The sequence below is a fragment of the Diuraphis noxia genome, unplaced genomic scaffold (assembly GCF_037042655.1).
Source record: "Diuraphis noxia isolate RWA-SAM2 unplaced genomic scaffold, SU_Dnox_SAM2 contig0001, whole genome shotgun sequence".
Lineage (NCBI taxonomy): Eukaryota > Metazoa > Arthropoda > Insecta > Hemiptera > Aphididae > Diuraphis > Diuraphis noxia.
The window spans coordinates 44,728,898-44,800,188 of record NW_028301711.1 but is presented as its reverse complement, the minus strand read 5'-3'; the positions used below and the strand labels follow the sequence as shown (position 1 = coordinate 44,800,188).

Genomic DNA, 71,291 nt, shown 5'->3' with positions numbered 1-71,291 from the left:
GCCAAAAATATTTTATCGACACTTCAAAAAAAATTTTCAGAAAAATTGAAAATTTAAATTGTCTATAAATATCTAAAAAAAAAGTGAAAATATTTTGTAAATTAAATCATGTAAGGAAAATGCCAATCTAAATAACTGGTAAAGTTTTCAAGTATCTACGTTTTATACTTTTTGAATAATAACAAATGTTTAAAATCGTTATCGTTACGCTATTTCGTAAAAATTTAAAATTCAAACGCACTTAAAATGGAAAACTTAGTGTTGTATTTTAATCTTTAGTTATGAACACAAAAAATTTTATGATTTTTCAACTTCAAAATTAACTTTCGTAAAAATTTGAACTATATAAACGCTTGTCGCTTATAAAAAAAAAAAATGTGGCTAACAATTTTTAATTTTTTTTAGCTACAATAATAACAACTCATAAGGAACCTTGTATTAAATTTTCAAGTTTTTTTGGTCATCCAACATTTTTTTACCGACATTTCAAAAAAAAATCTCAAAAAATCTCAAATTTCAGTGTTCTATAAATAACTCAAAAAAAGTCAAAAAATTTTGAAAATTAAACTGTATCTATATATCACTAACATAAACATTTGTTGAAAATTTCAAGTATTTACAGTGATTAGTTTTTGAATTACAACCATATAAAAAAATCGATTTGGTCGAAAACAGGTTTTGCGCAAAAATTCCCGTTTTTCTGTCATTTTTTTTCGTTTTTCTCGATTTTTTTGAAAACTGTTGAAAAATGTTTACTTTTGACCTCTAATATGCACCAAGGATATTCACTTTTACATCGGAAACCACCCCCCAAAGTTTGAAATCGAAGCATTATTTCGACTAGTTATGCTGTACACAGACACAAAAAAAAAACACACATAATCATTGTAAAATCAATACATTCATCACTTCGTTCAGAATCTAAAAACACACATCATTGTAAAATAAATACATTCATCACTCCGTTCAGAATCTAAAATTCTTAATATTTTTCTAAATAATCGGGATGAACAAACTAAAAATTAAGGAAAAATGGTAAATTTTATGTACAGTTAGTTTTCGACAAAATCGATTTTGATTTTTGATGTAACTTTAAAACAAATGACCATAGATACATGAAATTTTCACCGAACGTTTATATAAGTTTATTCTATCTATCCACCATGCAATTTTCAAAAATTTTCAACTTAAGTTGAACTATTTATAGGTATTTGCAATTTTCGATCACTATTAGTTTTTTTCAAACTAATATCGATAAAAATGTATTTGTTGGGTAGAAAAGCTTGAAAATTTAATACAAGGCTCCTAAAATATTTTTACAATAGCAGTTTAAAAATAAAAGAAATACATAGTTAGTTATAATTTTTTTTTTTATTAGCATTCAAAGTTTGAATTTTGACAACATACGTAAAAATCACGAAAATTCCAAAATTATTTTAAGCCAGAAAATTTATAATAATTTTTCTTTTTAAATCTAAAATTTTTAATATTAATAATCTATTATATATTCTAGACAGATAAACTGTTTCCGCTTAGAATCGTTTTTCGTATACAATGATATATCATTGGATTCAAATTTAATTCCATCCATTACAGTAACCCACTTGCAACCTACTGTACAGCATAGCGGCATCCACTAAAAATTATATTTTTTCATTAACTATTTAATTTTAGTAATTTTATATTATCTTTCTATAAGTTTTAACTTCATTTGATATCACTTTATTGTAATCTACAGATTCGCATTGAGGTAAAATGAGTCTCTTTCACCTTTATGAGAAATATTTATATATGGAAACTTTAATATTCACTGAAATACATAATTTTCAAAAAACCTTGAAAATATGCACTAAAAACTAAAAATATGTCCTTCAAACCCATAAATTTCAAAATATGCAAAAATATGAATTAAAAACTTCGAGTTTTTGGTCACTAACATTGTGAAATGTATTGTGTACTTAATCTACATACGAAAAAGTTAACCATAAAAAATATGCGAATGCATGAAAGACCTTGCTTTACCAATAAAGTACTTAAATATTATTAGGTATACATCCAAATATGCATCTATTAGACATATAATAAATTATGTCTATTTCATGATGTTTGCAAATATATCTATCTATAGGTTATAGTAAACGTCTGTAATATATTAAAATTCATCTGGTGTTATGAGTAACCTATCGATATGTACGATAAAATATTTTATTGTCTGTTTCATTACTTTTAAATGAACAATAAGTTGAAAAATAAAATATACTACCTATTTTGAGTTACATATAGGCATATATAGGTACCTATTTTGTTATTTTTTTTTTAATAAATAAATGTTTGATGAAACATCCTGTGTTCGTATTTTATTTGATATACTGAAATGTATAATATTATTGTATACGCTCTAAGTAGAGGCTAATTCGAAGGACCACTCGAAACATTCGAGAACAATAAAATTTTACCAATGAGTTTGCCACAGTAGTAACCAATCAACGCCGCAAAAGAAACGGATAGGCAAACAAACGCTTTCGCCCGATATGTGGCGTGTAGGCAAATTCATAGACACTAACGACAACTTAAGGTACGCGTTCCTAGGTGCGTTGAGACGCAACGTCCTGAAGCAGCGTCTCACGTCACGTCTGGAAGTTGCGTCCGGATTGCTTTCCTATAATACGTCTTGGCGTTGCGTTTAGCTTGTTTACAGTAGCGGATTTTTAAATTTTTTTTTGTAGGGTCCTGAAATATATTTCAATTTCAAACATGTGGTAACTAAATGTTTGTTAAAAATTATGTAACTCATTGGACCATACTCATTTATTTAGATTTATTTGCATTGGGCACTTTTAATACGCAGTATATTTAAATAAAATTATAAAAAATGGAATGTTTATGCTTATATTTTAATTTTTTTGTATTTTAATAATATCATCACCAAAAATTGAAAATACATGGACAATAAGATCCTAAATACTGATAAAGTGTATCGTTATACCACTATAAAATTATCTATAAAATATACCTACCTATTATCTATCTAATTGCATTTTACAGATAATTTAATATTATTTCTAGTGAAATTTAGGAATCACTAGAACGTATTTTATTTTATGATATTTATACAACTAGACTTAAAAGTAAGAAGTTTAGAAGTATATAAACACGAACCATTAGTTCTTGAATTTTCAACGAATGTGCACGTATACTGTATAAACTACAAATATGAATAAACAACAAGCTGTTGTGAATTTTAATAATATTTTGATGTCTTTACTTGAAGAAGAGAAAGACGAAGACAATATGTTAGAATTTTTAACGATAAAGAAGAAAAGAAAAACCACAAAACCTATGTTTTTAGTGAGGGAACAGGAAGGATTTTACGAAAAACTTATTAAAGGGCACTTATTGAACGACGAAAAATTATTTCGAGAGTTTTTTAGATTAAATTTAAAACAGTTCAATTTTGTTTTGTCACTAGTGAAAAATGATATCTCTTCTGAGTTATACAATCGAGTACAACAACCGATTACACCTGAAGAAAAATTAGCATTAACGTTGAGGTAATATAGTTTATATTATATTCTTAATAAATAATAATGATTATAGCACCTAAGTTATTTATAAGATTTATAAATTAATGTAAGATTTAAAAAAAATTTATTTTAAAGTGATACGGGAACAAGACTGGGAGGAATTTGGATGTGCAAGTTAGTTATGGGGAGGGTGCTCTGTGGTCGAGTCGGTGTGGTGCAATGATCACAAAGCTTACAAATTCCGGAACAAGACTTAAACTTAAAACTTAAGCTACGGAAGTCCGGTTACAATGGTGATCAGCCGCAGACGTGGAATACTCTAGACGACCTGGGCGGCCTCTCACACAACGATCGGTTGCTGGCGGACTTACGCAACGGACGGCTCAATCGCTGATGCAAAAGGGGCCTGACAGCTGCGATAATGCGACACCCAATACTCGGTAGACACTGGCCAATAAGTGGAGGACGTGAGGTAACCAACAACAAGCCACTTATGATCTGCGTCTAGTGGTTAATGGGTCTTCACAATGAAGAGACGAAACAACAAGTAATTTGTGTCGATCATGAAAAACAGTTTATTAAATATATGCACTTAATGCTACTTACAATAAAAAAATCGAACGAAGTATAATATAAAAGAAGATACGAAGCCGCTGCAATAGAGGAAGAAAAAACAACTTACATACAAAATATTTGTTGTCGCGAACAACACCGACGACAAAAAACGACACAACGGCAGACAGTTTGACGCCAACAACAAAAAAAAAAACAACAACGATAAATAGGGCGTTGGCCGCATAATAAAAACAATAATAATAATCATCATAATAATTAATACGGCAACAAAACTGACCAATAATTTACATAAATAGCATATAAAGTATAAACCAAAGAGAAGAAATAAACAAAAAACACAATTATAATAATTCAACAATTAATGACGGAGTGGTGCATGAAGGAGAAGGGAAACTATTAAGAAGGTAGGTAAGATAAGTACTAAGTAGACTGGTTGTCGTGCACATCAGCGTATAATTTGTTTGGCGTGAACAATTATAATATTATAAGTAATATAACACATAAAATCTAAACTATAATTACCTACTATGTAAGTACTATTATTATATTAGGTAGGTACAATACTTTTTATATATTAGAGGTAATTAAATAGTCACTCAATTAGTGTTGATAGGTAAGATATTATTAGTATTATAAGTAGACCATATTGTTAATTCAATCTTTAATTAAGCACACCATTTCTGTAACTATTATAAGAATTAAGTTAAATTAATAAACATTATCAATGTTATAGTCACAGCTATATTCGTAAAACAAAAATAAAAAAACAACAAATCACATATAATATTCTCAAACTTTTGACTTATAACCAACCATCATAGTCCGACTAATAAGTAGGTATGAATTTTATAAGTTCAATGACTCTGTCATTTCCACAGGTACCCAATCAAAGCGGGTTTCACGAGCCCCCGAGTTTCACGCCAGCGAATTTCCGATAGAGCTAATAAACTGCATAATTATCTAATATCTATACACAACTACCATTATCATGGAAAAGTGATGACTAACATCACATTTGTTATTTGTCCCGAAATGCGAGTATGAGAAATAGTTTGAAAAAGTCAGACGTGCATCATGATTGGTAGACGTTAATCTGAATTTTGGGAATTTTGAAACAAAATTTCAAATTAATTCGGGGTGGTGGTTAGACCTATCGCTGCGGGCCGGGGGTTAGTCCGAGCGATTCTGTGAGACCCCGGCCTCTTACAAGCACAAACCTACTCACCCACAAATACCCACCACTCCGAAATTTTTTTCATCTGCCAACTTAACCCCCAAAAATCTACCCCTATTTGGAAAGTTCGATATCTCGGTAACGGCGAAAGCACAAACGTCGGTATGAAGAGCACAAACAAGCACTAACGAGGCACAAAAGAATGGGCCAATTCGAATTTCAAAACTTTGAAGTGGGGGTGCCGGGGACATTGAGCTGTCCTGAAGCCAAGTAGCTATCATATTTTCAATGTCTTGATTTGCTCTTTCGACAAAAACATCTGGATCTGGGATTTTCGTGGTTTTCTATTAACTATTTTAAGTCCAGACCACATATTACATAAGTCGCTAATAATTGTATTAACAAATTCTCGACCGTTGTCGCCGTGTAGTAGTATTAAAGGTGCACCAAATGTAATGAAATAAATTTTATAAAATAAAATAAAACAAAAATTGTTAAGTGATCTTGATAGACCAGAATAAATTTAAAGTTTTTATCAGGCTGAGCTTGCATGTCGTTCAAATCGACCTGGCAACGTGAATTCATTTCTGAGGAGAGGATTCGTCGTATAACTAAATCTTTTTTTGTGGTACTTCCTTTTTTTGACATGTTATACACACACTTAGATATAACATTATAGTTTCCCTAGTAATATTTGTATACTTCAAATTTATCTCATATATTATTCGATTACGCCCTCCGTGTCCAATATTTAAATGAATTTCATTTGTAATTTCAAATATTTCTTCATTATAAACATAGTAATCAATTGAATTAGAAGTAGATAATATTGGTACCACCAATTTTTCAACTTCGCCCACCATAATAACATCATTTTTTTTTTTAAATTCTGTACCTGTTTTAGCCGTGGTTCTTGTTTTTTTTTTTTTTTTTTAATTTCCTTTATTAGTTCTTCATACTTGATTTCATTTAAAAATGTACTATTGGTATTTTTTCATCGGATAGTACTTCTAAACGTCATGGTATAAATTTCGAAAAAAACTTAATAAAATATTACCAACGTCAATAAACAGTTGAATACGCTGAACACTGAACATTGAACACACTACACAGTATTAACAATTACTGCATTTATCTGCAGTACTGGAGTATTTTTAATTTTAGACAAGTACCCACATCATAACTAAAGCTTTCCAAATCATATCAGTATAATAAAGATAATATTGATAGATAAGATAACTGTAGAAGAACTTGTATTAACTTCTTACTTTATATCATACATGCCCGACTACCCTACATACTTTGCCGTAACATATACATAAATTACTGATTATAATTTTGATTTAGATACATCAACATTTTCAAAAAAAATGATCCACTATATTATAATTTTCAGTAAAAAGGGGAATTCTCATTTGAAAAATAGAAGTTGGTACAGTCAAAGGATCTCATTGAGTAGTACAAGAAATATCAAATATTTGAAAATTTGGTCTTTAAGTCTACCTACTTAAAAATTATAAGTATCAGAACTTAAATAAATGTTCTATAGCTTAGATGGGAAGATGGGAATGAGCATGCTTAAAAATGCATGAAAATGTGAATGTCGCTCTGCTGTACAGTAGGTTATAAGTGGGTTACTGTAATGGATGGTGTTAAATTTGATATAATATCATTGTATACAAAAAACGATTCTGAGCGGAGATGGTTTGTTTGTCTAGGATATTTTATAGTTTTATATTATATTCATTATATAGTTATTATTTAAAAAATCTTATTTTTATGTTATTTTTTGGTCGCAGTATAAACTATAAACTGTAGGTACTTATGAGAAAACTTGTTTTAAATTTTTAATCCTTATAAATATAACAATCGAACATTAAATAAATTTTTAATTCCAAAATTAATTGTGAATTATAGTAGATAGGTGACGAGTTTCATTAAAATTTGTACTTCAAAGGCTTATATAAAAAAAAATCGTGCATACTGCTATAATTAATCTTACGAAATACTTTGTATTAAATTGTCAAGCTTTTTGACCTATCAAGAGATTTTTTATGTTTGAACTCTTTGCCGAGATCCTTTCTCTATAATACCACTTTGAATGATAAACTACTCTCGTAACCAGCTAATTTATGTGATGATGTGAATACTGTATACCCAATGAGTATCTAAATTTTTGTTTTGTTTGTTAAAGGTAAAAATCTTTTTAGTTTTTAAATTGCATTTTCAAATCACCGATATAAAAAGAAAAATTTCTACGAATTTCAAACTCAAAATAATTTTCAAATTGTCGTGATTTTGATGAATTATTTCAAAATTCTAATTATAGACATTCATAAACTATTCAGGATTTAAGCTTAACGTTTTTTTTTCTTAATTTTAATTTATGATGAAACTTGAATAACTTTTTAATTTTTTTAACTGATTAAAAATCTGTTTGTCTTCAATAACATTAAAAAAAAATAATAATAAATACACAAACAGATCATAGTAAAATCAATACATATATCGCCCCGCATCACGGAATCTAAAACATTTTATCATGATTTCAATTAAATACTATATTATGTTACGCATACCTAATAGAAGTTTAGTTGATTTGTGAAGTATGACCTAAAATTTAAGGCATTCGGAGCATAGGAATGGTTAAATTGACGCAATCTACTTATTTCATTGTAACTCTTATAATTAGGACATTTGGGTCGTGTTAAAACACAGATAATAGATCGTGTTACTAAAATACTTATATACCTTATACATTTTGATAACTACAGATACCTAATTCAATTTTATAACACTACGTCAGTAGGATTAAAATAGTACCTAGATAGTTAATAGTAGAATTAAATGTTTAATAAAATAATATTATCTCAATAGGTACCTAGTAAAATAAATGTGGATACATTTAAATTATCTAATAAATCTATTACTTTTATTTAATTTTCCAATTTTCTCGTTGGGTAGGTTAATTGATTAGCAGGTATCTGTTAATAATTAATAAATATAGCTTTATAGTAAATAAGTCTTCAATTACAATTTTTAGTTTAATTTAATTTGATATACTTACCTACCTACTGCAAGAATTAATATTTTAACTAAACGTGACACGATGAAGATCCTTGGATATTTATATTTGTGTGGTGGCATTGAGTAGGACATTTAAACTCCTGAAGAGGACCTTGTTAGATAATTATTTTATATGGAGTATACGATATTTATTAGTACATATATCATTATTCACTATAACTATGTCGTAGAAATAAATATGACAGAAAATGGTACCTAGGCAGTGTCTGAAATTGTTCTGTTTTTAGAAATATTTTTTCTCTTTCACATTTAACGCGTGTCAATGCCTATATTAAGGTATGAAAAAATTACAATAAATTAAATAACTTTCAATAGATTCTATTTAGTTCTAGAGTTTGGCTGAAAAATTATTCTTTTTGGTCCCCAAATGATAATATTGCAGTGTTTCATTATTAACAAACACTCGTTATCAATGGTTGATCATAGTTGATACAAAATCTTCATACTAACTATATGTAACAATAGTAAATAGATAATGTAGTATTGTATATTAGGAGTATTTCAGTGTAAATGTGTAACACACATCGCATCATAATGGGTGTATACTACAATACTGTATCAATATACCTATATACTATACAATACAGTACTGTATAACTAGGTATATGAGTTAAGGCTAAGATTTTGTAGCATTTGCATTTTCTTTCATAGTACTCTAGGACATTGCTAATCAAAAACAAAATTCGATTCATTCATCATACCTATAGAGTTCAAATATGCAATTTTGTTTTTGCTTTTTCTTATAATATTTGTAAATAAATGCTTTTTTAGTACTTTTTTGTCAGTTTATTAGCTTTTTAATGAGTTATTTTTGTTACGTTTACGCATATTTAACATTTTTAGAACATTTACGTACATATTCATATTTATCTAAATTATTATTTATTAATTAATTTTAATTACATTATTAATTATTTATATTTCGTCAAAATATTACAAAACATCAAAGAAAATGAAAACATCTTATTGTCTTATTGAATATTTATAAAATAAACAGATACTTAAAATTTAATAAAACAGTTTTTTATATATTTTTTTCAATATTTATAAATTGTGTTTAGTTGTTCTAAGAACTAATTGGTTTGAAAATATAAAAATTTTTTTTAATAAATTATTTTTTGATATTAAAAATATTTTTCAGCTAAACTTAAAAATTTTCAAGTATTTTTTAGTTGCATTTTCTTAGTTAAAATGCTTTTTTTTTATAGCATTATTGACAATTTTTTAATTCCTTTATTGTAGGTTTTTAGTGCCTCATTTTCCTAGCCCTATAAATATGACTATATGAGTATATGACCTTTACCTAAAATAGATAAGTATCACTGTACGGCTTCAGTGTTAACGCCATTTTTCATGTTGTTCAGCATTCGTAAGACAGTGATGGAAAGTATTTTGAATTTTGTTTAAAAGTTATTTAATAAAATTGGAATAAGCTGCTCAAAAATTGTTTTGAAAGTGGTTGGCCGGCATGGTTACAGGGTCGATTTTATTCGGTAGACTTTTGGCAATTAATTACTTTGAGTACTTTGACATAATGTTATACCTTATAAGTTATAGGTACTCGTTAGTTTTTAAAAACCTTTAAATTATGTCAATAGATAATAATATATTTTAATATAATAATTTAACTATAACTTTGTAACATATTGGCTAACTAAAACATATTATTAATATTACCTGTTAGGTATTAGATTAATAATTTCACAATTTATATTGCGTTTAGTGTGTTTCTGATTTTTCTAAAAATATTTTGTGCAGGACAATTTCTATCTTTGGTTTTCATAGTTTAGTTATTTTTTTTTTAAATATATAATATATGATCACAGCCTTCTATTTCACATTACTACATCTATAATGTATAGTAATATACCTAATGTATACTTTGGTACCTAATATCATGAGTTCAAAAATTGATTTGTATTTTTATAAATCATAATACACTTTCTTAAATTTTTTTTAAATTAAAGAACAACTATAATTATTTTAAATTGATTCTGTATCTTTTTTGCCTTTCTCTCCCCCAGCTATATGGGATCGACCCCCCTAGTCTTTTTTTGTTTTTTTTTTTCATTTAAGAAATATTTTTTGCAAAATTAATAAGTCATTATTATTATTTAGTACACCTCATTTATATTTTTTTATATTTAACCATCTTTAACATACTTTGACTCTTAAATTTAAAATGTTAATATCATAATTTATATTTGATGTCGAACATAATATTTGAACTGTTCTAAAAACAAATACATGCACTCATATTATATCAAAATATGTGTGTGCACATTCAACATGGTATTATTATATTATGGACTTAACCAAATAGTTGTTGATATATAAATCGCATTTAAAGAAATCCCTTCAACACGATGTCTTTAATGATGGCTGTGAAAATATACGGTGATATTGGTGCCATTTCAATAAATAAAACTAAGGGTGCTTAAGCTATACATTTTCTCATTTTTGTTTTTGTTTTTTTTTTTTTTTTTGTAAGGAATATATAAACACAAACATTATTTGAGGGTGCTATACCCCCTAAGCCCTCCTATATGCATCTATGCACGATAATATACTTGTATATTAATATATTATATTATATTATAATAAAAACCAACCAACCGAATACTGTTACGGATATTCCTTTACGATTTACAAACACCACGATGGCGTAGACGTATATAGGTGATAGCATATGTATAGATACGCGTATTTTTGGCGTGCAGTGATGATAATATTTATAATAATAAAAGTAAGTGTTTCGAAAACGAGAGAATACGAAGTGTCGTACACAGAGAAAGAAAGAAAAAAGAAACGTGCCGTGAAAAAAATATCACTAAACGGTTACACACATACTACATACACTGAGCTATGATGATGATGATAATAATAATAATATATGTATTCGTATATTATATTATTATTGTGTACAATATAACACCGTCTACAATATAGGTCCTATATACGTTATTATTATTATTATTATTGTATCGGTGGTGGGCTAGGCGACCGCGAGAAGTGCAATATAATGGGTTCGGTCGAGACGAACGGGCGACGATGTAATAACACGAAATTAATAACGTAACGCGTTATTGAAGACGCATTAAAACTAGATCATCCGTCGTCCGTGATCGAAATGACACAACTCCGTGCGCGTGAATCGTGGCAGTGGCGGCTGAGTGATGAGATAGAGACGACGACGATGACGGACGCGACGACGTGTACGAGTACCGTTTCTCATTCAATCGTTTTGTTATATTTCATATTTTTAACGCATCTATTTAGATCGCTGTGTGTGTGTGTTTGTGTGTGTGTGTGTACCCATACGTTGAACAAACGGCGTTACGTAATTTTGCCACATTTTTTTTTTTGGTCTGCGCGCGCGAGACACGACGACACATGCCTTTAATAGTTTAATAATAATAATAATAATAATATCATAATAATTGTAACCATCAGTGGTAATAATAATAGTAACATAATATCGATATGAGATCTTTATGTACACGAAAACGGAGCGGGCGCTCTCCGTTTCTCACAAAACGGCGGCATATATCGTACACAAACCTGACGACTGCGAACGTCCTTGTCCACGATAATAATAATAATATTATAATCATCGTATATAGTCGTCATCTATTATCACCATTATCGTCGTCATCTTACACGTCTGCTTATACAATATGTAACATAGACCATAGCGCCATATACCCGTCAAACGGCGGCATGTCCCAAGCTGTAGACGAATGACAACCCCCCCCCCTCCCGGACCAATCGCCAACCAACTTACTGGTCATGGATCGTATTCTGTACACACACCCGCCCGCCCATCCGCTCGCCTTTCGTCACGACTAATATATGCATAATATAATGTTTGGTATTGTAATAATATAAATACCGTTTGATATCATAACCAGACATAACATAATATTATTATTATATAGGTTTACGGTGTATGTATGAGATATGGGTCGGCGAGGGGGTGGTGTCATCACATCACATAATTCGATGTACACCTTCTTCGTTATCGTTATTATTATTTTATACTGACGACGGGTAATCGACATCGAAACCTTTTCCAACGGCCGATGGTGGTGGGGCTACGTTGCTCAACCGTTCTCCAGTCTCTCGGTGTATATAATTCGGTGGACCATACCCCGAGACCGCATCATTCTCATCGTTGTCTGACAAGTCACGTACACTGTCTGCAACGAGCCCAGAAATCGCGAATCGTTATCGTGGTTTTCGTCGCTGCTGTCGTCGTTGATACTTGGCTGCTCTTGCTATCACTTTCGTCTTCATCCTCATCGTCACTGCATAAGAAGTCGTTCGCCATCCTGCACTTCGACCAACTCATTCGCAACATGAATGTGAGTAACCTGAGCCGTACAACCGGTGATCAAAACGATATTAAATTCTAGGTTTTAATTTTAATTTTTTCCCGATCGTATTTTTCTATTTTAAATTTTAATCTTATAAGTTTTCATCATATATATAATATTATAATATACCTAATCATATTACATTATTGCGTATATGTATATGTATATATATATATATATATATATATATATATATATATGTATATATTTACATACCTAGCGTAATTGGTTAAAGACTGCAAAAACCGTTCGTCTGATACAGCCAAAAAACTATGTTATAACCAAGGTAAAAAACAATAATATGCAATCGACTTTAGTTTTTAACAATGAATTGATAAATTTCAGAATAATAAAATTTAAAAGATCTATATTGTGAAGGGATGAATTCACTTGCGTTAACTAAACCACAAACTTGCAATGTCCGAAAGATATCCGTAATTTTAAATCATTTTTTGACTTAATATTTTTAAATGGCCGTGCGGATAATAATTGCTGTTCTATAGCCAAGTCAAACTATTACATTAAAACTTTAAAGATACTAAATATAAATTAAACTATTTTAATATAGTTATAAATTTTAGCTGATATTTTGATGACTTTCAATTTGAACAAAATATTCTTTACAATGATTAGGATAAAGAAATAAGTATTATTATTTAAATTCCGTACATTGTGAAATGTAATAGGTACATGTTTATGATATTTATATTCATTTTGAAACGATATTTACGGATGCATTACAAAGAAATTAACCTATTAACATTGAAAATATCTGTGGAGCATAAAAAAACAACTAAGTTTTCAAAATAAAATTCAACAGATGTATAACTACTTAAACAAAATCTATTTTAATTTATTTATATTATTTATACATCTTCAACATTGTTTTTGAAATTTCAGTAGAGTTTCTTAAGTTTTTAACTAAATATTATTAAATATTTTCGAAACACTAAGAAAGTAACTCCATAAGCACGCATTTTTATAAAACCACTATGATAAAACCGAAAAATTGTTGTAAGTTACAGAAAAAAAAAATATAATCGATAATCAAACTAAAATAATTTTAACAAAAATCTCACTGTAATTCATAATAAAGATAGGTATTTTAGTTTCGAATTAAAATAAATTTAAAACCAGTAATTTATTAGAAGTTTTTTTATTGCCTTTGTATATAACCAGGGCTGGACTAGCCCTTGAATCCACCTTGGGCTGAACAATCTTACCAGCCCTACCAAAGTGGAATTATTTTACATTCATATTACATTTATTTTAATCGGAGTTTAATATAATACAAAATCGGTTACTCTAAACACTGGCATTCCCTTAACGCAATGATGCGCATCCTTTTTAATCATAACATCCCTCGAATTAATTTATTTCGTTGAGATGACCTGCTTCCTATCAATATTACGTAAGTACTATAATTTTTTCGTTTGGTGTTAAATTGTTTGCAAAATCTTAATTAAAATTCCGTGACCCGGTAGCGCGTCACTGCCTTAACGCCATAATACAGCTTTTTAGGAACTTATCATGAACAATTCTGGGTTAGCCTATTTACTAACTTATTTTTTTAGCAGTAGTTTACAACTAATACGTTTAGATATGTTTACGTGACACCTAATATCTAGGTAGGTAGTAATATAATCAAAGTTCAATATGCAGAACGATGGGTGGTCCCAAGCATCCTTCCCACAACCTAAATCTTCAACTTGGTATTATTAACTCTATTCTACCGATTAACGATACCAATGTCACCACAATTATTAAACTCCCATCCAAAACACAGCTTATAAATAAATTATAATTCTTAATACAATCATCTAATACCTATACAGTATACATCTTTAAGAACCATCAATAACAGTATTTTTCTTTTATGCCTATTTCCTCATTTGCACCTTAATATTTTAGACTAATAATCTGTGATGTAGAAGCTTTTATTTAATAAAAATAATAATAATAGGTTTTTTGGGGTGGGAGGGGGGGACTCGCGGCAACATAGGCTATTGGGTGTGCGATGGTACGGCAAGGGTTATTTTGTTTGTAGGTTTTAAGTTGGTGGGGTTGTAACACGTGTTTGTGTATGTGTGGCAAGGATATGTTGCTAAAAATCTCGGGTAGTCACCCATCCGGGAACTAGCAACTTTGGCTGGTACGGAATACTCAGTGCGTTTTCGCAGATTGACTGTACAGCCTCACCAATCCACAATAAGTGGTACCTATATAACACGTATAACACAAAATAGGTACTGCACTACATATTATGTAATATTCACAGTAAATATTTTATTATATACTTATATAATTTAACTATTAATAAAGAAAGCATTGAAAATAATTTAAAAATAGAACATTTAACTTATACAAAGATATTTTTAATATATGCAAGTTTTTGAATTTGTCACATAGGTATAACGAAATAGTAGATTATCTAATCATTGTAGCTAAAACAAAAGAATGTATTTAAATTCTAAAATGGATACAATACTATTATGCCATATTTAAAAAATAACATTATGTACCTACCTATGTCTTTATATATCTAATGCACTATACACGACTATATTCATATGCGTTCATTCATCGCAGAGTTAAAGATTATAATTAATTATGCACAACAAAAAATAATAAGTTCACTTTTGTGCACAAAATTCCCTTTAAAACGATTATCATAATGTTATGTGTAGATATTCGTAATGTAATTTAAATATATGATTAGTAGAAGATAAGATTATTTAACACATATTTTTACTAAAAATTGTTTTAACTTAAAGTCATTGGAAATAAACAAATTTACCTAGACCATTGACTAAATATACAATGACATTACAGAGTAGGTAGGTATCTTAGATTGTTCGGACTCGGTCTAATTATCTACTATTGCAAACTATCGAGATCCAATTATCTCAACATTTAATATTTTAATGTATCAGCTAGGCTCTTCCATGAATATTTATATTTGGTTATATATCTTATACGACCGAGATGTAGTATGCACATTGCACATTGCGGCTATACGAACTATAGCTTATTTAATTAATTTGATAATTATTAACAGTGTTATCATTAAAATCAGATAAGATTATCAATAAATTTTACAAGAAAACTTATTTATTACCACATTAAATATTTTTATTTTAATTGATGATTGAAGATATAAATCATAAAAGCTGAATTATGATAAACTCATAGTCGCCCGCAGAAATTTTCTAGGGGGGGGGGGGCAATGTTAGGATTTCAGGATAAATATTATAATTGTACTAGGTGTTTGAAATAATAACCTTTTTTATTATACTCGTATACAATATATTTTATTTTATTATATTACAACTTATTTTATACTTTAAATTTGTTGTATAGTATATAGTAATTTATCTAAAACATTAAATTTAAAAAAATATTTTGAAAAGCCAGGGTGGAAATGCCCCAGCTTGCACCCCCCTGCGGTGCCTATGGATAAACTCATATTTATATAAACATTTATTCATATTTTTAATGATATATGATTACATTTATATGGTAATTGTTTCAAGTTTATAAGTAGCTAAGATTATTATAGCTATTAATGATAATAAATTGCTTAAAATATTATTCAAAACATTTTCGTTCGTTTTTGATACAGTATGGTATGTAAAAACTAGACAACTTAGAGTCAGTTCAATAATAATAATAAAATGATTACAATTCAAATAAATTTAAAATAAAATATTTTTTAAATTGTAATCATTAAAAAATAAAAGAAAAAATAATAAATATGGCTTGAAATTTTTTTTAAATAAAACGTTTGCAAACATAAATGAAAATTAATAATTATTTTTTGTTGTTAAATGATAAATAATAATTTTCATTGTATAATTGTTTAATTTAGCGGGCACTTATAATATTGCTTCTATCAATTGTTTTTGCTGTTGCTGAATCACCATATGGTGGTGGAAGTAGCAACAGCAATGGAAATGGTAGAAATGGAGGATATGGAGGCAAAGGACAATACGGTGGAGGAACTGGTAGTGGAGTAGGATCATCATCAGCCAGCCGTTTTTTAGTGGGTGGCCAATCAATATGGATCTCAATCCGGTTTATCTGGAGCAGGCCAACAACCGTTATTCTTCAATTGGATCTAAATTGGAGGTAACAAAGGAAGCTATAGTGGATCTAGTCTCGTAACAATGGTCGATACGGTAGTGGATCGACAAGTGGTTATGGAAGTGGTTCTTCAGGTAGTCTAGGTGGTACTGGAAGATCAACTGGAGGTTATGGAGGTGGATCTTCGGAAGTTATTCGGGTGGTTCACCAAGTAGTTACGGAAGTGGTTCATCGGGTAGCTTAGGTAGTCCTATTGGATCAACTGGAACTTATGGAACCGGCTCTTCAGGAGGTTTTGGCAGTGGATCATCCGGAAGCTATGGAGAGGATCTTTAGGAAGCTCCGGTAGTGGATCATCAGGAAGCTATGGAGGAGGATCGTCAGGAAGCTTCGGCAGTGGATCATCTGGAAGCTATGGAGGATCGTCAGGAGGCTTCGGCAGTGGATCATCTGGAAGCTATGGAAGTGGGTCCTCTGGAAGTTATGGAGGAGGTTCTTCGGGTGGCCTTGGTAGTGGATCATCAGGAAGCTATGGAGGAGGATCATCAGGAGCTTCTCGGCAGTGGATCATCAGGAAACTACGGTGGAGGATCGTCAGGAGGCTTCGGCAGTGGATCATCGGGAAGTTATGGAAGTGGATCCTCTGGAAGTTATGGAAGTGGTGGAGGAGGCCTTGGTGGAGCATCTTCAGGAAATAATGATGGTTATGGAGCTGGAGGTTCTGGATCGTATGACCAACTTGAGGAGCAAATGGTAATGGACTTGGTGGATCAGGAAACGATCCTCTTTCGGTAAGTTTTTACATAACAAATATAACTTTAATTTGATAAATATTACTATACAATTATTATTATTATCGTTATTATTATTTGTATAATAAAAATATATTATTTATTTTTACAAATTATTTTATCAATAATAATTAACAATAAAATTATCCTATGAATAATCCGTGAATTAGTAATTACTAAGTAGTACTTAGTAGTTGGTATAGTAGTTTTGTGAAATTTTTACTACTCAGAATAGTTTATTTGAGATATTAGTAAAAAATGATTTTTATGTATTGCATATTTTTTATTCTACAAAAATAGAAGTTATTGAACTGAATGACTGAATTCTTCAGTATCCATTAATTTCTTTCCAAATTATTCTTAATCTGTTCTACCACTACTACTACTACTACTACTACTATTTGTTGTTTTTAGTAGTACTGTAATTGATACTAAATAATAAAATAATCAAACTTAACTAAACCTAGAAAATATTAAAATAATAAGTTAATCACCAAAATGTAAAATTAAAAATTAAAAATATGCAATAATTTATTATATATAATATAAAATATTTCAATATCATATGCTTATGCATATTTATTGAATTTTTTTAAATCATTAAGTCTAATTTATAAGTTATATTTTATATAGGAACCAGCAAATTATGAATTTTCCTATGAGTGAATGCGCCAGAATCCGGTGCTATTTTTGGTCATAAAGAAAGTCGCCAAGGTGAAGAAGCTACTGGAGTGTATCATGTACTACTACCTGATGGTCGAACACAAATTGTTGAATACGAAGCTGATGAAGATGGATACAAGCCTAAAATTACATATACTGACCCAGTAGGAGGATATGCTGGTGATCGTCAATCTGGAAATGGCTATGGTGGAAATGGGGGCTTGGTGGTTCAGGAAGTTTAGGGGGAAGTGGTAGTAATCTAGGAGGTCTTTACAATAATTTTAATGGTGGTGGATCTAATAACAATGGTGCTGCGTATGGTAGTCAAGTGGTAGTATCGGTAGCAAATATGGTGGATCAGGCAGTTCCAGTGGAAGTGGTTTAGGAGGTGGATATGGTGGTTCGGTGGATCAAGTGGTGGCTTAGGAAGTAGCTATGAGGATCGGGAAGTTCAAAACGGTGGTCTAGGAGGTGGATATGGTGGTTCCGGTGGATCAAGTGGTGGCCTAGGAAGTAGCTATGGAGGATCGGGAAGTTCAAACGGTGGGTCTAGGAGGTGGATATGGTGGTTCCGGTGGATCAAGTGGTGGCCTAGGGAAGTAGCTATGGAGGATCGGGAAGTTCAAACGGTGGTCTAGGAGGTGGATATGGTGGTTCCGGTGGATCAAGTGGTGGCCTAGGAAGTAGCTATGGAGGATCGGGAAGTTCAAACGGTGGTCTAGGAGGTGGATATGGTGGTTCCGGTGGATCAAGTGGTGGCCTAGGAAGTAGCTATGGAGGATCGGGAAGTTCAAATGGTGGTCTAGGAGGTGGATATGGTGGTTCCGGTGATCAAGTGGTGGCCTAGGAAGTAGCTATGGAGGATCGGGAAGTTCAAACGGTGGTCTAGGAGGTGGATATGGAGTGTCTGGAAGTACAAGCGGGGGTCTAGGCGGTGGATATGGTGGTTCCGGTGGATCAAGTGGTAGCACTGGAGGAGGATATGGTGGACCAGGTGGTTCTAGTGGAAGTGGATTAGGAGGTGGATATGGTGGTTCTGGTAGCTCTAACAGTGGTTTAGGAAGTAGTTATGGAGGATCTGGAAGTTCAAAGGTGGTGTAGGAGTGGATATGGAGGATCTGGAAGTTCAAATGGTGGTCTAGGAGGTGGTTATGGAGGATCGGGAAGCTCAAATGGTGGTCTAGGAGGTGGATATGGTGGTTCAAGTGGTTCAAATGGTGTCTAGGAGGTGGATATGGAGGATCTGGAAGTTCAAATGGTGGTCTAGGAGGTGGATATGGAGGATCCGGTGGTGGGCTAGGAGGTGTTTTGGGGGATCGGGAAGTTCAAATGGTGGTCTAGGAGGTGGATATGGAGGATCTGGAAGTTCAAATGGTGGTCTAGGAGGTGGTTATGGAGGATCGGGAAGCTCAAATGGTGGTTTAGGAGGTGGATATGGTGGTTCAAAGTAGTTCAAATGGTGGTCTAGGAGGTGGATATGGAGGATCTGGTAGTTCAAGTGGTGGTTTAAGTAGTGGTATTAGGTGGATCTTATGGTAGTAATCGTAATGGTTTAGGAAGTGGGTCATCTTATTAATACTTTATTTATTGCTCAAAAATATATGATCATCTTGTTAGAAAATCTAAACTAAACGTATTTACTTAAGAAATAAGTAAATATAACTATACCATTTTTAGTTTTATTACTATTCTATTTATAGTGTTATAAACATTTGTGCTTATATTTAAAGATTTTATGTGTGTTTTGCACAGATTTTATTCTTTGGTTACTTTATACTTATTTCTGTAATCTATTGAGTTACTCATATTTGTATGTGAAAATCACATTTCTTTTTTTATTGGTGTAATGTACAATTTGCTTTTATTTTTATCGATGACATGTTTGTTAATTTTATAACCATATTATATTCAACATTAAATTAAATAAGTTAAACATATACTTGTTTAATAAAATATAATCGTTTTATTTGAATAAAATAACTAATTGAATGTCCTTATTTGTCTATGGAATGGTTTATATATTTATGTATTTGTACTTTACATAACATTTAGCATATTAATATATTATAAATACAGTACATAATAGGCAGTGGCGCACAGAGGTATTTTAAGAGCACATGCAGTGAAAAAAGTTAGCCACCCACCCACCCAATATTTTATTTATAACAAATATTTTCTTTATTTATTTCTCTACTTATTATTCACTGAAATTCAAAGAAATCAATTAGTATAGACTATAGTTTATGTTATAAATTTTTTAATTTCCCTGTGAAACCTGCAGTAGTACACACCCACCCCCTCGAGAACACATGCAGTTGCATTCCTTGCTAACCTGTCTGGGCGCCACTGATAATAGGTCAAAAAAAAAATTTCCCCAGCTCTTAGGTTTATTATCATAATGATATATACCATGGTCAATTCACTCTTAATTTTAAATTAACGGAGATAGACGTGATCTGCTGAGCGTAAAATTTGCTATGCTACGCACTTGTACGACGAAGACAACACATGCAGGTGTGGCGTCCTCTTAATTACTGCGCGCGTAGAGAGGAAATCGCCGAGCTTCGACGAATTGAGCCGACGAGCCACGAATGGGGCGTCGCCACGCTATTACAGTCGGTCTCATGTCTCACTACCGTACTGCGCTATTATTGATGTTTCACATCAATAAAGTGACAATGTAAATGTTATGAAACACTTGTATTCATGTCATTTCGGTGGTGTGTGGGGCTGCAGTCCTGTCATCTGCTCCCCCCCCCCCCATAAATACGACACTGTCAACAATGGTGTGTAATCGATTCACATTAAGTGGTTCGTATTGCGCTATTATAATAATATATAGTACATTATTAATTGTAATTGTTTGTACACATTATGACAGGGAAAAAACACTCGAAATCTTACACCGTGACAATAATACACGTCTAGTGGCAGCCGACCATTACAATAATGATAATATCATAACGTCTTCGTGGTAATTCATAACGGTATAGAGTCCATACCATTAAAACGTATTTTGTCTAAGCTGTTAATTGGTTGACGAAAATCATCCATCAATCGGATGTTAAGTCGAAAATCACGTATTATGCACTTATGAAACGACATTGTTTTTTGGGTTCAAAGAGGGATTCGTAGAATTGTGACAAGTTAACAAGAGGCCGCTGCGTTCAGTGTTTGGTCTTCGGCGGCATCGGCATGAACGGTCACACCGTGTTACTATTCGCCATTATCGCTGTACAACTGTACTTGACGTTCGACGGGGTCTGGTTTATGTGGGTCCATGACGGCGGGACCAATGATGTACACTCTCTGTTAACGAACGCGATCGGAGCAATCAGCATTTTTCTGACGGTCGTAAACACCGCCCAACTGCAGCACGTCCAACATTCGCTGAGCCACATGGAACAGTCTCTGCAAATCAAAACCGACAACCACGGTCAACGCACCGATGTGGTCGTGGTTGGACAGTGGTCAATCGAATACCGAACCCGCAGTTTGCTGGCTCTAGCCACGGTCGTGTTCGGTTACCTCAAGTACGGTATACTCGTGGAGTTCAATCGAATGACAGCTCGCGCGTCGGCTTTCTTGGCGTTACTCAGCACGATATCGTTAGCCGGCAATTATTACGTGACCCTAATGTTTGTGGATCGTGTTTTTTTCGTCAAAAGGTCAGTAAAATAGATATTAAAACAATATTAGATTCAACGTGGTATTATTCGCGTAACCAACATGAAGGAGTCGTTGTGTGCTGAATTAATTCTATCTACTCCATACAAGGATTTCAAAAAAATCTGATGATTATGTTTTGTTGATTGGACAACACATTTTAATAACCATGTTTCAGATAGTATTTATGTATATAATTAGGTAAGTATTTGTTACATGTGATATGTTAGTAGATTTAGTTTTACTGACCCTCATAAAGTTAGCAGCACAACTATGACAGACACTCATGAAGCACATCCAACAAACTTGTTGGCAACTTGTTGGACATTGTTGGATCAATCTCAGAATTTGTTGGACATTATATTCGCAGGTAGAGCTTTCGACACTTTTGTGCTGCCAAATATACTACAGCAGCACAACTTTATGTCAGCAAAGTTTCACCCCTATAATATTATTTTATTTAATATTTATTTATTTATTTATTTATCATTTAGCCACCATACCTCAGAATTATTGAATATAGATTTTACTACTATTTACTTAAATACTTTAAATACTTTAATACCTAGTTAATAATTATTATACATGAGATTTTTAAATTTTAATTATTAATGTAATGATAACTGATAAGAAAAAGCGAAAAACATCAATATTTAAAACAAGCAAACATTAAACAACTAATATATATTAATCTATTAATTATTCATTATTTAATAATAATTCCTAATTTTAGCCGTTACTCCATCGACTTTTATTTTTATTTCTCTGGTTCGATTATCGAACGGAACTATTAGATATTTGGTTCGGTTCGATTATTTGGAATTTCCAGTTCGGTTTTCGAACCGAACCGAACACTTAGAGTTCGGTTCGGTTCGTTTCGAAAATCGAACATTTCGTGACATCTCTAATATAATATAGCAATTATAATAGGTGGCAGGTGCAGTCGTTGTCAGATAAATTAAGATAGCACGTGGCGGAGGCGGCAGCGGAAAAACCAGGAGTACTCCGTACTTGATTGTCAGCTGAGTCATTTATTTTTATACATTTATAATAAACAATTTGGTGAAGTGATTGTAAGCGCGTTACATGAAGTTGGCCCCCCTACATTCATCTATCACCTCCGAACAAATTGTAAACAATTATAAATCCATTGTAAATAATTGTAAATTCATTCCCTGAATTTGTAAATCACCAGAAAACTTGGAAATTGAAAAATAAAACGAGGGGGATGATAAAAAAAATTTTTTTTACAGATAAAATGTTTAAAAACTGAAGATCGAAAAAATTTTAAATAAAAAGGAAATTACTGATATTCCTTAGCTAAAATAAAAAAATAAAATAAATCCATGATTTTTAATGCACTTTTTAAAGCGGGGATAGCTATATGAAACAATAACTCACCCCGACTAGTTTTAACTCTTCATAATGTTAATAATTATTATTTTTGGCGTATTTTACAATTGATAAAAAAAATTAATCTGAATAAAAATATCTAAGTGAATTATAAAATATAATTTCATTAAAAAATAGCAATTGAAGAAACAAAATCTAAGTTTATATGAAGAATATTAATGAAATAATGAAGTTTACTTCAAAATTTAAATTTAAATAAAAAAGGGCTAAGTAGAATAAAAAATGTGGTTTTTTTAATGAAGTAAGACATATTTTTTAATTCAATTCAGATTTTAGATTCTGAGCGGAGCGATGAATGTATTGATTATACCATGATGTGTGTTTTTATTTATTTATTTATTTTTTTTTTTTGTGTCTGTCATCACGTTTTGGGGCAGTAAAAATGCTTCGATTTTTGAAAAGTGAAAATTTCTTAATACTTTTCTAAATAATCGAGAAAAACAAACTAAAAATTAAGGGGAAAACTGGAAATTTTACACACACTCATTTTTCGACAAAATCGATTTTGGTTTTAGATGTAACTTTAAAACGAATGACCATAGATACATGAAATTTTGGTGTAACTCTAAAACAAATGACCGCAGATACTTTAAATTTTCACTGAATGTTTATATAGGCATTTTATATATTTGATAAATTTTCAAAATATTTAGATTTTTTTTGAGCTGTTTAATAACATTTTAATTTTTCAACTTTTTTAGTTTTTTTTTCTATAAATATAGATAAAAATGTATTTGTTCGGTAGAAAAGCTTGAAAATTTAATACAAGGCTTCTAACACATTTTAACAATTGAAGTTAAAAATAAAATAAATTCATAGTCACAATTTTTTTTTACAAGCATTCAAAGTTTGAATTTTGACAACATATGTAAAAATCACGAAAATCATGAAAATTCGCAAATTATTTCAAACTAGAAATTCAAAAAAAAATTTCTTTTTAAATCTAAGATTTGAAAATTTTTAATAATCTATAATATATCCTAGACAGATAAATCATCTTCGCTCAGAATCGTTTTTCGTATACAATGATATAATATCATTGGATTCAAATTTAATTCCATCCATTACAGTAACCCACTTGTAACCTACTGTACTGCAGAGCGACATACACGACCTACCCGCCTTTTTTTATTTTGACTTGTTTATCAATAATATTATTTAATCAAATTATATTTTTTATTTCAAATTCTCTAATCAGAAAATTCAGATATCTTTAATCAATCTATAATTTTATGCAATTTGAATTAAATAAAAAAGTTCACGTTGAATATTTAAAACTAAGTTGAAAAAATAGAAAATCCGCGATTGTAAAAAAAAATCTAAATCGAATATTGTGTTTGTATTATTATTCTAAAAATATTAGTCGAATAAATAAACCTACGTTGATATAAAATATATAATTTGATTAAAAAATAATAATTTACTAAAAATAGTTTATATAAATAATATTAACTAAATAAAAAAAAAAAGATAGGTTGAAAGAAAATACTTTTATAAAATAAAACTTCGGGTTTAAAATAAAATTTAACCTTTTTTTGAGTAGTAGTCTAGAATTAAAATGTTTAACTCAATGTTAAATGTTATATCTAAGTTATATACAATAATAATAACAAAAAAACATTTTAATAATAATATTAAGCGGAACGAAGGGTGCTTCTGCTCGCAAGAACCCCACCCCCTAAATCTACCACGGTGTCTACCTTACTATAAAATGTAACTAAAAACCTTAGGTAAAAAACCTAACCATACACTTCTATGTGAGTTTTAACCTGTAATTTTAGATGTGTAATTTAAATATACGTGCATTTAAAAAATAAATTATTTTCGTTATAAATTTCAGTTTGAGTTAACCTACTCGTATTTAGTATTTTCAAAATTATATTTGTAATTGAGTTCGTATAATTTGAATACACTGAATATTAAAAATAAAACTAAAATTTACAAAAGGGTATTATCATTTTTAAAAGGAGCACGCATTGAATCGTTTGCAAACTGTGGTACTATAAACTTCATAATAATATAATAATAATTGGAATCATTTCCATATGTTAGAAACAGTACTTATAACATAGTTATTAAACATAATGTCGATAAGCTGATTTATTAGGGTTAGTATGATATAGGTACCCTGGACGAAATTAAACATTAAACAAAAATTAAATAGACTATTTAAAACAAAACTTAACTTAAATATTAAACAAAGTATCATACATTTCAATTGCATTACAATGAAAGTTAGTTTAAATTAAATGTAAATATAATGTATTCTACGTATTCTGTTGGAATTCAGCAGTTTAAATTATGCTACCTATTGAACTAATAGCAAGAGATATTCTTAAGCTTTGAATATTCAAAACACAAACAGTCAGATAGGTCCAACAATGTCCAACAAATCATGCTTGACATTTTTTATAGGGGTGAAACTTTGCTGACATAAAGTTGTACTGTTGGCAGCACAACATTGAAAAAAGCTCTCCCTGCGAAAATAATGTCCAACAATGCCCAACAAATCACGCTTGGCATTTTTTATAGGGGTGAAACTTTGCTGACATAAAGTTGTGCTGTTTTCAACTGACTTTGTACAAAATATAACCATGCAATGGATATAGAATCATTAAAAAAGTTCTTAAACGTTAGGAAACTCTACTAAAATATGATTTCAATGCAGGATATAAATCTTTTATTCTAGAAACAGTTGGCTGTAGAAATAACCAACGCGTTTTACAGATCCTAAAATATTTTTGTACTCAATTGTCAATACTAACAAAATCGCAAAAATCTTTTAATTGTTCTATACGAACTGTATAAATATGAAAATACTGAAATATTTTATTAATTATGAGTTCAATGTCAGTTGGAAAAATATCAGCTCTACTAAGCATAACATTGTGTTGTGCAGAATATGAGTAGCACAGCCAATACCGGAAATATTTCTTTTTAATTTTTAATTTATAATTTATTGCAAAAATGTTATCTGTGCCTTTTATCAAGACATCGCCAAAATTTTTATTGCAGTTGTCACCCGAAAATGCAACATTATTTAATAAATTATATTTTTTAAAACATTCATTATGTAATCTGATAAAATATTTGATGCTTCTCCTTTTAAATTCATAAATTCTAACACTTTAATTTTTGCCCTTCTGTGGGGGTTAAAATACCAAATTAGAATTGGAACCAGTTTAAAATTTTTAGGGTTTGATGTGTCCACCATAATTGTTAAAAATCTGACTTTATCGTCAGATGGCATATTTTCTAACAAATCAAATACAAAACAATCTTCAATATCGTTAGCATCTTGCAATAATGGTAAACCGAATGTGAAAACTAAACATTTTCCAATTTCAGATTCGCCATTATTGTAATCATTCGTTAGGCCTAATTGCTGGATTTTTCTGTACCAATTTTGGCACAAAGGAAAATTACAACCATGAATTTGCACTGTTGGCCAAATATTTTTAATTGCTTTATGAATAGCAATTTAAAAGTCCACCACATCTGTAACTGGTTGAAACCGTAAATTATTTTGCAAGCAAATTTCGATAGTTTTTAAAAATAATGTACTGTATGTATGACTATTTTTGTCAGAAAGCAAAGCAAAGACTAATGGTATATAATTTTAATTCTTAAAACCATGAGGTAGTGAATAACTGCAAAAAATATTTTGTACAATGATTGAAAGTACCGTCTAAAAAAAATTTTTCGTTAGAACAAAGAAATTTTAAATTTTCTATACAAGAAAATATAATAATATGGCTATCTTGATCATTTAATAAAACAAACTGTTCAAAACGGTTTGTTTCAATATCCATTACATTAAAGTATCGTGAACTTCTTCAATACTTTCAGGCAAAGGTGGCAAAATAGATTTATGTGAATTATACACATTTCGTCTAATATAATTGAAATCAGTTGTATTTAAATTATTTTCGTTATTAAATTTTTTTAATATTGAAGGTTTTTCTACAATATTGTTTAATGAAGGCACTTTCCTTTTCAGTGAATTATTGACTTCTTGGCGATTTAATGTAGTATCTTCATCATGTTTGTGAATTAGAACTACATTTTTTTCAATTATTTCATCCTCTATACCTATTATTTGTATAAATTTTACTTTGACACTTATTATTAATACAGCGCTAAGTTTATTGGCCACTTTAGCAGTATAGTGTAAATAATTTATATTCTTCAACTATTAATAACTTTTTACTATTCTGACTATACATGAATTCCATTGCAATTTGTAATAATGTACGACTATAAGAGTGACTAACTTCACTGCAAAAAACTGTGAAAGATGTAAAAGATTCACTAAACTAAACTCAAACAATACACAATTATACAGTTACGAGCGGACTACTATATCGGTTATAAACGCCAATTTGTTCGGAAATTTCCTATACAGACGAGATTATCATGTTTTATCATTATTCGACAATATTCGATGCCATATCGCTGATCTATTTAAAATATTTTGTACTGAAAATACCGATATGAACGTATAGTACCTATAGACAGTATAGTATATAATATGGATAAAATCTAACCTTCGAAAATCATCATACAGCGTATAAGCAAGTTCTATTCAAGTGTTTGTTTATTAAATAATATATATTTATTATTTTCAAGTTATGATAATTTTGAGCTTTTCAACCTCAAAATTGTGAATTTAAATAATATTACCCTATTTTTTAAAGGGAAAATTTTAAAAGGTTATTAATGTAAGAGTTTAAATTTAATGATGATTCAGGTAAAAAGGTTATTCGAGTAGGCGTTTACATTTGGCCACATACACAACTCTCACAATATAATTATATAAAATAAAATTCAATGTACCAACATGTTATAAAAAAATATTTATATTTTACCAAATAATATGTGGTGTATCACTGGTAGGTACATATTATATGATTATAATATTTAAATTATTTATAACATAGCGTATATCAATAATAACGTTTATCTATATTACGTTAATATATTATATAAAAAACGTCAATATTGCGTTTTCTAGTGGACCCAAGTGTGGCGCGCCGCCTACGTGCAGCCTATGTATAGTATTATAGCGCGCCGCATTTAATATTATAAGACATGGTTAAATTTTGCTCTTAACCTATTCAAGCTACAAAAAAAATAATAAGACCATATTTGTTTAAAATGTTATCAGCTACATTTTTGTTTAGAAGTATTTTTGAAATAAAATTAGTATTTTCAAAGATAATTTTAAAAAAACTGAAAAATAGCACTTAAAATCTTAGATGGCGAACACTTCCGGACTTTGAAGGAATGGCGACTTTTTTTGGTAAATTAGGATCCTATAACAAAACTTTTTTGAAAAGTTTCAAAACTTTCCGATTTAATTCCCCTAAACACCAATTTTTGAGCTTAAAAATGACTGGGCTATTATTATGTAAAATGATTAGGGTCGAGGTTTTTAAATTTACGTGTACTACTAATAATATACTTACCACGAACCGATTAATTTTTCGTAAAAAAATAATCATGGTGCATACCTACTGTACGTCTATATAGAGTACAGTGTAATTCAAAATATCACCAAATCAATCTTGTAATACTAAAATGTTCTAACCCGATCGAAATACACTCATTAGCAGATAATAATTTAACTTTATATTTTAAATGTTGTAAACAAGTTTTTAATAATATATTGTTGTGGGTGTTCTTACATTGTTTTTATTTTTTGTTCGAAACGTATGAGCAAAATATTTTAAATATAAAATTTGTCATTATTACAGAACATAATCAATATTTTGGCTATAAAAATAATGATTTTAATATCTATTCTTTAACTTATTGGCAATAAAATATTATATTTTATAAACTATTCTCAATTGGGAATTGTATAGAATGACTTGAATTATTCTACAAAGATACCATAAAACTTCATTACAGATGGAAATTTAATAACCTAATAATTTTGTTTTTAAGGACGTTTTCAATAAAGAACAACTTAAATTAGAAATCAACATTTGTAAATAATAGAGTAATACACATATTTCATTTTAATGCATAAGATAAGTTTACAAAAACAATAATTTAATAAATAAATTTAAATTTAAATTACAATGTAAAGATATCAATACCCATCAGATCCTTGACCAGCAGATTCTAATGAAAATCCTCCGGGATAACTTTTTCCGAATCCATTATTCTGCCCAGATCCACCTAGATCTGATTCCCCGAATTGCCCAGATCCAAAACCGTTACCATTTTGTGCACCATATGGAGACGAACTTCCCCCATGAGAGCCAAATCCTCCACTATTTTGACCATTGTATGAACCAGAACCTCCACTTGTTTGACCACTGTAGGAACCAAAACCACCACCATTTTGACCGCCTTGAGTGCCAGAACCACCAAAATTTTGATTTCCATAAGAGCCAAAACCTCCATTGTTTTGCCCGCTATAGGATCCAGAACCTCCACCATTTTGACTACCATAGTTGTTAGATCCCTGAGAACTAGATTCATTTGGTCCACCAAATTGTCCTCGACCATTACGTCCAGATTTTCCAAAAAAGCTATTGAAACTCACTTTAGCGGCTGGAGGAGCATTTTGATTTGGATTAAATTTTCCACCATTGGTTCCAAAATTACCATTATTACCACCTAAACCTCCGTTACCATATCCTCCACTACCTCCTGAACCACCATTTCCATATCCTCCACTGCCTCCTGAACCTCCATTTCCATACCCTCCACTGCCTCCTAAACCACTATTTCCATAACCTCCACTTCCTCCTATACCTCCATTTCCCCGTCCACTATTACCTCCATTTCCATATCCTCCACCACCACCACCATTACTACCAAAACCTCCATTACCATATCCTCCAGCTCCACTCAAACCACCACTACCGCCAAAACCTCCATTTCCATATCCTCCAGATCCACTTGAACCACTACTACCACCAAATCCTCCATTTCCATATCCTCCACTACCCCCTGAACCACTACTACCACCAAATCCTCCATTTCCATATCCTCCACTACCCCCTGAACCACTACTACCACCAAATCCTCCATTTCCATATCCTCCACTACCCCCTGAACCACTACTACCACCAAATCCTCCATTTCCATATCCTCCACTACCCCCTGAACCACTACTACCACCAAATCCTCCATTTCCATATCCTCCACTACCCCCTGAACCACCATTTCCATATTCTCCATTACCTCCTAAATCTTTATTACCATACCCGCCGCTTCTTCCAAAACCATTGTTAGATCCGCCATAGCCGCTGTTATTATCATTAGGGCCACAATTTATGGCACCTGCGTTTTGATTTCCTGAATTTCTTGTGTTTCCATTGAAACCATTTCCATAGCTACCTCTTCCGCCTTGACCTTGGCCAAGAATTCCGGATGCAGGGCTATAACCATTTACGCCAGACCCACCATTTGGTCTTCCGGGTGCGGTCAACCTTCCTGCAGAAGCAGATGCGCCATATTTCCCACTTGGTGATGAATAACTTCCTTGGCCTCCTGACTGTTCATATTGCTGACAAATACACAATCTCAATAGACATACCACAATAATTAATTTCTGAAACAAACATAAATTTATTTATAGATATATTTCCAAATTCATATTTAGGTATAATGTAATAAATGGTAATATTACTGAAGTATTTATATAATATATATATATATGTCCTATGTCCTATGATTAAATCCTTAATGTAACCTAAATTATCCACAAAAATACAAATTCATAGAATACATAAATAAATAATAAGTTAAATTTAATGTGTTCCAAAGATCTTAGTTTCTCAAAAGATCTTAGTTTCTCAATAAAATATTTGATTTATATGATCTCATACAGTATATTTTTATAACAAAAGTAGCTTATTAGTGACGTATTTAAGATTTTGGCTTTGAGGTGATGAATTTATCCAGAGCTTTGTGACCAATGACATTCCAGGGCTCCCTCTCCCCCACAACACAAATTATCTTAAAATTATGATATCTTCATAAAATTATAAATAAATAAATTTATCGTAGCCTGATAGATTAAGTATTTTTTCCTATGATAATATATCAAATAATATTATTTATTAGTTATGTATTAGTAATTGGAGCATAATTGTGTTCAATTTTGTTTTTATTTATAATCAGGTATTACTATATATTAAGGATATTATATTACTTTATTTTAATATGTATGTATAGCCATTAAAATTTATAACACAACATTTCATTTAATATATTTTATAGACTTAAGTCATAAATTACTAAATGTGGCAAAATTTTAATATTGTGGTTGCCAATTTATTTAACCTATTATTAGCTCTTATCCAAGCGGTTAGTTCGGCTATAAATTAATTAATTTTATGAATTAACGTCAATCGGCTTTTATAAAGAGAGAAACATGATAAAACTATACTACAAAATAGGTATTCAAGCGAATATAATATAACAACGATAAAATACTGATAACAATCAGATAAATAGCCAACATAAAACGATAACAAATAGAGTATGATGTTTAAATTATATTGATTTAAAACAGAAAACCTAATTTATAGACTGACAATCATGGCCCGTAAGATGTATATGAATTAAGTCCAGCCTAATTCAGAAACTTATTTTGCACTTTATTAACTCTTAGGGAATCGCCTTTGGCGTATGGAGACTAGGTGATGCCTCCATAATTTAGTATCGAACGTAGGTACTACGAGTAATGCGCGATTGAGCACGAAAGGACATTAAGGGAAACTCAAGTAATAAAACCAGGTAGGCTTTACTTAAAATGCAATTGATATGGAGGCGGAAATCTAAAGATGAGACAAATAAAAACCCTAAATCAATAAATCAGCATAGGACCAAATTGAAAATTTGTTCAAAATACTTTGAAGTATTTTACAGACTTTTCTGAATGACACCGTTTGAAATATCTTAGCATAATCAATTAATAGGAATTTTTTTTTATAGTTTTAATTATACCTTAAATAAATTATACATACTAAGCATTTTATAAGCTAAAAATATTTAAATTTTCAGAAATGTTTATAAATGTATAATGTATCACACATTTTTGAGTATTTTGGAATAACATTTTTCTGATATTTTATAATAATTTGAAAAACAAAATCCAACGTGAACCATTAATTAAATTTTCCTCTTTCAAATACAAAATACAAAGATCAAATTATGATAAATCTACGAGGCATTATCATTTTTCCTATATTAAGTTGTTTTTGATTAAGATTTTTCTGTACACCAAATTGTATAGCTCCGAGCCATTTGTGATTAGAAATTTCCTTAATTTTTTACGTTTAACAAATAGGTAAATAATCACACCTAACCAAAATAACTTACAATAAATTTTTTTTTAAAGAATAGTTAAAAAAAAAATTTAAAAAATTCAATCGAAAAATTATATTTTTAATATTTAATTCATAAATAATTAATTATGTATACAATACATTTTAACGTTTTGTGTCAACAACCAAAATAATAACGAACATTCGTTGACATTTACAATTATAAAATTATGTACCAAATAAATTACATTATTATATTACATAGCTTATATTTCTTAGTATAACTAATATAACTTAAATAAAAAATGTTAATTTTTAAGCTTTTTTAACGTTTTATTCAAAAATTGTGATGATCAAGAAACATGACGAACTGCAATAATGAGAACTATAAAAGTTGTAAAACAAAACCGTTTATGGGCGTAGCAGGTAACCGTATCAATAAAGAAACTGTTGCACTACAAAAGATGTACAAATATTATGAAATGATAATATCTACCTTCAGTGGACCATGCCTCGACTGGTATAATAGATAGGTACCTAAATATGATTATGTTAACAATTAGTTACCCAATAAATTAACAGATTGCGTTGTATAGTTTTGCGAAAACATTTCAAGAAAGAAGTGTAGTTGTATCTACTTTATAATAACGACAATGAGTAATAAAAGTCAAAAAGTGTCTGTAATCTGTATCTGTACCTAGTTCTTAATTTGGTCACTCCATATATTATTATGTTGCTATGTATAGTACATGTATTATGATCGCGACATAACATAGGTAAAGGATAATTATTGAACCCCGTTGATTTTATGCATATAATATGTCGACTCTTAATAACTCGAATAAATCAAATTTCCATATCATTATTGTAATGTTAATAAAAAGTGTAAAGTTTAAAATACAATCTTGTTAACTAAAAAATCAATCGGTCAAATTTTTTGATACTAGAATTTTCTTATGAAGATTTTGTTCATCACATCAATTAATACGTATTGTCACTCGTGATTTTAATCTTATCTGATTTGTACAATCCATACCATTTACATTAAAGTTAAATTTTCTTTTGGTCGTTCAATTATTTATCCGTACCTATACCGTGTATAAACGTGTTATTATGGCTTAAAAAAGAAAACTGACAACATTATCACTACCGGAAGAAGTTAAATTGTATAAAATTTAATTTAAAAAAAAAAAAAATGAAAGTTGAAGACGTACAAGAAATGAAACGTAGGTACTTAAAAAATATTGAAATATATTGAAAGCAACGATGATATTGAAAATGTATTTAAACCACTCAATTGTATATAGAGAATAATATAATTTATAAAATATATAAAATATATTAAATAGATAAAAAACAATAACTTTATTCTTATACCCTACACCGATTTGAAAAAAAAACGAACAAACTAATAATATTTAAGTATAAGATTGTGAATGTATATTAAATAAACTTTGAGTTACCCAGAGTTGACTCTGTATATTAGAACACTAAAACAACGTATGCAGCGTAGGCGATGTTTTAGCCTGGTTCATAGGTACATCGTCTGTCATGTCGTGTCGTCGGTGATTTATCGTTTTCTGGCTGACCACTGATCGCTACACGTCACACAGTATCAACACTCATTAACCAGGATCTGCCGTGAAGTAGAGTGGTGCCGATCTCAACTACTGGACACGACACGTCACGACACACGACATAGTGGCTGTGAATCCAAGGTTAAAGCATGGCCCTAAGTGGAAGCTGTAAATAAAATTCGATCGTTACCTCAGCGGTCATCGTCGTCGTGGACACGTGGTGGCGCGGTGTGCGCTTCTCTGAGATTTGCGGGACGCGTCCGGTTCGGTCTTCACGTGAACGAGATGGCCGGTTGTCGTGGAACGTCGTATAGTACACCCTAGGAAGACGGGGCGCAGACGTGTGCGTGCGTCGGAATGCAATAGAGCGAACGACGGAGACGACGGGGGTTGTCACTTAAACGGCCGGAAGCGTGCGAGTGTTGTGGATCGTTTGGTCTCCAGTGTTATATATATACGCAGCGCTCGTGGCACTGGAGCGGCCGGACAAAAGCGTGTGCCGCTACTCGCGAGCGTTCCGTGTACGGCCTTCCGACTCCCCAATCATGAACAATAATGAATAATTATAAAAATTTTATAAACGATGATGATGTCACTCGCCGTAACCTTTTTCGCGCCGTTTACGATACCCGTCACGAAGGGTCGTCTCGAGGCGCGCACACAATGGGTGCCGATGACGTAGTCGCACCCGACTGGCCGTCCGCGCCGTGCACAGTCTTATAGACAAATCTGGTTGGGTGACGGCGGTGAATCGGTTTGCTGTGAGAAGCGCGGTGGCAGCGATCTATAGGGCCTTGAGTGGATGACTGCCAATTCACAGCCATTATGTCATATTATTGTTGTTAGTATTATTTTCATCGTCACCGCCGTGCGGGAGAAGTCTACGGCGAAGTCACCGGACGAGACAAACGGAAAAAGGGAAACCAGTCACCGCAGACGACGATAACATTTAGAATATATTATATTGAGTGCATAGGTATTATTATAATACAAGTCGTCTCGAGGACTTTACCGTCGTCTGTCAGCTCTCCGTCAGTCACTATCACGCGCGACGACCTTCAGTGCCCGTCAAACCGCCACCGACTCCCCCCACCCCCATCTCTACGTTCCGCCTAACACATTAAGGTGACGTGTAATATTATAATGTGTGTATATGTAGATCACATGATGAGTAACATACATACCTCTAGAGAAATGCTAACTTTTGTAAATACATTTATTTTTAGTTTTGAGGAACAAAATTATCCAGTCCGGAAGTTTTCATTTTACGTTTTATATAGAAACTACATGTTAGGTTAGTAGGTATTTTTGATTGTATCAAATCATAATATCGCTAATTTAAAACTAGATAATTACATAACTAAAACCATTTACAACAACAGAATAAATGATTCAATGTCTTTTTGCATTTAGCTTTGTATTCATTTTTCTAAACTTATTCTTAACTATATAATATACAATACCTTATTCCCGGACGAAAAGTCCGGTATGGAAATAGTTGGACAAAAAGTCCGGATTAATTTTTTGATTGCCGGACAAAAAGTCCGAACACATTTTTAGTGTCGGACAAAAAGTCCGAAAATACAAAATTGTCTATTCAATTTTTATTTATAATTATAATGTACCTTATATTATATAATATTATTATGTAGGTATATATATAGTATACACATGTAATATTATATATATATAGTCAGTTCATATATAATTATTATTTATTTAAAAAATGTAATTGTAATACTTTTATTACATTATTATATCATTGTACCTACTTGGCTACTTTTTTTATATTTTCTTATTTCTTTTTATTTCTTATACCTAAAAAAATATTACGGAAATCCGCTATAGTTTGGTAGGTAGGTCTATATGGATCTAATGTTTATCGCAGCCGTACGTCTACAGTTTATCTACCATAATATCATACCTACAATCTACATGCTACAATAGCGTTATTACCACGATTATAATATAAATCTTGATAATATTATATTATATAGGTACAACTGTACAAGAGGTACAATCATGTGCTATAATATCATTTACCTACATTTATCTCATCAATCTAATCGATTTCATATCGTAGCGGACGTAAATAAACATAATGCGTAGATATCTGTAAATATATCGTATAGGTAGTAGGTACCTTTTTTTTAAAAATATTATTATTATATTATTATTACTGTAGACTAGATTTTTTTAGACGTATAACTTTTTTTATTATTATTATATTCGGATCAATGTTTGTAGTGACAATTTCTTAAAACACATAAATATAAAATATAACTCATTTTAAATTATTATTTTCATTATATTTATTATCGATGTTTTATAATATGTTATCTTAAAAATCATAATCCAGTGGATTTTTGTTGTATTTATGTTAGGTATAAGAAATAATAAGAATAAGAAAATATAAAAAAATATATAGGTATATATATAAAATATTATAATTACACAATTATGACAAATTAGACAATTTTGTATTTTCGGGCTTTTTGTCCGACACTAAAAATGTATTCGGACTTTTTGTCCGGCAATCAAAAAATGAATCCGGACTTTTTTTCCAACTATTTCCATACCGGACTTTGTGTCCTCGGACTTTTTGACCGATTACCACAATACCTATATACTATATTGCAGTGTTATACGCCTGTAAGTATATCGTTTGATAAAAGTACTGGCGTGCTATGTATTATGATACTAGCAACTAGCTGTACTGCAGTCTGTGGTATTTTATATCCATAAACTATAAATTATTAAAACAAGTACTTAACTGATACATTTCTATATTTAAGTTTTATTTTGTATTTTAGTACCTAATAAGTATGTATCATTATAATTATTTATTTGCCATGTTCAAACGTTTAAATGAAAAAGAGAAAAGATTCTTAAATATGAGCTGGTTTGAGTTTATTTAGTTGGTATATAAGTAGGTTTCTACCTTACGCTATCACTACCTTATCTAACCTGTCGACAGTTGTAAGCACCCATAATGATTTAAAGAATCAAAATTAATGAAACATCTACCTAAGAGTAAATGAGATAAAACGCTGTGCATCTATATAAAATTCTCATTATTTATTCCAAGATATTAATATATTATTGAATATAATATAGTATTTATAGTAATATTTACAGTCGTCAGTCAGTACCTACAGGAAATTAAACCATTGGATTTTTAAAATAATAATAATACTAGCTAGTAGTTTGTATCAAAAGTTTAAATACTTCTATGCCTAATATAGTAATATTCTTGTTCATATTTTGTATAGTAATAAAATACTCCCCTGCAGAAAAATTATAAGTAATAGTTATACGTAAATAATATACGTGACAGTCACATGAGAAATAAATTGTTACAATTACATTTCCTACGAAGTTAAATTTTCCTTAAATATTTTGCTTTATGGTGGTGTATAAAGAGAATCCAAAAAAATTCACATGTATACTACTGACAAAAAAACGGTAAAGGGTTAAAGATTTTTTACATAATATATTAAGTATAAGTTACCTATCTCAACCGTAAAAGTGTAAAATATAGTATAATATAATAATATTATTTATTGTTTTTTATGTTCATATTTCATAGTGATATTAGGTATAATATAATAACTAATCATTTTTATAATTAATACAGTATACATATTATACGCATATAATATAATAACGTCAATTCATTTAGAGTTGAACTACTATACTCTGAGAACGATGCTTATTGCATTCTTAATAAAATAACCACATATGCCTATATATATATATATATATATATATAGATATATATATAGGTATAAGTAGTCAACATAAAAAGTCATCCATTTCGATAATCTACATAATCAAATTTATTTATTTTTGTCTTTGGATGACTCTACAGTTCTTCATTTTCAAATCAACACCAAAAAAATAAACCAAAATGTATTAAACTAATTTAAATTTTGCTGAAATCTATTGTTTCACGTAGAAATTGCTATTTTTACCTATCTATTTAGATAAGTATCTGGAGTAGAGTGGCTGATCTGGAAATGGAAATTTTCCAGATGGCCTGGTGACCCCGGTCATTTTGGATTAGATTTTATTTGCAAAATTAGTAAATACATCAACAATGTTTTCGTATTACAACTTTAAAACTATGAAATCATTGTATTTGGTATATTATTAATATAATAAAATTGTGTTACACTGTAATATTTTCGTATGAGTAATGAGTACGAGAGAGAGTATAATATGTCATCGGAAATAAAATAACAAAATATTTCATAAATATAAGTGGACATCGAATAAAATCAAAACAAAAGATTGAAGTCCCGTCAATTGGTTTTTTATAATATAACACCCGGGTACTGCAGGGTAGTGTATGCCGTGTATGATAGTCTTGACTACAATCCAGCTGTACTAATTTCTAAGAAACACATTAACGCCAGTTGAAAACTAAAAGTTATTTATCTTTAGGTAGAGTGGTGACGAATATAGCAATACGCAAATTCACCAATATGTAATGGTTATAATTGAATAATAATCAATAATTCATAATTTTGTGTAATTATTGTTATTTTTATGATAATATCTTCAGTACCGAATATAAGTCTCAGTAAGACGGGGTGTAATTACCAATTAGAGGCGTCTTAATAAAAAATTTTCTCGATATAACACTTAATCTATTTATTTGACCCCTGAACCCCCGCTAAATCCGGCACTGAATATCTGTAATAAACCAAAACAAATCTTCGAATGCAGATGTCATGTGGTTAAGGCTATGATTGCTGATTGTTATTAGTTATTACTAGGACCTGGAACTTGATGATCTAAAAATATATTTTAAAAAATGCATAAGATGCCGCAAAACTGCTAAAAAATGATATTAAAAATGTATATTTTACTGTAAAAATTGATAAATATTTTATTGATATAAAAATATTATAATATTATATTGTTATAACTTATAACTTATTATTAAAATTATTTTTATTTAACTAAATAATACTATATATTAAAAAATACTACTTTATGTAGAATTAATTTTTTTGTCGAATTTCTTGTTTTCGTGACTACAAAAAAAAGATAATGAACATTGATAATTGACAAGTTAGTGGAAACTACATCATGAGTAACTTTCAACAAGAAAAATGCAAATATATGTATTATGTAAAAAAAAAGTGCAAAATTGAATAAAATGCACGAATAATACTAAGAAAATTACTGTAAAGCATAAAATTCCATAAAAATGCAAAAATGAAAAATAAAAATGTTTCCATTAAATTCTATACTTCTTGAATCAAAATTCTGTATAGACGAGCATTGAATATTAACATTAGAAAAAAAGATGCAAATGCAACAAGTTCCAGGTTCTAGTTATTAATTATTAGTGTTATATTGTTGAATTATAATTTAACACTTCCATTTAAGTAACCAATTATTTACAATTGAGTACTGTACCTACTAAACAGCAGAGCAACTGTTTTGGTTTTTATTTTTGTCATTCCAATGATTTCGTTTCAGTATTATGAAGCTTATTTATGTATTCAGAACTGCAACGAGGGTATATTATAGAGTAAAATATTTATTTATGTATTTCATATAATTTTTTTGAACTGTTTATCAATGGCAATATAATAATAATATAAAAACCACTGTAGTAGGGACAAAAATAACATACAGTGCATCAGAGTTCCTATATTTACTAGACCATATTTATCTGCCATTTTTGAATTTCTTTTCAATTGAATTTATCAATATTTTTTCCCTGTAAGTAAAAATATGTAATGCATATATAATTCTGTACACATAAACTTAGTATTACCAATCCCATAAAAATATATATACCCATATATATAGTGTATACTTTCATAACTGCGCGGGCGAAAGCTGCAGGCATTCTAATCAGAATACCTTAACACGGACACACGGTACCTATATATATATAAAATATAATATTTTAACTTATACGTTATTGTATTTTCAGAGTGTTGTACAAACTAAATGTCCAGATAATGGATGCATTCGGATCGGTTTCGGTATCGTTTCTGTCGGGATTCTCCGTGTCCACCGCACGACTCACGTACCTGGACATATGCAACGTTTGCACAACGCTGACGAGAACGTTCCAAACGCAATTGTTCATCAACATCGTGGGCAACGTGTTTGGTGTCACGTTCTTGACGCTCTTCGCGTTCAACACACTCATGTCCGACGGCGCGAACACCATCCGAATCACGCTGTACTGTATCTACGAATCTCTGATACGCATGCTGCAGATGTACTTCATCATCGACGCTTGCCATACGACCGTCGAACAGGTTGTTAGAACCATAATGATATTATTATGTTTATTAATATAATAACGCTCGATTCAACATAACGACGACGGCGATGACGCTTTGACGCGTATGTAGGTCATATTATATAGTAGGTACGCGTAACACATTGTTTCACAGAACGATCCACATTACGGTATTTGATTTATTATTCAGGATACTTGGATACCTTCGCAGTTAATAGATACGCAGCACGTACAAACGACTATATAATATAATAATATATCAATACGATGAATATTATTAATTATTAATTTGTTATAGTACAGCGTAATAATATTTTAAATACTGGTACATGACATATTTAAAATTAAATTAACGCAAAAGACAAGAAAATTATTGGAGTACAAGCATCTATTTAATGTTTACTATAGTCTATAAGTACATAGAAAATATAACAAAGGAACTTAAATTACAGTAGGTACAATAATCAATAAGTTAATAGCTGAGTTGGGTCATACATAAAATGTATTTTTATTATTAAGTCCCACTACTGTCGATATAATATACACAAAATATCTTCAGAGAAGTTTTTGGGACTGATATAAATACCTACTTAATATTCTAAAATTAGGTGCGCGGCTGTCTCTCTTTCTCTCTCACCCTATTTAATCTCAATAGTTATATCGGTGTTTATTATATATATGTATATAGTAATAACACTAATAACTAATATTTAATATATATAGATGCTTATCACCTAATTCAATTTTGAAACATACATTAAGTAACAAATCAACCAAATCCTCACGCTTTGGTACTATCGCATTGATTTTAACCTATGGATAAAAAGTGTTATACTTACACTCCGACCTATACGATCGTCTTATTACTAATATCTACCGACTAGCACTCATACGTAATGGCTCTCTCCAAAGGCAATTAAATTAGCACTGTTACCATTATTTTATCGATTTGATTTAAAATATGATGGTAGATGCATGTTGGTCAAACATTTATTTCTTCTATAACACGATAATTCGATATTTCGTATACCTCTGCTCAATTATATTTGAAAAAAAACCTCTTCAACTTAATAATGTGTGTCGTACCTACATGTGCCATGCTATGTATGTCCCTACTCCTTGTGTGGTTCCCTTTAAAATGTAAGAACGCCAAACGATTACAATAAAACTAGGTCACAGTTTTTGGTATGAAACGCATTTTTAAGAGGACGTGATACCCGCATGTGTTGTGTCCTTATAAGTGTGGAACATTGCAAATACTGTTTAGCGCGAGATAGAACCACTCAGTCTGTACTCTAAGTAGAATCACCAAAAGTTAACACAATATGAAGATATATAATATGACGGTATACCATCGAAAAATATACTAAATATATAGTTAATAGACAGGGTAACTTAACGCCCAAAAAAAATGCATGCACTAAAAACTGAAAAACTATGCATTGAAATATGCCTTAAAACGTTCAGAAATATGTATTTTTGTTCACTAAAAATCCAAAAATATGCAGATTGATAAAAAAGAATCATCATTAATTTTTATCTATCAAATAAGACAATTTAATATAATATTTAACATGTTTTCACTAATTGCTAAATGTGGTCATAAAACACTAATATTATTAGCGTTTTATTTTTAATAGCTGTACGTTGTGATAATTCCAATGTTATATTTTATTATACAGTGCAAAAATATGAATTATTAAATGTTTCATAAAATTTTGCAAAAAAAAAAAATGCAAATATATGTGTTATAAGCAAAAATATTAGAAATAAAACTTCAAATATTTTAGTATGGTACCGTGAAATGGATTTCTATGTCACCTAGTATTAAATAATACTTAGCAATATTGATATGCAAATGCATGGACATACGAGCCCTGCACTAATAGATATACGAATAACGATTTATGCTGAGAGTGTACATTTTACATAAACCTATATGGCTATATCTGTTTGGCCAGTATTTTTGAATTACTTTATTTTAAGTACAAACGAGTAAAATGTTTATTTGTCTATTTATTGAACACAAATCTAATAAAAATATTGCTTAAGTTAGATTAAGTTTTCCTTAATTACAAATATTAAGTGCTAATGAAAAATATTAATATTGATCTGCTGTTTAGGCGAATTTGATTAATATTACATTTCAAAAGAAAATTAACGAATATCATCAAGTAAACCTAACAAAAAGAAAGGTATGTACCTACTACTAATAAATTAAAATTTATCAGAAAATGAGATTTTTATTATTTTGAGTAAGATGAAAAAATTAAAAGGAATTTGTACTTGAGAGTAAAATTAATAATTTTTTATTTGTACAGGTACAATTATTCATTTTGGAGATGTTGGATCGTAAAATAGAATTTGTTATTTATGATTTCATTTACCTGGACTTTGAAATGTTTGTATCGGTATGTTAACATTAGTGTTACCATTGTATAAGAACAAATTCTATAATATTATTAATATTGTAATTAGTTATTATTTATCATACAATTTCAGATACTAGGTACAATAGCTACGTATTTTTTGATTTTGGTACAATTAGGATCTTCGCCTGATGTCATGGTAAATTCATTGAACACAACAACAACAACAACAACAACAACCACAGCCGCAGGTGCATTCAGTACAAAATCTAACTATACTACTCGCACTTAAATAAAACAACAAAATTTTCTTAAAAATCAATGTACTTTAAATTTTAGGGCGTAATATATTAACTACTTTTAAAATTAATTGACATATTGTAATAATTACAAAGTAAGGAATTCATATTTATATAACCGTAGCTACTATAACTGAGTTGAGTGTCTTTAGAAAAATAAAAATAAAATAACGGTTTACTTAGGTGTAATTATTAATTATACGTACACAGTTATTATTACTTACTATTAGGTTATGTAATTTAAATTTGCCTAAAACGCCTGTTAATATTAAATTATCTTTTAAAACAGTGAAAAAAAAATACGGTTTTATATTTGTTTAACTTTAACCTTAAGCCTGTGAAACTAAGAGAATAATAACAAGGTTCTTCTCTCTGCTTTTCCATGTTCATTTTTGAAGGCCACATTGCTGTGGCATTATTACGTTTGACGTCTGTCCTTTGATTAAAAACATAGGAAACTATCAAACAGTGTTTATGATTTACATTTAACTATTGAAACCAAAAACTTTCAAATATAAATGTATAAGTATCACGATCGTGATTTGTAAATAAAGAAAAGCCATTTATTATTACATTCTTTAAAAACTTATCCAATGACATTATATAGATTGTAGTATTAAGCCAATGATCATAAAATAATCCAAGAGTATTAAGATAGATATTATATATTATATTATGTTTACGCATATGGCACATCATTCATGATATAATATATCCACTATCTAGTATTATTAAAAGTTACGTATACTTATGTGGACCAATGGCCAGAGCCGCCGCGGTCTTTTGAGATTAATAAAAAAAAAAAAAATTACGTGTTTTGTGTGTTATTAATTAACTCTTATAAAATATATTGTAGTATAGATTAGAATTTGTAGTAAGTACTTATAATAAATGCCTATCGGTTATTCGTATAATTTTTTAAGACGCGTGGATGTAGGCATATAGTCAAATCAGGCATTAAATTAAATTAAAAAATCAAAAATGTGGGAAAGTCGATCTCAAGAAGACTTGACGATAAATTCAAATCTGTTCTCAGGATTCATATCGCCTCATTATATCGTTCGGTACGTTAGAAATAGAACACATCTATAATCCTATGCTGAACGTGTGTTAGACAAAAACAGAAAATCACTGCTATAATATGCATTATTACTTATTATCAATCAAAAACATAGATGTTAGATATACCTACTGCATACTTAACTACTTACAGTCTATTATTTTATTAATCAAACAAAGTGGAAACGCATTTTTAAACTAATTGTGTAATCATTACTAACGTATTATACAATAATTAGATGACTTTTTACAAAAAATATTAAATAAATATTACACAAACACGTCTCGTCGTTGATTGCATAACTCAAAAGTCCATTTAGAGTTATTATCTCGTACAAAAATATAGTGATATATGAAAAATGTAGTAAAAATACTTAAACTAAGAACATTCATTTGCAGTTTTTTATTATTTTATATGTAATTAATCAAATCTATAAAAAATTATTTATAGTAGGATTCTTCGCCAGATAAAGGTGTTTTTGAAGTAGAATAGGATTTATGGATTTGTTCTTCACTTTTTAATTGACGATTAAAAAACAAGCATTCAGTTTGTGGCACATGCTTATCCACCGCTTTCATAACTGTTTCAGGGAAGTCTCCAGTTATCATTCTAGTTTGTAAGACATTATAGTTTTAGCATAAAAATTTTTAATACGATGTGAAATTGTAAAAAATGAAAATCATATATTTATCTCACTGTATTATGTCATCTGGAAAACAACAATTTATCTCCTTGATGATTTGAAATAATTCTGAATTTATTTCTGGGTTAATATTTTGAATCATCTTCAAATGGCCATTAGTAATAAAACTTCGCCGTGCAAGAGAATTTTTAGGTAATATCTATAATATATTCAACAATAATAATTACATTTAATTTTCATGGCACTACTGCAGTTATTTTCTTATAACTTATAACTAGGGAACGGACTTAAATGCCATAAAAGATAAGAAAAATTTCCTAAAATAATACGACTTAATACCTTGAAAAGTCACTTCAAATTTTAAAAAAAAATGCACTAAAAAAATACCCTAAAGAACTGTAAAAATGTTTATGAATTCAATAAAAATAAAATTTTGAACTAAAAATTTCTAAAAAAACACATCAAGTTAACTCAACAGTAATTCAAAATTACAATTTAGATACATAGCTTATATCTTTATCTAATCGTATGTAATATATTATTACTTGAATGTATATGTATATGTACGCAGTGGCGGCTCATGTACCTATATGTGCACAAGTGCAAGTGCACTACCTAAAACAATACAAAATAAAAGTTACATTGTTTAATTCCTTGATGTATGAAATAAACTTTGTGCTTGGAAAGTAATGTTTTCGGATATTCAGAAAAAAAGGCTACTTGCATTCAAATCCGTTCCCTACTTATAAGTTTGCATAAATTAACAATAAATAAATAAATTGTTTTAGTATTATTATAGGGTATAATAAATATAAACAACTTTCAAATCATATCAATATTTTCAAATGAGTTATTTACATAATTAATCTATACAATTTGTTCAATAAGAATATAATAATTAAATTTACACATAATGATTATCTTATAACTTTAAATTAATCACATTAATGATTTCATGACACGTATATAGTTACAAACAAACGAGAAATAAAATATAAAAATTTAATTAAAAAAATACTTATTACTTTGCTAATTTTTTCAAGTATATATATAATTATTTCATTAGGGATGGGCGGTATCAACAATTTGTCTAAAACATTAAAATCATCACATTTTTTCAATATTAGTTCCAGAGCAACTATACATTTGTGTTGGATCTCTCTTTCTATACTTGAATCCATATAAATCTGAATAAATAATGAATGTTATAAATTATAATCAAATATTGCAATAAATTATTGTATTTTTATCTTACATTTATAATGTTACTTATAGCGTCACACGAACAAACAGATCTCGCATGTTCATTACTGTGTTGTCCTATCATGCCTAACGTCCAAACAGTCCCAGCTTTAGTTAACTTATCCGTATCACTTTTTAAAATATCAGTCAAATGCATCAATACCTTATATGTATGTATATATATATATAAATATAGTTAAAATAGATTATTTCTATTATGTGCAATTAATCCAATTAAGAAATGCATTTAAACCTGTGATTGAAGTATGACTGATGCCAATTTTGGTGACATTGCGGCTATGTATCCCAAAGCATGCACGGCAGGATTAGGAGACAATTCTTGGCTGCACGAAATAACATTTAAGAGCTTATCTATCCCACCACTATTAACAACCATTTGAGCAATCTATCAAAACAAAAAAATTATAGACAGAGTGTAACAGTTATATTTAACTAATGGTACAACTTTTTTCTATTCAATATTTTTAAGTTTTTTAGATTCTGAGCAGAGCGAGGAATGTAATGATTTTACCATGATGTGTGTGTTTTTTTTTAAATTTATTTTTATTTTTTTTATTTTTATTTTTTTTTTCTTTTGTCTGCTATTTTATTTTTTATTTTTTAACTAAAATTAAATAATTTGTATTTTGTATTAATTTTTTTCATACAATCCAAGATAGATTAGACTAAATAAGTATTTAAAAAAAGTTTGACTTTTAAAACTTTTAATTTGGTTACGTCATTGACTTTTAAACAATCTTAAAAGTTTTGTAAAAATTAAAATTTATTTCTTGCTAATCAATGTTTTTTATCATTAAAAGGTAGGTTAGTTTATCAATAATAAATACATATATTTTATCGTTATTTAATGTACATACCACCACCATTAGTCAAATAGACTTGTTACATCCTGTATAATGGATTTTATAAACGATTAAATAAGAATAATATGGTGGTAAATTTGTTTGTAGCCATTGATAGGTGTACAACATTAATATTACATTATCTTTATCACATACTCGTGATCACAAGGCAATACGTTATATATTTATAATATAAATACATTTTAGGATAAACTTCTCATTTAGATAATAACAAGAAGTGGATTTATTACAATAAAATATATTGATTCTATAATACAATTATTTAAGTGACTTCGGCTTTAATAAAATATTGATATGTATAATATGATTGTACCTGAACACTGTGTTGTACTACTTCGCGAATTACTTTGGCCGAATAGTTACGTATCGATTCATCGGAATGCGCCATCAAAAGTAATATTTCTGGGAATAAGTTTGATTCGATTGCATGTTCAGTTAAGTATAACGAATGCTTAACAATATTTTTTATTAATATCAGTGCACTTTTCTAATAAGACAAAACATTTTTAAAATCAAAATCAAAACATTATATTATAATGTAATTAAGTTATTTTTGTTTTATATTATTATGCATATATTCACAAGTTGTGCAAATATTTTAAACAAATTAAGATATAATATTTAGGGTGATTTTTAATCATGTTCAAACGCATTTTAAATTATGCATTTTATATTTAACTTCTATTTTTTTAAATTTTAAGTGTAGACGATATTTTCATATTATTATAATTTTTGTAGCATTTAAGGAGTATCCTGTGATGTCATGGTAATAGTAGCATTGGTTTTTCAAATGAGAACCATAATGTATTAATACAAAAGATGATTTACTTGAAAATTTTTACGCATTATAGGTAAACGAAAATTGTGTGCAAAGTTACTGAGTTATTCTACTTAATAAAATGCTAATATATAAGTACCTATTTTATAATGCAAAATAACTTTAGAAAATAATCTTAAATACTTTGTAAATATATATGAACTCTATAGATAATTAAGTATACAGTATAAAATGCATATGGATTTATATTGTACCTAAAACTTTTCAAAATAAAAGTAAATAATATACTTTTAATAGACTATTATCATTTTCATTAGTGTTTTAAATAGAATAACTCAAAAACTTTTCATTCAACTTTCAATTATAATACGCCAAGATCTAAGTTTTTGAAAATATCGTCTTAAAATAACAATTAAAAACTCCGAACATCAAGATTTGAATAAATGCATAGTTTAAAAATAAAATGTGATAAGCATGCGTAGAATATCGCACTGTATATACGTTATATATAATATAGGAGTAAGCCGAGTAAGGTACACTTTAGTCCATACACAAACATAAATTTGACCTTTGAAAATCTAATTTAGTTACAATAGGACCATAGTCCATAAGAACGTGCACTTTATGTAGGAGTGAACATTTTATAATTTAATATTATCTTTTTCTACGCATAATATTTTAGAAATACTATTAACTATCATTACTAAACCATTATTACATTATCGATATTAAATTACCTAATGCACTATTGATAACATTTAAAGTTTAAAAACAAAATCACACAGAATATAGGATATTAATTTTAATATTTTATAATCTTATGTTAAATTAAGTATGATGTTAATTGTTTGAATTTATTTAGAAAATATCATATTATATAATGTTAAACTCATTCAAGAGAATATTGTTTGAAAAATAAGCCAGATTAATGTAATTGTATGTTTTGAAAATACCTAATTAATTATAATGAAAAGTTAAATAATAATTTTTAACAATATAAAATTGTAATATATACCTGAACTTTTTTATCAATAAAGTTAGGCATTAAAAAAGTTATCACATGAGGTAGAGTTGGCACATCCACAATTTTTAAAGCTAAATCTTCATTATTTTTGGCCATTTCATCCAATGCAGATAAAGCATATAATTTTAAACTTTGTTGTTGTTCTTTCAAACATAAAACAATTTGAGGTAACACACCTGAAAATACAAAACATTTTTTTTATATTATTCCAGTGTTAAAATGTGTTTTTGAGTGGGTGGTTTACTTGAATAGGTAAAACACATATATTAATTAGGTACCTATTAGTTAACTGTAAATTTATAAATTTTATCGTTTTAATATATAAATAGTTATTTTTTGCTTAAATTTATAATTTTGTGAAACTTAGAGCATTAAATTTCTATAAAAATAAAAGTTGTTTGTATTATATTTTTAATATGATATAAAACCTTTTTTATGAAAACTTGTATTTAATTATTAAGACTTAGGTAGTCATTAAAATTAATAATACTGAGAATTTCAAACATGATAATAGTTTGTAAATTTTTATGATTTTTAGAAATTTCGTTAAAATTCTAACTTCTCTAACTTCAATTATTATATTTAAAAAAAAAACTGATTATCTATGTGTTTCCGAAATCAGTTATACTAAAATATATAAGTTAGAATTTTCAGGAAATTGTTCTCAAAATCGCAAAATTGTACAAACACTACAAACTATAGTTTACTGCTTCAAAAGTTGATGATAACATTGATAACCACAAAACAAAATTAAATAAACACATTTGTCATTGTAAAATCAATACATTCAGGCCTTAAGCACTCCACTCAAGATCTAAAATTGTTGACCACAGATAGAAAAAATTTGAATTCTAAATTCGTTTTAAATATCATGAATAAGTAGATATTTTTTACATATATTTATACGTATATAATAATTATAAGTGGGTAGTAAGCAATAGCGATATAATGTTTGTATAATTTAAATTGTTTACATAAATTGAAAAATAATAGTACCTAGTATAGCACCTAATACCAGTCGATGGTATGACTAATTATTATTTGAGAAATATAACTAGGTAATTATACTAATTCTAAGCTATTAATTAGAAATTTTAGTTTAAAAATGTCCTAGTTTTGTTTCTCCAAACATTGAAAACGAATTTAATGATCAGTCAAAAGACTTGAAAATTCATTTTCTATATAATTTTATTTTATTTTGCAGATTTATAAGAATATCAAAATTATTTAGCCACATTTGTCTTTATAAACTCTTGGTGTTCAGTTTAAACAAATTGGATATCTAAATAAAAAATAACGAATTTTCCTGCAATGGTTTTAATTAGGTATTATGTTGTAATTCTAAAAAATATTAATTACAAGGACTGGAAACTTTTTGCCATTTATGTATATACCTAGGTACATCACGTTTCTAAAAAATGAAATTTTCAGAATACATGCACTAATTTATATTTTATGCAACAAACCAATTTATATCGTTCTACGGTACCCTCGAATTATTGACTTTTAATGTTAAGATCCTGCACGTCATATTTATATAATAAGGGGCAATACTTAAGTAATATGCAATGTTATCGCCGCTATTCGTAAAAAAATACAAAAATATTTGTTTTTTCAAACAAAAACTTATGAAAACCTATCGAATATCGTTGTATTCAAAATCGTATTAAATGATTTAGAATTAGAAGTATTTCGAAAATCATAGTTCAATATACATTGTTAGAAAAGTTAGTTAATATTAGTAAATTACTATTTGTGATTTAAATAAATATTAAAATATCCTTAAAATAATGATACTCCATGTCAACACGGATACACAATCATCAAAATAGTTTTTCGTATATGCATTGGTTCACTGATGAATTTAAATTTATAACGTAAATTACGAAATATACTCAATGATGAAATAAACTCCGATACCTATTATACAGCATATACCATACATTTTAAATGATGATTTTATAGTTAATTCTTGTTTGAAAATAGTAGCATATTTTAGATCAGAATTTATTAAAACTTCTTTATTTCAAAACCTGACTAAACTCATTTTGAACATAGATTATTTTATATTCATAGTACAAGACAAATGTATGAATTAAATATCAACTATAATTATACACTAATTTAGCACATATTTTAAAATATGTACAGTTGTAATAAATACCATAGTCTACGATTAGTTGTGATAGTTTCACATCTAGGCGGGTAATGCAGATAATTGCTTGCATAGCGGCCTCTCTGACAAATAAATCAAAATCTTTCATGCATAACAAAATAGCATCTATTCCTCCGCATTCTCTAATCACGATTTCAGAACTGGCTGATGAATATTTACTAAGATTTTTAACAAGGTTCATGCAGTTTTTTTTGTAATATTTCTATAAAAAATAAGAAAATAAAACAAGATTATATAATAATTATGGTAAGTAAGCTAAGTTTTATTTCAAAAACATTTTATTTATTTTAAATTCATATTTAATTTGCTTTAGTATGAACTATGAGTTGGTAAAATAGATTTTTAGAAAGTTAAGAATTTATTTTTACCTAATTTATAAAACGAATGTATCACTCAGAATCAGTATGGTATATATAATATCTTGATATTATTTAACTTAGTTATTATTTAGAATATATTTAATATCGTAATTATTATTTTTGGTATAGTTCATGAGCTCTACAAGTTACAAGTTACTAGTTACAACCCTATATAGGCGGGTGTAAAAATTTTTCAAAGTGTGTGGATCGCAAAATTGTAGTTGATTTAGTTAGTATATTATCATACATTTATATATCTATACGAAATAATAATTAATAATTTATGAAATGTATGTTATAAAAGTGTTATGCTTTTATACTTAAGGTCAATTTTACATGTACCTGCCTAATTGATAATTAAAATACCTAACATTTGTAAATAAATTAAAAAGTTTGAGTATGTAAGGTAAATTTTTCTCAGGGTGTGTACACGGGCGTCACCCTAGTGCGTCTGTTAATCATGTCGTACCTTTTTTATAGCCCAATTGTGTCCGCGATAATATCGCAAATTAATTTTGGTACCTATATCCGATGTGCGTCCGCTATATTATTGAAGGTAACATTTATCTTTATGGATAAAATGCATTGATATCTTATAATATCACACTATGTTCGTTTGCATTTTCACTACAGTCCATACGTAGAACCTAATATTCATAACTATAGTCTTTGACAACCACGTGTAGTATGTGTAGTGACTAATGATGTGTATGCAGCTAATAGTTTTGTTTAAATATATTTATTTAACATTTTATATTAATTATAGTAATTATACTTTTGTATATATATATATATATAAAAGATGCCGATGTCGTTGCCGTCGAGTATGATCAGCCAACACGGTTAGGAACTTAAAATTATTATGGGATATAAAATGAGATTTCATAAAATGTCGAATGGTGATGTAAAACGATCGTGCTGTGTAAACAAAACATGTACAGCTTACATAAAAACAGATATGAGCGAGATGACAATTATTGATAGTAATTTAAAACATAATCATGAAATAGAATCTGAAGGAAAAATGAGGAGACCAGATGATACAAATAATACTCTGTAAAACGAAAAGCTTAAGAAGAACTTCGTGAACGTCCACTCAAATTAATGATGGATGTAGACCTAAATAATTAAATAAAATTAATAATAATAAACTTGTATAATAAATAAAATTAAATAACCAAATATTTTTGAGGTGTAAGCCAGTTTACCTCCTCGTGGTGCACCCTGGATAACTCTAAATGAACTGGGACGCACTTTTGCTGCGTCAAAGTAATGACCTTTTTCTCTTGAAACGCACTCGGGTGAGACCTTATTCCGGACGCATTCGGAACATTAAATAACGGACATTTTGGGATGCACTCGATATTAGGAGTTGCCTGTATACACCTACGCTCACAGAGTCACAGGTTATAACTGTTACAAGTATCACACCACTTACAGTACGCAAATCTAACAGTAGTGCTAGAATTAAAAAAATACAATCATTTAAATATTATTAATATTTAAATAATAGTTTCTTTTTTATAGAAACAAGGAATTGAACGATTTTCTTTTGATATTAAATGCACGAATCACTATTTATCAGGGATCGAAACCGTTTCATATTTTAACGGTTTCGGTTTCGGTTTTTGAGAACGGTTTTCTAAATTTTATGGTTTTGGTTTAGGTTTTAAGATCGGTTTTTCAAACTTTTTGGTTTTGGTTTCGGTTTCAAAAAAGGTTTTTAAAAAAATTTATCGGTTTCAAAAAAAGTTTTTAAAAAAATTTATCGGTTTCAAGAACGGTTTTTGAAAATGTTTGGTTTTGGTTTTTAGAACAGTGTTTTAAATTTTTATTATATTTTCCTACATCTAAAAACCGTTGACCCAATTTTTATTATCTATCTATTAACTATTAAGGGCTGAGCCTAAAGCCCTAAAAATTAAAATATAGGTATCCGATTTGTACACTTTGTGTAGAATGTACATACAATATGCCAAGTTATGATCAACAGAACTAATTTCGTGTTCTCAATAACGTAGGTAGTAGGTACCTACTTGCTTTTGCATACAACATAATATTATAGAGATCATTATTCGATTACATTACATTAATATTTAATTGTAATTTACAATAATATTGCATTATATTACAGACTACAGTATAATAAATTTCGTGATATGTCATGTTATGCTTATGATATTTGAACAAAATATTAAATTTAAATTTAAATGGATAGTTGCTAAAAAAGGTTACTGGAGTATTGACAATTCTGTTATTTAAAAATGTTTAAATACACGTTTAACACACATTTTTAATCCAAGAGATTGTTAGAAATTTACATATTTCTATTGTTTAATAACATTTGTCGTTTTTATTACCAATACTCAATAGGCAATAAATAATAACATTACAATTATTAATATAATATAACAACAATACAGATTACTGATTAGTGATTACAAACATGTATAACCGCATAGGGACGAACAAAATAATAGTAGTTATATTATATTTTAATTTACAACCAATACAATAAGTATAGGAATAATATAAAATATAAATAGAACAATATTCGTTTATACCAATAGATATTAATATTTCGTAATACTGATTAGTGATTACCTAAGAGCATCGGGATTTTTATTAATAAATTCCAACATTATATTATTTTCTTCGAATGAAAATACTCGTTTTAACTAGAATTATAAATAATATAATTAACTTTATAAAATTTGAAGAAACTGATATTGATTTTAAATTTTAAACAGTTTTTCAATTCTATGGTTTCGGTTTGGGTTTTATAAACGGTTTTTTAAAGGCCTCTGGTTTCAGTTATGGTTTTTTAACCGGAGTTTAAAAGCTTTTGGTGTCGGTTCCGGTTCCGGTGTTCAATAATGAAAAAACCGCGGTTCTAACCGGTTTTAACCGGTTTTTGAAAAACCGGTTTCGATCCCTGCTATTTATACTAGAGGAACGAGGAATTGAACGGATTCCAATATAAAAGGAAATTTAACAACACTGCTAGTATAAATGGTTCACAATCAATATCTATAGTGAAACCTTATTTTCCAACAAACACATTTTGATGGAAACAGGAATCGAGCTTTTTGATTTTGACGGAGATAGGCCCGAATGAACTTCTTTTGGCAACATAGTTTTTTTCTTTTATAAAATAGGTACAATAATGGAATAAGACATAAAATACACATTCTCTTTTTAATATTATTATATATTATTTTAATATTAGTATTAGGTAGTCTATAATTGACTTACGTTTTCCTTCACAAGCTGTCCTAGTAACCGACTTAGTAGATTTTTTGAGCATACTATTTGTTTGGCACACGGTTCGCTATTACCTGCCAATCTTACCAAACACAACACTGCATTCATTCTCACGGTAGGATTTATATTAATCACTAACGGCAGAATTATTTCAACAACGTGACTTTCGTATAAACATTCGACATAACCAGATTTGGATGCTAGTTCTGCTATGTTCTGCACGAACGACAACTGACTTTTTGCATAGTTATCAAAAGCTATTTTAAAGAAGAAAATACATTTGTAGATAATACGTTTAGTATTATTTTATCTCGGGATACAGTGGAATACGTTACTATACTTTGTACGACGACTTTTGGATATGGACTCATCGTACTAGAAATATTGTTATAGACTAGTAAAATATTGAAATTCTTCAAATAGTCATGCAGAAATCTAAATAATACACATTAGGTATTTTACATGTTACCATAGAAACATATATTATATTTTTAATAGGTATACCGGCTATACCTACACATTCACAAGTAGATAAAATCACATATAATCTATACATAATTATAATACTTATTTGATTATCTAATATTATAATATATTTTTGAGGTCTTATAAAATAATTATAAATTATAATACAGTAAAAACCCGATTAACCGTTACTCTTTTAACTCTCTGCTATCTGACATCTTCAAAACAAATTTCTTTTTACTTACGTAAAATAGAGTGCATTCAGTAACTTAAAAATCGGGAGGCAATATGAGTAAACACCAGGGGTCTAAATCTGATGGAGACCCTAGATTAACTAACAAGTTATCTTTTATTTTTTCTTAAAATTTAAGTGGTCCCTTGAGTTATGTTTATTACATATTTTATATTGTTTATTTTTATTTATTACCACTCAAAAAACTTCGAAAAATAAGAAAATGACGGATTATTTATTGTTTAGTATGAGTGTTTGTATTATTTTTATGAGAAAATATATTCTACACACGTTGTAAAATGTTTAAGTTTGTGGCGAATTTTCTGATAACCACCTTAGTTCTGGTTCCAATAGTGACGGTCAATCGAGTTTCTACTTTTCTACTGTAATATTATTTAACCCCTAAGTTTAATTATTTAAAGACCTAACCTAACCATGGTCTAAATTAATTTAGGTAGGTGAGACGAGATTAGTACACTGTCTTCAACTCATATTTTAAAAATTTTATTAATACAGAATATTATTTTTTGTAAATGTTTAATTTATCGGACATATTTATCCATAAGATGTCGGAATCAACATTTTAATAATCATTGTTTTAACATTCACTTTGGATTATATTATTCATAAAATCATAACTATAATGTATACAAGTAAATAAATAAAATACGAAACTGTATAGTATGGTAGATCATAGATATATCATATACGAGTATCTACCTAAGATTTAGTTGTATAACAACTTAATTTAAGAGGTACCTTTAAACAATTTATTATTTTTTTTTTTGAATAACTTGTATAATTGACCCAAGTTTACGAGTAACGAGTAGGTAATATCGGACTACCTTTATATAAGATTAATATTATTTAATATACATCATAAATACATAATTTATAAATATAACTTTTGATATATGTTCCTATATCATATAAATTATTATGAGTTCATTTTTATCATGATATGTATTATGCATGGTAATATTGTACTGATTTGAATACTTACTATATATTCAAATACGTTTTAAAATAATATTCTTATTTTTAACATACCTACCTACGCATTACTTAATTGCGTGGTAGCAATCAGATACCTAATATTGACCGGGCAACATAAGCGCAATTAGGTGAGGGCTAGGGGGGCTTAGCCCCCCCCCCCCAAAAAAAAAAAAAAAATGTGTAGCCCCCTAAATAAAGCCATGACTTACGAATTTTTTATTCGTCATAGAAAAAATATACACGAGTTAAACGCGGGTTAATGTGACTTAAATAATTCTAGCCTCCCCAAAAAATTGACCCTAGTTGCGCCTATGCCGGGCATTAAAAAGAGTAGGTAGTATAAAATATAATAGTACAAATGCACTATTACCAGTATTGGGTTAAAACATAACATATTTATTAATGATTAATTCTTAAAACGCCAAAAAATAATTGGTGAGTCGTTTTCACTAATGAAATATTTCAACGAAGGTGGTCATAACACTATTGACTATTAAGTAGTGCCGTAACGAGAGTAACGCATTACTGTGGTGGAGTTATACTTTGTTTGTAATGCGTTTCATAATTTCATTAGAATTATTTCAAAGTAACGAAGATGTAATGAAAATCGCTTTTGATAAGTAAATTCTATAGTATTACATATTACAGTTTTGAAATCGTTATAATACCTATTGCGAATTTAAAAATAATAATAATTTTATAAAATATGTCTAATGCACTAATACGAGTAATAAGTACTTATACTTAATTATCGTATAGAATGGTAACAACTCTATTTAATATATAATTTTTAACATTATCCAATATTGAGTGGTTAAAGTTAACATTATCCGGATAATATTGATATTTGATGTTTGTAAACGAAAAATTACACATTATCCGGCTAATGCCGACTTTATTCCAATGTTAACATTACCCGTAACATATATATTTAATTTTAATTTCAACTTGCCAGTTGTCACAATTCAGTTTTCAATTATTTTTACATATCTGCTTGTGTGATTATGAGTAAAATTAATTAAATGTACCTATTGTTTAATTCGATTTCACTAAACATGACGATACTACGATACCTGATAAAAAGAACAATTGGTGCCAATTGAGGGGGCTAATCCCCCCCCCCCAAAAAAAAAAAATCAAAAAATCTAGGATATACAATTTTAAAATGCTATAACTATTATAAATGTCTGCATGTCTTAATATATTCAGCCCTCCCTCTCCCCAAAGTCAAAAGTTGAAATTGCACCTATACAAAGAACGTTTTCTACTTTTCTATGAATATGTGAATATGTAGCATGGACAACGGTTTTTAATTTTTATGTTCCTATTAACATACTATTAATTTATGCATAGTTAAATTATTGCATGTAGAATGACAATAAATTGATAAGAAATCAAAAACATAATAGTTTTTGTTTGTAAAGAGAAGTTGACTTCAGGCAAGCTTATGACAGTATAAACAGAAAGGAACTATGGAAAGGGTTAGAACTACTCGGAATACCAAAGAAACATATAAATCTCGTTAAAATGTGTAATGAGAAGACAATCTGTAAAATACGCTACTTACAAAATTACTCGGAAACGTTTGAGGTAAAATCTGGTCTACGCCAAGGAGACGCCCTCTCTCCCACATTATTCAATCTAGCTCTGGAAAAAGTAGTAAGAGATACAAACGAACAACGGAACATGGACATAATTGGGGAGTCGGTAATTTTAGCTTATGCAGATGATATTGTAGTATTAGGGAAGACGAAAGAAGAAATTGTTCAATCAACCGAGAAACTGGTCAAGACAAGTAAGTCAAAGGGCCTATGTATAAATGAAAATAAAACTAAGTATATGATGATGTCAAGAAATAATCACAATACAAACGATCTTTTAATTAGTAACATGAAATTCTAAGCCGTAGATAATTTTAAATACCTTGGAGTAAATGTCAATAAACAGAATAATATGCATCAAAAAGTGAATGAAAGAATTATGTGTGGAAACAGGTGTTATTACAGTATAGTCAAAATACTAAAATCAAAATAACTTTCAAGGACATCAAAAATTCTTCTATATCATAGCTACCTGTGCCCAATTGTAACTTATGCTTGCGAGACATGGTCCATAACAAAAGGCGATGAAAGGAAATTAATAATATTTGAGAGAAAAGTACTCCGGAATATCTATGGATCACATTTCAGCCAAGAAACCAATACCTACGAAAGAAGAACAAACGATGAATTACAGAAATTGTACAAAAGACCAAATATCTTAGCGTTTATTAGAAACAAACTACTAGAGTGGTTGGGACACAATTGGAGAGCAGATGGACTACTAATAAAAAAAGTACTTGTTGAAAAAATTAACAAAACAAGGCCCCTAGGAAGGCCAAGAACCCGGTAGACAGATGTGATAACCAGAGACTTGAAAGAGATAGGCCAAAATGTAACTTTTGAGCTGACGTACAACAGAGATAGATGACAGGCCTCTTGAAGGCAGCAATGGTCCTCAACGGACCGGTAAGCTGAGAAGAAGAATAACGAAAAGTCTTTTCTATTCGAAAAGTAAAGTAATTTTATTTGAGTACTGAGTAAAGTAACTTAATTACTTTTATATCTAAGTATCAATCAATAAGCAAAATAGCTTTTAATACTTTTTAAAAGTAATTTATCCAAAACTATTACTTACATTTCTCCAAGTAGTAAATACTTCAACGTTTTTCTATATGGTGACACTAATACACTATTACCAGTTACATACATTGACCTGAAATTGGGGAGGGGGGTTAAATTTTTAATAAACTTATTGAATGACGTGACACCTGAACATAACATTCAAAATTAAATCGTTCAAAAATGTTGGGGGAGATTTTATCCGCAAACCCTATTCCCCCGTTAGTATGCCACTGACTACTATAACACTATTACTTCATATAAATGTATACATAGTTGATATGTATGTATTATTAGACTGACTGTTTGTTATTTAAAGGCAAAAAATGCAAATAAAAAAAAATTAGACAGTAGTTCATAGAAGATATTTTATCTCAATTGCTTGAACTAAATGTTTTATTTATTTTAATACATTTTAAACGAATATTCAACCTACTCAGAAATTTGTGTATATCGAGTAGTACTGTATAATGGCATTTAATATGTATGGCCAAAGTTTTATTTTAATTCCAAGAAACAAATCGAATACCGGAATACCTATACAATCTAGTAGCTACTATATTAAGCACCAAAGTATCATAATATTATTGGCTGTTTTTGCAACAGTTGAGAGGAATTGGTTTTGTCATGATGTCCGCTAGTTGATCTTTATTCCTCGCGTACTCCAACATGAACTTCCCTTCTGTATATTGTTCCCTGACGTAATGGTACTTTATATCGATATGCTTTGATCTTCTATGAAATTCTGGGTTTTTCACAAGATGTATAGCACTCTGGTTATCTACAAATATAATAGGTTTAACTTTCTGTGTTTCCAGAAGATCACTCATTAATATCATTAACCAGGTAAGCTAATGTACTGTCTGACTTAGTGCAAGTACTCCTTGTCGTTACGTTACCAGCATAATCAGCATCACTGTAACCAATAATTATATTGATATTTATATCACTACTATATAAAAGTCTAAAATTTGGCGCGGGCTTTAAATATTTAAAAATGCGTTTTACTGCATTCCAGTGCACTCTTTGTGGTTTTTCAAGATGACGGCTGACCAAATTAACGGCAAATGTTATATCGGGTCTCGTTATTTGACTCAAGTACAACAGACTCCCAACTGCTTCACGATATGGGGCCCCCTCTGCTTGTATTGACTCTGTCTCTGATACAGTTGAATCCAAGGTGTGTTGAGGATCAGTAGGTATGTGCACAACGTTGGAATTTTCCATATTGAACTTGAAAACGATGCGCTTACAGTACGATATTTGGTGTATGAAAATAGATCCATCTGCCGTGTGGTTCACTTCTATGCCCAAAAATTGATCTAAATACAATTCAGTCCATACAAGCTTCGCAGAAGTTAACAAACTTGAGTGCTTCCATCTTCATATCATGTAGGCTGATTCATGTGTATTTATTCTTCAAGGTCGCCATAAAGAAATGCTGTCTTTATATCAAATTGCTTAAGAACTAATTTCTTTGCTGCTGCATGGCTAAAATCATACGAATCGAATCATACTTAACCACGAGGCTAAACGTTTCTTGGTAGTCTATTCCGAACACTTGCGCACAGCCCTTTACAACTAGTCTAGCTTTAAAGCGATCTATATATCCATTTGTTTTGTACTTGGTTTTATATATCCAACCATCATTTATAGGAATTTTTATTTCTTGGTAAATGTACTAATTTCCAAGTTTCATTTTTCTGTAATGATAACATTTCGTCGTCCATCGCTGCCTTCCAATTGTCTACATTTTTACATGTCATAGCTTCTTTATATGTTACTGAACCATTACATGCTGAGAAAATGCATATCTATACCTCGTAGATTTATTGAGTTTTTCTCTGTCCCTAAGTATCATCTGTTGTTGTCTCTATACTCTTACTGGCATCTGTTCACCATCATCCAGTTTTTCTTCTTCGTCATTGTATTCTTCCATGTTTTCGGCTGCATTTTTTGAATTTATTTCTTCTTCTTTGTTCATAATTTTTACTTCTGAAGTTGTTAACAGATTTGTAGACTCTTTGAATATTATATCTCTCCTCAGTGAAACTTCTCTTCCACCAAAGTATATATACGATAACCTTTCGTTTCTTCTTAGTATCCAACAAAAATACCTTTTCTTCCCTTTTGATCCCATTTTCTTCGTTTTTCTTTCGGTATATGAGCATAAACTTCGCTACCGAATATTTCCAGGTGATTTATATCTGGTGTTTTATTGAACCATAATTCGTAAGACGTTTTTCCTTCTTGACCTGTGTTACCTGTACGGTTTATTGTATATACGGTTGTATTCAGTGATTCTGCCCAAAGTGTCTTAGACAAATTTTTACTGTTAAGCATAGTCCTGGACGCGTCTACAATTGTTTTTATTGACCTTTCCGCTTTGCCATTTTGTTGAGGTATGTATGGTACGCTCGTCTCATGTTTAATTCCAAATTTATCCAATATGGTTTTAAATTCAGTATTTTATATTTCAAACCACATTTACTACTTAAAGTAACTACTGAAACATTCAACTGATTTTGACCGTATTTAAAAATAATTCATATTGTTTTTTTACTTCCGATTTTTGGCTCATACGTGTAACTAGAATAATCATCCTTGAAAATAACAAAATATCGTTTACCTCTAAGTGAGTTTTTCTCCATAGAACCATACACATCACTGTAAATTAACTGACTTGGCTTTGAAGTTTTAGTAGTACTCGATGTGAATAGTTCTGTGTGTTGTTTACCATAAATTCAAGTGCAAAATTTGTTTTTCGTGTCTACAAATGGGATCCGCATATGTTTCAAGTTATTTCGGACATATTGAACATTCCGATAACTCAGCATTTCAGCCACTGTAGTAACGTGAAATTTTTAATCGCAACATTTGCTTGGTCAGCCTGTTGTAATGGCCTAGTTCTCAGAAGCATTGAAAACATTTTATTCTCACGAACTCCAATACCAACTATACGATTGTCCTTTTTAAATATACAGCTATCACTATCTGTCACCATATGCCTTTATCGAGGCATGCTCCACACGAAAACAGTTTACCTTGAGATCAGGTACGTGTAAAATGTTCAACAGATGGCTGGTTTTTTGCAATGATAGCACTTGCTGGTTTTTTTATCGTTGTTCTGTTGATTTTCAGAATTGCCAATTTTCGTGTGTTTTTCTTTATAATAGGTTCCAAACGATTGCTTTGCCGAAAACGCACTACTGCTTGAAGTATCTCTCTGGACATCATGTCCTTGAGTTTGCCTTGTTTCCTCCACCCTGAGTCTGAATGACAAATTAGATAATGTTTTGTCCACATTTGGTATCGAATCCCATGTGCTATAGAAATGTTTGTAATTTTCTGGCAGTCATTAGTATTCTAGTCATCAACAGCGAGTCCGATATTGGTTCGCCTAACTTTTTTAAATGCTGACTCAAATTTTCCAATTTTGATATATGTTGAGCAATATTATCATTTGGATTCATAGTATAGCTGTCGAACTTAAGTTGAATAAGCGATACACTTGAGTCCGACTTTTGTTCATAATATACACTAAGCAACTTTTCCCACATCTCCTAAGCACTTTAGCAATGACACAGTTCATTATATAATCTAATGACTGTTCATTTACTGATGTGACAATGAAGCGCTGAGCCCTTGCATCTAAAATTGATCATTTTTGCACTTAGCTAAACGCATTTGAGCATCTGCATCCGGCTCATCTGACCATTTGACTGTACTCCTTGGTCTCGGATGGCTTCCATCTATTACGGCAAACAATGATTCATATGATTTCAAAATTACCGTCATCTGATATTTCAATTGAGTCCAATTCTCGTTGTCTAATAGTTTATTTATTTTTACAGATTCGTTTTCCATATTAATGTTTCGAATTAACTGTACACAGTCTGTACACAAAAAAAAAAAAATCGCACTAACAACAAAATACGTTTTCTGCGCTATTCACGATCGACGCATTTATTACGCGAACGCACTTCAACTTTATTAAACAATATTATTTAAAGAAAACTTATCACTCACTGTCTGGTTACTGGGCCCATAACCTGTTGAGAGGAATAGGTATAATTACAAAGTAATCCAGAAAACTTTTAAGTTAAATTAATAAACAAAATATATACAGTGAATAATAATAATAATAATATATTACAGGGGCGTCATTTCAGGTTTTTTTTCGGGTGTGCGAAGTTTCAAGCAGGCCATTTTGAAATTTTACCAGGTCATATAAAAATAGATATACCGTATATGTATATTATCCTGCGTTCAATTATTTCCGTACATTATAGACCGGTTATTACAATTTGATTTTAATCATATAAATAATTGTGTATTCGTGGCTCGTGCATTATTTTAGGGTCCAGCAAGACGCAGGCTAATTATAACATTCTAAAAGTAAGGGGTGCAACCGCACACCCTGACCAACCCCTCCCCCAAATGACGCCCCTGATATATTATAACACAACGCACTCATAAACATATATTGGCAACGGGTCGCACATCACGACTGCCCTAAAGACAAGAATTGTGTACATAATCATATTATAGCTAATATTACTAACTGCCACACACACACAATATTGAAAATATGTCATCTCTGCATTTTCAATTTCTCTATAAATGTATAACTATATAGGATATAGCTATAATAGTAGTCAGAAAAAAAAGCCACGGAAAAAAAAACCCACAGAAAAAAAAGCCAATAAAAAAAATCCAGGGAAAAAAGCCACGGGAAAAATAATCTACAGAATAAAAAAGCCATGGGAAAAATAAACCACGGAAAAAAAAGTCAAATTAAAATAATTGAATAATATATTAAAATTAAAATTTAATTAAAAATATTTATTTAAAATCTTTTTACACATTATTGCTCATATTGTATACATAATATATATATATATATATATAATTATTAATACACAGGTTATAATATGTTAATTTATTTAAAATTTTTAACACAGTTGGTCTACTGTATTGTCCGTATTCATAAATAAAAATAAAATTGTTAATATTATAATATTAATAAATTATAAGGTTAGGTCAAAACATTTTTCACTAATATTATAATATTGTAATGTCAATTTTCGAGTAGGTAGGTAATAAAAGTATATAAGTATTAAAAGTATAATATATAGGTCAATAAAAACGTATTGTGTGTGGAATTGCAGTTAAAAATTCTGGTAAGCTTTTGTTTCCTTCTTTGATTTCCAAGCAGAGATTTTTTAATAAGTTTTGATTTTTTCATAATATGGTAATTTTCTTTTGTTGCTTAATAAACCTAGACTTTGCTGTGCCAACTTCGTTTCATCTGTAGCAACTTCTAACCTCATTTTGGTTATTAAAACCCAAATACTTGGATGCTTGTGGCCGACCAGTCTAGAAAAACGGTTATTCCAACCTTCAGTTATGTCTTTTACCCTAGATAATGTATGTACTTGGTACAGGGTGATTCTTTTTTAAATGTACATTGCAGTATGATTGTATGAACTTCATTCATTGCTGTTTAGAGTCTAAAATATATTTATTACTATGGAATAATAAATAATAACATATAACATATAACCTGTGTATTAATAATTATATAATATATATATGTATACAATATGACCAATAATGTGTAAACAATTTTAAATAATACCTAATTTAATACTTTAATTTTAATTTTAATATATTATATTTATATAAATATAATATATATAATTTATTATAATTAATATATATATAATTATTTAATTATTTTAATTTGACTTTTTTTCCTTGGTTTATTTTTCCCATGGCTTTTTATTCTGTGGATTATTTTTCCCGTGGCTTTTTTTTCCGTGGATTTTTTTTCCGTGGCTTTTTTTTCCTACATTCAGTGTCAGTAGTAGTTTGTCAGTGTGACAATACTACTTATTGTATACAATCTACAAGGTAACAACTAAATTATATAGTTTAATATTTCATCAGCAACACATATTGCTGATGTAGTGATGTCTGATGATTATAAATCTGTTTACGAAATTAAAATTTAACCGTTTTTGTAAGTAGGTATAGTATGTTCTGAGTTAGTGTTATGAGTATATTATTAATTTATTTGTTAATACAATCGTCGGTCAGTAGACACACGTTCAATCAAACGAAAACACTCATATTCGAAAAATCGACAAGATATTATACAGTGCGGCGGCGGCGGCCGATCCGTTCCGAGTCGACGGCTTCATTTGTTCGGCGGCGCACGACGACCATAGCTGATAATATATATCTATGACGACGACGAAGACAATGTCAGCTGATCGCTATCAAAAAAGGAAGCAATCTTGCGTGTGTTAGTGTGCGTGCGTGCGTATAATAATATTAGAAAGATCAACATTAGTACTAGACAGTCACTTCGCGTTGTCGTCGTCGTCGTTGTCGTTGTCGTCGTCCTTGTCTCTGCGATCAGTGTGATCGTATTATAGCCGTGAACAGACGTCGCCGTAGTTGTTTTAGTGGCGTTTTGCGTCGGTGGGTAGCTGATGCGTATGGCCGCCCCACTTGTCTCGTCCGATGTCGACAACAACTACTGTTGACGTCGTTCTATTGCGTCGTCGTCGTCGTCGCCGCCGCCGCCACCACCGATGGACAGACCGTCCGCGAATGTCCCGGCGGGACCCGACGCGACTCCGGTTACAACCCCAATCTCGGGAGTGCCGAGCAAAGGATTCGGCGCCTCAGGGTGCCGAAAAACCAGTCAGAAGTGGTGTTGTGGCACCGAACAGTGTCCGATGTGCCATAAATTTCGCAAGTTGTTCCACTGCAAAACTTGCGTCGTGAATGGTGACTTTGGACACTCATCGGCGGCCTACGACAAGGGCAGGTCAGTTCAGTTGTGCAAACCGTTTCTAGTCCACCTCAGCGACTGGTTTCCGCAAATATTTTTATATTTTTTTTTGTTTCAAATAATACCTATCTTGGCAAATGTATAATGTGCACTATATTACACCTAGTGTATAAAAATATTTCACCCAATTGACTTTTGTCAGGGTTAGCAGCTGAGTGGCCCTAATACTGGTCACAGATATTTCAAGACACTTCAATTTTTCTTATGTATTTGATCCATAATATTCATAAAATAAATATATGTAATATATACATTTCTCCATAATATTTTAATAAATAAATAAATACTGTTGATTTGAGAAAAATATTTATTTATCATAGGTAGGTACCAAAATGATATATATATATCTATATTTTTATAGGTATTAGGCATTATAATATAATATTTGTTCTGTAAAATATATATTGGTCATAAACGTATCTTGCTAGGTATTTTTGGAAATTCTTTCTTGAAAAATGTAGGTTACAATAGCTTATATATTTTATCAACCATAAAATTGATTAAATAAATTGTTAAAATAAATATTAGGTTAATTATTTATAAAAGAAATGTAATGGACCAATCATTCCACTAAATCATATTAAACGAACCATTAGCTCATTATTAAATGATTTACTGTTAATTGATTTTTATTACAACCCAGCATCCCAGCATTAGTATCTATTAAATCTTAAAAATATATAATATGCTCATATAAAAATAAAAAAGTTTAAAAATTATGGATAAAATTTTGGTAGAAGTAGAGGTACTGAGTATAGCAAGGATACGGGTTCTATTTTTGGGTTCACATTAGTTTTTGGGATTGAGCTCACTAATTAATCAGACAAAGTTTTTTTGCACACTTATTAAAAACTATTTTTTAATAAAATAATTGCACTACTAATCTCTATTTTATACTATTCTAAGTAGTAGCATTATAATTGCAAACAATCACAAAATTATAATCCAAATTTATCTTCATAAAAATTACAAAAATTCTGTCACCAAATGATGGGTCACTTTTTATACAAGTTAAAGGGTAGTGTCTCCGTAGGCCCAGTGTTATAAAATTTCTCAGTGTGATTGATTCTACAAATTGATTAATTTTTGTTTAACTGCCCCTATTATCCCTTAATTAGTAAGTAATATACTTTATGTACTGATGTATTATTATTATTGTACATCAAAATCTTGCAACTATTGACTACATTGCTGAACAGAATTTTGTATTTAAAGATTCATTACCTATATCCAGATCAATTTCATGAATGAATCTACAAAAGTTTCCACAAATAAATTCTGTAACCTATTATTTATGTGCATATTTAAATACCTACTTAAGTAATCATTATATTTATAACCTTGGCCTTTAATTAAATATTAATTCAATTATTGAACATAATTTTTAAACATTTAATTATTTTTATTAGTATTAATTATTATCATTTATATAGTAAAAAGTATAAGTATAAATATTGAAAGTAGTAACCTATTTTTATCAAAACTTTTTTTTAGGTTTTTCAAAAAACAAATGAAATTTCAAAGTATTGTGTATAGTTCTAATTTGTTCAAAAGTGATTGTGCTAAAATGTTTTCAAAAAGACAGTGCACTACTTTGAAGGTATAAATATTTATTTACAGCTTCAATGTTCAAAAAAATGTTTCAAAAGTGAATTAGTGTTCTACTAAATTATATTAATTTTATGTTTTAGAAAACAGAAACTTCAATATTACAAGAAAAAATTAGATTATTGAAACTTGCTTTATCGGACAAAAACAAAATCTTAACAGATAGTAAGAAATATGACATTTACATAAATATAATAATCATCATGAAGTTGAATCATTAATACCTGAGATATTTTTTTTTAATAACTGGTATTTAAAAAAGTAGGTTGGTAGTGTAATATTATTTAAAATACTTACCTACCTATTGGCTATTATATTTGTTCAATTTTTTTTTATTCAAAGTAACTTTATATTTTTAAATTTATCTTATAAACTACTTAATTATCCTTATACAATAATTTATCATATGTGTTTAATACTGTAAAACATGTCAATCTAAAACCTATTCTATTAATTTTTAATTAAATTTAAAAAATATATAATCTTGAAATAATTTCATAAATACTGTAAATTAATGTTTGAATAATATGAAATGAATAATGAAATACTAACCTTTAATAACATATTGTTCATCATTTTTCCTGTTAATTGACTAAATGTATGTTCTGTTTATAGAAAAAAATCTACTAAAAAAAATAAAATTAGAAATAGATAATCAAAAATCAAGAGTTGATCGATATGGGAGACGTGTAGTACGTTTAGAAGATTTTACCAAAGCACAATCATCAGCTTTAAATGATAAAACAAATGAATTATTTGCAGTTAGACCCAATTTAAAGAATATTATTAAAACACGTATAAATCAGCTTGTTACTCACATATTCTCGTTGAACGAAGTACATCCAACTATTTTACTGTGAGTATAATATTTTATAACACTTAAAATTGCATCTATAAAATATTTAATTATAAGCTATCAATTTTATTTCTTGTTCTTAAAACTAATACTGGCGAAATGGTGACTCTTGGTAGTGATGAAAGTTATCTAGACTTATCCTATTAATCACCTGGTTAATATTGATAGGACATCACACTCACATATTGTGTTGTATCCATCTTACTTTTCAAAATATACCAAATTTACATTTAACAGTTCAAAATTATGTGGTTAGTCTAAATATTAGAGCAAATTTATGTATTATGAAACTTACAGGTAAGAATATTATCTTTTTTATAATTATTTATTTGGTTATGCAAGTTATAAGTATGAAAATTATTAATATTTTTAAATTATTATAATTCACTTAAAAATTAAATATTGTAAAAACCAACATAAGAACACATATAATGTTATTATCTTTTAATAGATAATTCACTTTAATATTATAGGTAACCATACAATATTGGAACTGCTGAATGTACATTTTGATGTGTTATGTGTTTGTAAGATAGATAATACATGTGGGTAAAATGTCTTCTTAAGCTTAGGTGGGCCCTTAACACAACAAATATATTATATGTAGTAAGTGATAACCAAGCTTAGTTCTTATGTCTATGATATCATTCATAAATAATATTCACTATCAATTTAATTTATGAATATACAAAATATCTAATAAATGTAAGCCTAGTTTAGTTTTTCTATAAAAAAAATAAAACCACTCTTAGTGGTTGTTTGTATTAGGTATGTAGAACTGTGAAACTAACACTGGAAATACATTTTTAACTAAACAGTGTTGTATCTCTAGTTTCTGTAACACAATTAGCTAATTGATAATGTTATTGGCATTTTAAATATTTATGTAAGAATATTTTGATTTATTTTATTTTAAATGTTTTGGTAATATTTCTTACTATACTTTAATCATTTGTTTTCAAATTATTTATACTTTTTGTTTTATTATAGGAATGAAGAACTGGATGTTAATAATAGTTTAAGTCATGCATTAGCAGAAGCTTCAAAACTTACTTATGTATGCGGTCAATGGGTAGATACTTGTGAAGAATGGTCGAGACAGACAGAACTTGGATACCGCATTGTAGCACCTACTCTACCAGCAAATGGAGACTACTCTGCTTATAATGAATGGGGTTTATATTTAATATAAATGTATCTAGTATATTTAAGCAATAGTACAGTTTAATAACGCTTTTTCATTTTTATTTTTTTTCCAGTTTCAGATAAGAATAGGGATTATGGGTTTCATCAAACTTTTATTGAACCAAATCCTGCTTGTACAATAAGTGCTGCTCTTACATATACCTCGCAATTAGTAAAGCAAATTTCCTTTTTTATAGACGTTTTTTTACCTAGGCGTCCTAATTTTAGGTACTGTAATCGGTAAACATAAACCATATACCTTAGAATTTAGGTACATTACTTAATATTTATATATTTGTAGTGAATTTTGTGGCAATGAGCTGAATGAAACAAAATTTGCAAAATATGTTACCCACTTGAATGCTAACATTCTTTACTTGTGCTTTTCACAAAATGTTGACCCTAAATTACTACATCCTGATCATACATTAAAAAATTTGCTGCTACTATTGGATACATCTGTTAGTGATCTAGGAAGGTAAATTAAAATTTGTATTAACTATCAATGTTTTAACTAAGTTTTCAAACAACTTAAAAAAAATAATTAATTTAATACTGAAATAAAGTTTATGTGACACAATATGTGCATTGTACAATTGTACATAGTATAGATATTTGATATTTACTCAAAAATAATTTTGATTTAATATCTCTATTGTTATAATATATTTTTTATAGAAAATTTTTGTGTTAGGGTGGATCCACCAGACATTGATAGTAAGTTATGCAGCGCATTTGAAGATAAGATAACTTTTCAATTATATTCATGTACTGGCGACTCGGATTCTGAAGAAGACAATTATTATGAATGGGAAGCTGTATGTTTAAAATGACAGACACGTGACATTTACAATTTTTAAATGCTGTTATTTGTAGGTACCAAATGTCGAATACCCTGCTGATCATAATCAATTGTCTTCACAGTCTGCTAGTAGTGTTGTTAGAGCAGGACTTGTAGCCAGTACAGCAGCCAGCTTAGCGTCAATGTGGCGTGGTTGGACTAAATAATAAGTAATAAATTCTAATTGATGTTTTCTTCTTTGTTGTATTTATATAAATTAAATCTTTGATCCCACAAATTTGCACTTGCTTAAGATTGTTTTTGCGCACTTCAAAAATGTCTTTATCTTAACAGTGCAAATTTAGATTATGAATACAAATTATTTGTTTAAATATTATATTGAACCTTAGCTTTTTATGTTATAAAATATTTTTTTATTATATTCATTAGGAATAGAGTAAAATGTATTTTGTTGTTACCAAAATTGTATTAAACCACTTTAAATCATCACACATTGATTGGAAAATATTGTTTAATTTTTAAAATTAATTAAAATATATATATATTTATATGTCATTATAAAAGTCATGAACTAGCTAATAGTAGGATTTAAATTTAAAAACAATTTAATCAATAAAAAAAAGCATTTCATTTAATCTATGAAAAAAAATATGTAGAGTAAAGGTACTTTTCAAAATAAAATTAATTAATTTGCCGTGAAAAATACTTTATAGATATTGCCAATAATAAACAATAAACTCCATTGAAACTAATTTGAAATATAACATAAAAAGTGTGTAGTGTTCAAAAGTTCTTATTAATTTGTTCTGTTGATATTTTTAGAAAAATATCAGATCAATTATTAAATATAGACATACAATTTATAAACAAAAAAAGACCTTTATTGGTAAGACAGTAAAAAGAAAACAAATGTTAACCTATTATCTAAGAAATCAAATGAAATACATTTTAATTTAAAAATCATTTTTCTGTTATATCAAAAAAAAAAAAGATTTTTGCCTCCAAATTCAAACCCTATTTAACTTTAAAT

General features: G+C 29.4%; 5 protein-coding genes and 1 long non-coding RNA gene across 7 annotated transcripts in view; 4 read left to right on the top strand and 2 right to left on the bottom strand.

Annotated features, from left to right (window-relative positions):
* The first annotated feature begins 12,517 nt into the window (after positions 1–12,517).
* On the top strand, positions 12,518–18,481 carry LOC107165190 (uncharacterized). Its single transcript, XM_089216948.1, has 3 exons — positions 12,518–12,725; positions 16,606–17,611; positions 18,245–18,481. Exons 2-3 carry the CDS (start codon positions 17,187–17,189, stop codon positions 18,309–18,311), a joined length of 492 nt encoding a protein of 163 aa, XP_089073074.1. The 5' UTR covers positions 12,518–12,725; positions 16,606–17,186; the 3' UTR covers positions 18,312–18,481.
* Positions 18,482–18,512: 31 nt separating this feature from the next.
* Positions 18,513–20,206, top strand: LOC107172180 (uncharacterized). Its single transcript, XR_016189651.1, has 2 exons — positions 18,513–18,662; positions 18,746–20,206. It is a non-coding gene; the product is annotated as an uncharacterized LOC107172180 (long non-coding RNA).
* A 1,097-nt stretch (positions 20,207–21,303) lies between these two features.
* Positions 21,304–43,485, top strand: LOC149060757 (uncharacterized). Its single transcript, XM_089217097.1, has 5 exons — positions 21,304–21,942; positions 40,177–40,510; positions 42,618–42,689; positions 42,816–42,905; positions 42,997–43,485. Exons 1-5 carry the CDS (start codon positions 21,470–21,472, stop codon positions 43,153–43,155), a joined length of 1,128 nt encoding a protein of 375 aa, XP_089073223.1. The 5' UTR covers positions 21,304–21,469; the 3' UTR covers positions 43,156–43,485.
* LOC149060758 (uncharacterized) lies at positions 29,330–34,852 on the bottom strand. Its single transcript, XM_089217096.1, has 2 exons — positions 34,411–34,852; positions 29,330–30,923 (listed from the first exon to the last, which is right to left on the bottom strand). The coding sequence occupies exons 1-2, from the start codon at positions 34,420–34,422 to the stop codon at positions 29,451–29,453; spliced, it is 1,485 nt and encodes a 494-aa protein (XP_089073222.1). The 5' UTR covers positions 34,423–34,852; the 3' UTR covers positions 29,330–29,450.
* Positions 43,486–44,609: 1,124 nt separating the features above from the next.
* LOC107165191 (uncharacterized) lies at positions 44,610–54,963 on the bottom strand. The gene is made up of 10 exons (XM_089230595.1): positions 54,933–54,963; positions 54,584–54,849; positions 50,958–51,171; positions 48,785–48,969; positions 47,305–47,478; positions 46,361–46,513; positions 46,121–46,270; positions 45,891–46,052; positions 44,919–45,064; positions 44,610–44,831 (listed from the first exon to the last, which is right to left on the bottom strand). Exons 1-10 carry the CDS (start codon positions 54,961–54,963, stop codon positions 44,663–44,665), a joined length of 1,650 nt encoding a protein of 549 aa, XP_089086721.1. The 3' UTR covers positions 44,610–44,662.
* Positions 54,964–65,287: 10,324 nt separating this feature from the next.
* The window catches only part of Atg14 (autophagy related protein 14), a 6,961-nt gene continuing 957 nt past the window's right edge, over positions 65,288–71,291 (top strand). Inside the window, exons 1-9 of one of the 2 annotated variants that reach the window (XM_089216565.1) lie at positions 65,288–65,786; positions 67,305–67,410; positions 67,502–67,583; positions 68,034–68,274; positions 69,265–69,449; positions 69,534–69,699; positions 69,761–69,937; positions 70,154–70,277; positions 70,336–71,291. The exon at positions 70,336–71,291 is cut by the window's right edge and continues 957 nt beyond it. In XM_089216565.1, coding sequence (XP_089072691.1) covers positions 65,548–65,786; positions 67,305–67,410; positions 67,502–67,583; positions 68,034–68,274; positions 69,265–69,449; positions 69,534–69,699; positions 69,761–69,937; positions 70,154–70,277; positions 70,336–70,467 — 1,452 coding nt within the window. In that variant the 5' untranslated portion in view covers positions 65,288–65,547 and the 3' untranslated portion in view covers positions 70,468–71,291. The remainder of the gene's footprint in view (positions 65,787–67,304; positions 67,411–67,501; positions 67,584–68,033; positions 68,275–69,264; positions 69,450–69,533; positions 69,700–69,760; positions 69,938–70,153; positions 70,278–70,335) is intronic. The other variant, XM_089216567.1, reaches the window with a different exon arrangement.

Coding starts and splice junctions, on each gene's coding strand:
- LOC107165190 (XM_089216948.1), top strand. CDS start 17,187: ATGGAGGAGGATCGTCAGGAAGCTTCGGCAGTGGATCATCTGGAAGCT. Junction 17,612..18,244: donor CAGGAAACGATCCTCTTTCG/GTAAGTTTTTAC, acceptor TATTTTATATAG/GAACCAGCAAATTATGAATT.
- LOC149060757 (XM_089217097.1), top strand. CDS start 21,470: ATGAACGGTCACACCGTGTTACTATTCGCCATTATCGCTGTACAACTG. Junction 42,690..42,815: donor TAAACCTAACAAAAAGAAAG/GTATGTACCTAC, acceptor TTATTTGTACAG/GTACAATTATTCATTTTGGA. Junction 42,906..42,996: donor ACTTTGAAATGTTTGTATCG/GTATGTTAACAT, acceptor ATACAATTTCAG/ATACTAGGTACAATAGCTAC.
- LOC107165191 (XM_089230595.1), bottom strand. CDS start 54,963: ATGAGTCCATATCCAAAAGTCGTCGTACAAA. Junction 47,479..48,784: donor TTATTGATAAAAAAGTTCAG/GTATATATTACA, acceptor TTGTCTTATTAG/AAAAGTGCACTGATATTAAT. Junction 45,065..45,890: donor TACTTGAAAAAATTAGCAAA/GTAATAAGTATT, acceptor AATATATTATAG/ATATTACCTAAAAATTCTCT.